The sequence below is a fragment of the Carcharhinus amblyrhynchos genome, chromosome 32, assembly GCF_965287045.1.
Source record: "Carcharhinus amblyrhynchos chromosome 32, sCarAmb.v2.hapA, whole genome shotgun sequence".
NCBI lineage: Eukaryota > Metazoa > Chordata > Chondrichthyes > Carcharhiniformes > Carcharhinidae > Carcharhinus > Carcharhinus amblyrhynchos.
The window spans coordinates 8,572,429-8,641,915 of NC_137355.1; the positions used below are offsets into that span (position 1 = coordinate 8,572,429).

The 69,487-nt window shown below is 43.7% G+C and overlaps 1 protein-coding gene across 1 annotated transcript; it reads left to right on the forward strand.

Moving 5' to 3' along the window:
- Positions 1 to 12,290: 12,290 nt before the first annotated feature.
- dut (deoxyuridine triphosphatase) lies at positions 12,291 to 35,158 on the forward strand. The gene is made up of 7 exons (XM_080216193.1): positions 12,291 to 12,473; positions 19,247 to 19,400; positions 20,511 to 20,602; positions 23,441 to 23,485; positions 31,255 to 31,329; positions 34,346 to 34,416; positions 34,831 to 35,158. Exons 1-7 carry the CDS (start codon positions 12,344 to 12,346, stop codon positions 34,885 to 34,887), a joined length of 624 nt encoding a protein of 207 aa, XP_080072319.1. The 5' UTR covers positions 12,291 to 12,343; the 3' UTR covers positions 34,888 to 35,158.
- The last annotated feature ends 34,329 nt before the right edge of the window (positions 35,159 to 69,487 follow it).

Sequence of the window (69,487 nt, forward strand, 5' to 3'; positions counted from 1 at the left end):
CAGGAATTGTAGTGGGCAGGACACGAACCATGCAAAGGGCCACTGACCTTGGGCAGGATTTTCCAGCCTTGGGGTGAGCGTGGCTAGAAAATCCCACTGAGTCACATGGAGTTGGTGGATCCAACAATTTGTCTCTAGCTTTGTTTTGTCATTAATCTGCACTGCTGGATAAGGGTGCTGATATCAACTGGAAATCTATGGCTGAGTTTTGAATTTGTGTACAGTACTGCAATTAAAAAACCTTTTCTACATTTAAGTAAATCTTTCTGTACGATCGTACACTGAAAATAACTGAGGAGCAATCTCATTTGGCTATTGCCATTGTTGATTAATCTATTTCATGTTCTACCATTAATTCAAATAACCAAAGCGTGTCCTCACATCATTTCTGAGCATAGCCAGCGAGTTTTAGTGCACTGGGGGGTAGGAGGGGTGTTGGGAATATACGATGTTCTGATCAAAATTTAAACCACACTGTGGACGGAAGGGAACAAAGGGCTTTGGTTGTGTGTCTGTGTGTGTGTCTCTCTCTCCCTCCATAACAATGACTTGTATTGATTATACCACAGGGCTACATGGCAACAGGTAAATCCTGAGGGATCATGACCGGATTGATGGAAAGAATGTTTCCTCTTGTGGGAGAATCTAGTAGTAGGGGCCACTGTTTAAAAGTAAGTAGTGTCCATATAGAAGGGGAGAAACATTTTGTCTGAGGGTGAACATAACTGGGTGCAGGAATATTCAATGAGATCATGGCTGATCTTTCCGTGGACTCGGCTCCACTTAGTTGCCAGATCATTATAACTTTTAATTTCTTTACTGTTCAAAATCTATCTTTGCTTTTAAAAAACATTACACAAGGTAGCATCAATTGATTCACTGGGCAAGGATTTCCATAGATTCACAACTGTTTGGGAGAAGAAATTCTTCCTCAACTCAGACCTAAATCTGCTCGTTTTGAGGCTATGCCTCCTAGTTCTAATTTCACCCACCAATGGAAACAACCTCCCTGCACCTATCTTGTCTATTCCCTGTATAATTTTGTTTCTCATTCTTCTAAATTCCAGTGAGTATAGTCCCAGTCTCTCCTCATAAACCAACCTCTCAACTCCGGAATAAACCTAGTGAATTTCCCCTGTACCCCCTCTAGTGCCAGTATATCCCTTAAGGAGACCAAAACTATACATAGTACTCCAGGTGTGGCCTCACCAGTACCTTGTACAGCTGCAACATAACCTCCCTGTTTTTAAACTCCATTCTCCTAGCAATGAAAGACAGAATTCCATTTGCTGCCTTAATTACCTGCTGCATCTACAAACCAACATTTTGTGATTCTTGTACAAGGACATCCAGGTCCCTCTACGCAGCAGCATGCTGCAATTTTTTTACCATTTAAATAATAGTCCATTTTGCTGTTATTCCTTCCGCAATGGATAACCTCACATTTACCAAGATTGTACTCCGTCTGTCAGACCCATGTCCACTCACTTGAACTACTTATATCCTTCTGCAGACTTTGTCCTCCGCACACTTTGCCCTACCAGTCATTTTAGTGTCATCTGAATTTTAACACAGTACACTTGGTCCCCAACTCCAAAACATCTATGTAAACTAAACAATTGAGGTCCCAACAGTGATCCCTGAGGCACGCTACTAGTCACTGATCGCCAACCAGAAAAACACCCATTTATCCCCACTTTTTTTCTATTCGTTAAGCAATCCTCTCTCTGTGCTAATACTCTAATGCATCACCTTTATCTTATGCAGCAACCTTTTGTGCAATACTTTGTCAAATGCCTTCTGGAAATCCAGATGCACCACATCCACTAGTTCGCTGTTGTCCACCATGCTCATAATGTCCTCAAAGAATTCCAGTAACTTAGTTAAGCAAACTGCTGTCTGCCCAATGGGACAATTTCTATCCAGATGTCTCGCTACTTCCTCCTCGATAATAGATGCAAGTATTTTCCTCACTATAGAAGTTACGTTAACTGGCCTATAGTCACCTGCCTTTTGTCTGCCTCCTTTTTTTAAATAGAGGCATAACATTTTCTAATCGGTGGGAATCACCCCAGAGTCCAGTGAATTTTGGTAATTTACCACAAACGCATTTGTTACTTCCCCTGCCGTCTCTTTTAGTACCCTGGGATGCATTCCATCAAGGCCAGGAAACTGGTCTACCTTTAGCCCCATTAGCTTGCCCAACACTCATTGTTTCTAGGGCCTCACCTCTCATAGACTACCTGTCATCAATTTTTCATGTTATTTGTGTCTTCCACTGTGAGGACCAATACAGTACCTGTTGAATGCCTTGGTCATTTTCTGTTAGTAAATCCCCCTTCTCATCCTCTAAAGGACAACTGTTTATTGTAGCCACTCGTTTTCATTTTTATATTTGTAGAAACTTTTGCTATCTTTTTATATTCTGAGCTAGTTTACTCTCATAATCTAACTTTTCTTTAGAGCTTTTTGTGGCTTTCTGTTGACCTTTTAAAAGTTTCCTCTGGTTTCCCACCAATCTTTGTCACTTTGCATGCATTATTTTTCAAGTTGATATCTTCCTTTATTTCCTTAGATATTCAGGGCTAATCATCCCTTTTCCCAATAAAAAGACTCAACACCAGGTTAAAGCCCAACCACTTTATTTGATAATAAACCCATTATTATTATCAAATAAACTGGTTGGACTTTAACCTGGTGTTGAGACTTTTTATTGTGTTTACCCCAGTCCAACGCTGGCATCTCCACATCATTATCCCTTTTCCTACAGTCCTTTTCACTAGTATATACTTTTGCTGGGTGGGGAATCTTTGGAACTCTCTCTCCCTCACAGGGAAGTGGAAGCAGACTTTGTAAGGCAGGGGTATTTAGAATCTTGATAAGCAAGGGGGTGAAAGGATAGTATGGTTAGGTGGGAATGTAGAGTTGAGGTTGCAGTCAGATCAGCCATGGTCTCATTGAATGGTTGGGCAGGCCCAAAGGACCTACTTTGCTCCTGAATTCTATATTAAAATAAGAAACCTAGCCGCGCAGAAGGTCAGCCTCTATGTGCTGCGTGAGCTCATCTTGCCATTAACTTTTTCCATACACTGACAAACTTGCTTGTGGCTGCAGGATAATTGCCCATAGTATAGTTTTTTCACATTAATCAGCCTTGTCATTTCTTTGTGCTTGTTCAAATACCTGCTCATTAATCACTTCTCATTTATCGCCCATAACTCAAAATCCCTCACTTGACCTACTTTAATATTAGAAGTCCAGTTTTCATAACACATCACTTAATTTCTACTTACAGATTTTCAAAAAATCCTTATTAATGCTGTTAAATATCTCCTACCAATTCTTTTTAGCTTCTTTGGTAGAACTACCCTCAAACATATACACTAAATTTTCTCTATTATTTAGTTTTTAGCCTGTTCTTTATCTCTTACCTATTGAATTTGTGATTTTCTTTTGCAAAATATATTTTATTCATTAAATCTTTGAAAGACACATTTCAAATTGTTATAACAGTAAAATGCAATGATATTCACACTTTTTCAAGAGATCAAGATTCACTGTGAGGCACTGCAGTTATTTTCAAACTATACACATAGAACATTACAGCACAGTACAGGCCCTTCAGCCCTCTGTTGTGCTGACCTGTGAAATGAATCTAAAGTCCATCAAACTTACTCTGTTCCAAGATCATCCATATGCTTATCCAATGACCCTTTAAATGCCCTTAATGTTGACGAGTCCACTATTATTGCAGGAAGAGCATTCCATGCCCTTTACTCTGAATAAAGAACCTACCTCTGACATCTGTCCTATATCTGTCACCCCTCAATTTAAAGCTAAGTCTCCTCGTACTAGCCATCACCAGCCGAGGAAAAAGGTTCACACTGTCCACCTTATCTAATCCTCTGATCATCTTATGCCTCTATTAAGTCACCTCTTAACCTTTTCTCTAATGAAAACAGCCTCAAGTCCCTCAACCTTTCCTCATAAGACTTTCCACCATACTAGGCAACATCCTGATAAATCTCTTCTGCATCTTTCTAATGCTTCCGCATCCTTTCTATAATGCGGTGGTGACCAGAACTGTACACAATACTTAAGTGCGGCTGCACTAGAATTTTATACAGCTGCAACATGACATGAAGGCTTCAATTAAGTCATCACGGCCAGAGTGCAGAAGAAGGGCCATTCAGCCCATTGTGTCTGTATTGACTTAGTCAGAGTATCTCATCTGAGCCCTCTCCCCTGCCCTGTCACTGCAATCTCATATTTACCATGCCTAATCCACCTAGTCTACACATCTTGGGATACTAAGGGGCAATTTAGCAAAGCTAATCTACCTAACCTGCATATCTTTGGACTGTAGGATGAAACCGGAGCATCTGGAGGAAACCCACGCAGTCACGGACACGGGAGACAATGAGCAAACTCTGCACAGACAGCGTCCCAAAGCTGAAATTGAACCCAAGTCCCTAGCACTGCGACGCAGTGGTGCTAACCACTGTGCTTGCCCCTACTCTAATAGATCAGTTCTTTTGCTACAAGCCATGCCTACTGGAAACCAGCAATCAGGCCAGAAGAGGCCCAGCAAGACTTAAAGAATCATTTCCCTATAGATCTTAGCAACAAATACGATTGCTGAGCAATTTCCTTAAACATTCAATCGATATTAACAACAAAAACACAACACCAGAAAAGCCTCAATTTATCTGCAAGACCAGTCATCTATAGTTAGAAAAATTCTGTCAAAAATGTTTCTGCACAACAGCTTGCTCTGAGATTTTGGATTTCAATCCCTAATTTTAAATATCACTTGGGATTTAGATGCAGTGAGGGATTCAATAAATATTCTGTGACACATACCATTCGAGTTTGCATTCACCTTGCTCCTGTCAGCTGCAATGCTTAATACCCACCATAGCAATCAGACAGATAGCAAAGGTGAGATAGAAAACAGGAATCAAGATAGAAAAGATTTTGCTTTCCCTGTATTTTAAATCACTGAATAAAACTCATGAGCTGGTGTTTTGGATTACTGAAGGGCCCCAATCCTGATCCGTCAGGCAAGGGGCAGCACAGAGGTTAACACTACTCACAGCTCCAGTGACCTGGGTTCAATTCCAAGCTTGGGTCACTGTATGGACTTTGCACATTTTCTCTGCGTCTGTGTGGGTTTCCTCTGGGTGCTCCAGTTTCCTCACACAGTAAAGATGTGTGGTTTAGCTAAATTGACCCTTAATGTCAGGGGGGGTGTCAAGCTAGGGTAAATGCTTGGGGTTATGTGGATTGGATCTGGGTGGGAATGTGGTCGGTGCAGACTCAATGGGCCAAATGGCCTCTTTCTGCACTGTAGGGATTCTATGATTCTAAAATTCACATCGCAGCGAATGACTGTTCACATTGTTCGATCATTGCATAGATATGAGGAGAGGTTGAATAAACTAGGATTGTTTTCACTGGAAAGATGGAGGCTGCAGGGAGACCTAAGAGATCTTCAAAACTGAAAGGCACAGACAAGGTGGGTAGTCAGAGGTTTTTTCCCCAGGGTGGAAGTGTCAATTACAAGGGGGCACAGGTTCATGGTGAGGGAGGGAAAGTTTTAAGGGAGATATGTGGGAGATTGTTTCAGACAGTGGTGGGTGCCTGGAACCCGCTACCAGAGGAGGTGGTGGAAGCAGGTACATTAGTAATGTTTAAGAGGCATCTGAATGGGTACATGAATAAGGTGGGAATAGAGGGATATGGACCGAGTAAGGGCAGAAGGGTTTGTTTAGTTAGAGAACCATGATTAGCACAGGCTTGTAAGAGCCTGTTCCTGTGCAGTACTTTTTTTGATGTGGAGATGCTGGCATTGGATTGAGGTGGGCACAGTAAGAAGTCTTTCAACACCAGGTTAAAGTCCAACAGGTTTATTTGGAATTGCGAGCTTTCGGAGTGCTGTTCCTTCATCAAGTGAATCTCACCTTGACTCTTGAATGTGCATGATTGGCTGTGCTGGGATGTGTAGTTTCTACCTTGGAAGATTATGGGCTGTCCTGTGTGCAGTATGACTTCTCTCTCATATTACGTTTTGAACCTGTTGAGACTACTATTAACAATTCATCATGTGAGTCAGTTAGAATCATAGAATCCTTACAATACAGAAGGAGGCTGTTTGGCCCATCGAGTCTGTACGACCACAATCCCACCCAGGCCCTATTCCCATAACTCCACATATTTACCCTGCTGATCCCCTTGTCACTAGCGTCAATTTAGAATGGCCAATCAACCTCATCTGCACATCTTTGGACTTTGGGAGGATACAGGAGCACCTGGAGGAAACTCACGCAGACACAGACATGCAAACTCCTCACAAACAGTGACCTGAGGCTGGAATTGAACCCAGGTCCCTGGTGCTGTGAGGCAGCAGTGCTAACCACTGTGCCACCGTGCCGCTCAAATAATCCATGGGATCTTTCACGCCTTCCGTCAGCAGGCAAGTGGAACCTTAGTTTCACATTTCATATAAAATTCAGCATTTCTGACAGTATAGCTGCTTTCTCAGTACTGTGCTGGAGCATCAGCCTCAACTTTAATTCCAAAATGCTGGAGTGGGAATCAAACCCAGAACCTGGTGATTCAGAGACAACCGTGCTACCAATTGAGCCACAGCTGTGGTGGATCCTGTGGTCTAATCAGTCTCCTATCCAATATTTTCAGCGGTAATAAGGTTTCTTATTATTTAATGAAAGAAACAATGCATCGCACTACTTTGGCATAACACAGTGAATGTGCCAACACAGTCAACCACATGCAGTGTAACCAACTATATTATATGCCCGATCATCTTTTCATTTGGTTACATGTTCTTTACCCATTTCTGTATCATTCATCCATCCAGTCATTGATCCATTCACCATTAATTCAACCAAACATCCAACCATCAATGCATCCATCTATTCTTCCGTCTATCCATCACTTCATATGTTAAGCCACTTCTTGCACTTTCATCTCTTTTGGGGCTAGCTGATCTAACTTGAAGCAGCGAGGGGAAATGGTAACACCAGTTCAATCCAGTTACTATTCAGCATCCCTGACAAAATGTTTTGATTTGTATCTCGGATGCGATGTCTGCCCTCGCCAGTTGATGTAAATGACCTAATGCCATGATTTGAAGATGAGCAGGGGATAGTGTGCCTTGTGGGGCAAACAAGAGGTCACAGGTATGGGTTGAGAGTGGTAGATTTAAAACTGAGATGAGGAGGAACTACTTCTTTGCAGAGGGTGGTGAATTTGTGGAACTCGCTGCCCCATAGCACTGTGGTGTCTGAATCCTTAAATGGTTTCAGGAAGGAGGTAGATATATTTCTAATAAATAACAGGATAAAGGGAGATGGGGAACAGGTGCGGAAGTGGATTTGAAACCAGGGAGAGATCAGCCATGATCTGATTGAGCCTGCTCCGCCATTCAAAGGGCTGAATTGCCAACTTCTGTTCTAATTCCTATGTTCCTATATGTCCTGGTCAATACTTACTCTCCTCAGCCAACAGCTAGTCAAGTTTGTGGGAGCTTGCTGTGCATAATTTGGCAACCACGGGTGAAACTTTATGGGGCTGGTTGGGACGGGGAAGGAACATGTGGCAAGCCATTGCGCCGGAAGGTCAATTGACTTTGGCAGAAGGAAATCCTGTTGCTGAGGAGGGAGCAGTAACATTCCACCCTACGTTTCTAACATCACGGCAGTGATTACACCTCACAAGCACTCCATTGTGTGAAGCAAGTTTGGGATTTCCAGAGGTCATTGAAGGAACTGTATAAATGAAGGTTCTTTCTTGCTTTACATCACTATTCTTCCATCATCACTGGATCACTATCTTGGAGTTCCCCCATTAACATCATTATGGACATCATTACAAGGACTTGGAGTTCTCGGAGGTAATTTGAACCCACATGTCAGCAATAAACATGGCATTGCTTACATCCTGCAAAAGGAAATATTTTGTTTTTGAATAATTTCTAACTTTCACGACGGTGGGATAAAATGTTGGAATTTTACTTTCTCAGCTTTCAAGGGAGGTTGGGTTCCCAATGAACAGTATTGGGAACCTATTTTGTATGCATTAGCATTTTATGTATTCTCATTATCGTTCTTAGAGTTTTCCTTTTGTTATGAAACAGAGGTGGCTCCCCCCTCCAAGAACAAACACCTAAACGCTCAAATGTGTTTAGGCCATCTTGCCAGAATTAAGTTTGCTGTCCAAACTAAGTTCCCCGCCAATGCCAGAATTTGGCACATTGCGTTTTATAGCTGCATACAAGTAGCGTGCACCTGACCGCGTTTCACCCCTTCCACAGCTTTGAGGTCCATAGACACTGCTTTCGCCTTGGCGGGGATCTTACATCACTCACTTTTTACACATCTGAGTGTTTAGGTGTTCTCGGAGGCGGTGGGGGGGTGCGGGGGAGCCACCTCTGTTTCATAACAAAAGGGACACTCTAATAAGGATGAGGTAGCTGGATGTTAAAGATACTCCGTGGTATTCTCTCTGTGGTGAGTCTCATAAGGCAGCATGATTGTTCCTGACTCAAGGATTTCAGAACCTCGAAATCCCAGCATGGGATCCCAGAATGTCCTTCACTTGGAAGGGATGGAATGGGGGGACCAGGTCTAGACAGGTGCCAGGCGAAGGACTTAGCACTGGCCTGCTCACTTTGATTTGAAGGGAAACCTGTTAAGGATTTGCTCACTAAATTTATCAATTCAGTTCATTCACTGATGATGCAGGAAACCCTGCCTTGGAAATGGCTCTGATCCAGATGAGGGGAAGGAGGATCCCTTGCAGGCTGGCATTGGGCTAGGAGGAACAGGGGCCTGAGCAGAAAGGAGCAGCAGGGCCACAAGAAGGTTAAAGGCTGGTGAACTGGGTCCACTACAATGGTGAACATTGTCCAGAACGTGGGTGTATTTCAGGCCGTGTTTTGTCTAGAATATGGAATCATACTGCAGAAGGAGGCCATTTGGCCCATCAAGTCTACACCAACCACAATCCCACCCTGCTAATTCCCTAACAGAAAGGTTAATTTAGCATGGCCAATCAACCTAAGCCACACATCTTTGGATTGTGGGAGGAAACCCGGAGCACACGGAGAAAACCCATGCAGACACGGGGAGAATGTGCAAACTCCAGACAGTGACCCAAGGCCGGAATTGAACCAGGTCCCTGGCACTGTGAGGCAGCAGTGCTAACCACTGTGCTGCCCAATGAGTGAGATGAGTGAACAGCAATGCCAGAGGTGCCTTTGTACATCCTGGGATGTGGGTGCACACGTCTGCCTTCCCCAATATGTGCTGCAGCTACATGGACTCCAGAGGTATAATGCACAGGTCCTCGCTTGCAATGAGTGTAGAGCCGTCTGGGTGTTGTTTAAAAAATGGTTTCAAGACCTTTGACCCCATGAGGTCGCAGTGAGCTGGACAGTTAGCTGCCTGTCCCACTGCCAGATTGGCTGAGCTCCTCACAGATGTATTAATGAGCTGAATGTGCGCGTTTAGTCTTCCTGCCTCAGGGGGAATCAAACTGACTTTACTGCCCACCACCAGCCTCTGGAAGATTCTGCCTTGGGTTTAGCTCAGTTAGCTAGACTGCTGGTTAGTAATGCAGAGTGACACAATGCAGTCCAAAGATGTGCAGGATAGGTTGATTGGCCATGCTAAAATTGCCCCTTAGTGCCCTGAGATGCTTAGGTTAGAGGGGTTAGCGGGTAAAATATATAGGGTTATGGGGATAGGGCCTGGGCGGGATTGTAGTCGGTGCAGACTCGATGGGCCAAAGGGCCTCTTTCTGCACTGTAGGATTCTATGATTCTATGACAACAACAGCGTGTTCAATTCCGGTACTGGCTGAGTTTATTCATGAAGGCCCTGCTCTATCTTCTCTCCACAGACACTGTCAGACCTGCTGAGATTTTCCAGTATTTTCTTTTTTGTTTCACATTCCAGCATCTGCAGTAATTTGCTTTCATTTTTATACCTGTTAACTTTGGCTACTGACAAACTTTATTTATGAATGAACTATATATGCAAACAATTTGTATACACTAGTTATCTTTGTGTAATGATGTCTAGATGTACTGATTAACTATGAATAGCAGGTAATTTTTTACATTAATGGACTACGGGGTGGCACGGTGATGCAGTGGTTAGCACCGCTGCCTCACAGCATCAGGGACCCGGGTTCAATATCTGGCATGGACCACTGTCTGTGTGAAGTTTGCATGTTCTCCCTGTGTCTGCGTGGGTTTCCTCTGGGTGCTCCAGTTCTCTCCCACAGTCCAAAAGATATGCTGGTTAGGTGTACTGGCTGTGCTAAATTCTCCCTCTGTATACCTGAACAGGCATGATGTGGGTATGCCGGCGTTGGACTGGCGTAAACACAGTAAAAAGTCTGACAACACCAGGTTTTAGTCCAACCTATTTATTTGATAATATTCTCACAAGCTTTCGAGGGGACAGCCTCTTCGTCAGGTGAATGGAGAGTTCTGGCCTCAGACAGAGCATATAAAGCACAGGCAGTTTAGAGATTACTGATTAAAATGCGAATCCTTACACCTAACCTGCTGTTCAAGACCTGAAGTGGCTGACAATGTGAGTGGTAGGAGCACTGATCACAGTTTAAAGAGATGTGTATTGTCTCCAGACAGTACAGTAAGTGAGGTTTTGCAAACCCAGGCAAGTCACGGGGGTTACAGATAGTGCGACATGAACCCAAGATCCCTGTTGAGACCGTCCTCATGTGTGCGGAACGTGGCTATCAGTCTCTGCTCAGCGACTCTGCGCTGTCGTGTGTCATGAAGGCCGCCTTGGAGAATGCTTACCCGAAGGTCAGAGGCTGAATGCCCGTGACCACTGAAGTGTTCGCCAACAGGAAGGGAACAGTCTTGCCTGGTGACTGTCGAGCGATGTTCATTCATCCGTTGTCGTAGCGTCTGCATGGTCTCCCCAATGTACCATGCTTCGGGACATCCTTTCTTGCAACGTATCAGGTAGACAATGTTGGCCGAGTTGCAAGAGTATTTACCATGTACCTGGTGGATGTTTACCTGAACAGGCGCCAGAGAGTGGCGACTAGGGGATTTTCACAGTAACTTCATTGCAGTGTTAATGTAAACATATTTGTCACAATAATAAATAAACGTTGATACGATGTGTAAATTAAGGAACTTTGTAAATTAATAAACTTTATATATTAATGGACTTTATATAAAGTCTATAGGCTATAAATCAATAGTAAGAAGTCTCACAATACCAGGTTAAAGTCCAACAAGTTTATTTAGAATCATGAGCTTTCAGAGCACTGCTCCTCCTTCATCACCTTATGAATGAACTATGTGTACGAACTATATATACTGGTGAACTTTATATAATGATGACTATATAGTCTGATTAACAACTATGTCTAGCATAGTCAATGTCAGTTTCTATATAGTTATGTCAGTTTTTATATAGTTATGTATATACTAGTGAACTTTATATAATGATGACTATATAGACTAATTAACAACTATGTCTAGCATAGTCAATGTCAGTTTCTATATAGTTATGTCAGTTTTTATATAGTTATGTATATACTAGTGAACTTTATATAATGATGACTATATAGACTGATTAACAACTATGTCTAGCATAGTCAATGTCAGTTTCTATATAGTTATGTCAGTTTTTATATAGTTATGTATATACTAGTGAACTTTATATAATGATGACTATATAGACTGATTAACAACTATGTCTAGCATAGTCAATGTCAGTTTCTATATAGTTACGTCAGTTTTTATATAGTTATGTATATGCTAGTTAACTTTATATAATGATGACTATATAGACTGATTAAGTATGTCTAGCAGTAAACTTTGTATATTAATGGACTGTGGGGTAGTATGTGCCACTGCTGCCTCACAGCACTAGGAACTGGGGTTCGATTCCCCAGCTTGGGTCACCTGAGGAAGGAACAGCTTGGTGTGGGATTCTTACTCTGCCTACCCAGTCCAACTGTGTTGTCAGACTTTTTACTGTGTTTACCCAGTCCAACGCCGGCACCTCCACAACACGTAAATTAATCAACTTTGTACTTTACGTATAAAAGCGTCGCGTGTAAATTATTAAACTTTGTACAGTACTGATGTAAATTAATGAACTTTCCTTATGAATAAACTTTGCAGAGTACTGATGTCTGTAGATGAATGACAGCGAGCCGAGAGTAAGAGGAACAGCAGAGGGGCCAGGCAGCAACACGAACTGATCCACAGTGAAACGCCGGTCTGCGCCGGGGGAGCCCCACCGTGCACTGGGCTGCTCTCTGCGACATGGCTGTGGTTAAAGGGCTGCTGCCGAACTGTTCCGGAGCCTCTGCCGCCTACGCCCTTGGCCGGCTGCTGGCGAAGGCGCTGTGCCGCGGCTTCGCAACCAGGCGGCCTGGACTTCGCTCCAACCGAGGTAGGTCCGGGTCCGGGTCCGGGTCCGGGTAAAGCCGGACACACACTGGGCCAGGTCCTCATTCTCATTCCGGGGGGCGGGATTGAAGTGAAACAGAAAAGCGTTTCCTTTTCTTTCCTCTGTTACCGCTGGCCTCAGTATCAGAATAAGATATCCCCACTCGCAGGGAGCTGTAGAGGTTCAGGGAAACTCCCCCCCACCACCTTCTCTAAAGGGGCGATTAGGGATGTGCAGTCAGTGTTGGCCTAGCCAGCCATCAATGAGTAAGGCAACTCATCATGATTTGGTTATACCATTATGTTTTGGTACATTTTTAGCATGTTTTAAAAACATCCTTTGAATAACCCATCTGGCTCCTGTGGGTTATGATTTGCATTGCACAGTAACAAGATTTTATATTTATTTGTTGTTTGTTTTAGAAAGAGTGCAGGAACGATTTACTCGGATACTACCGGGACTTGATGGTTTGAGTTAAAAGGAGAGGCTGGATAGGCCGGGACTTTTTCTCCTGGCTTAAGGGGTGATCTTACAGAAGTCGACAAAATAACGAGGGGCGTAGACAAGGTAGATAGTCAACATGTTTTCCCGAAGGTAGGGGAGTCTAAAACTAGAGGGCACAGGTTTAAAGGGAGAGTAGAGAGATACAAAAGTGTCCAGAGGGGCAATTTTTTCACACAGAGGGTGGTGAGTGTCTGGAAAGAGCTGCCAGAGTAGAGGTGGGCACAGTTTTGTTTTTCAAAAAACATTTAGACATGGCTATGTCTAAAAAAGAGTTAGAAGGGAAAAGCACATTAAAACTCCAGAGTAACTATTTTAAACACCCAGACCAACCCTACATGGGGCACCCCCCATACACCAGACCCCTTCCTCCCAACCACGCATGCCACCCCTCATTCCAATGCCTGAAGCATTCCCAATCCTCCCCACCCTCAGCCACCACACCCAGTCTGACTGGGTGTGGACCAAATGCAAGCAATTTAAACTAGCTTAGTGGTTTTAAAAATGATGTATGTGTTGATATGCGCAATCTTCTTGGGTATCCCAGTCCAATGCCGGCATGTCCACATCATGACTACTATCGACACCGCAAACTGCCGGATCCACATGGAGAGGATCTCCAAGAAGATTGCGCATATTGACACAGACATCAAGTTTTTACAGAGATGCAAGAAAGCAGATACCCCAGTCCAACGCTGGCATCTCCGCATCATTAATAAATGATGGCGTGGACAAGTTGGGCCAAAAGGCCTGTTTCTATGCTGTAAACCTCCATGACTCTAACTGCAAAAAATTAAATGGGCAAAAACTTCCTGGGAGAGGCAATCACCAGTTTGATTTGGGGGGTTGGATGGGAGAATGGGGGGGTGGGGGGGTGGGGGGGTGGGATGGGAGGGTGGGGGGGTGGGGGAGGGTGGGGGGGGTGGGATGGGAGGGTGGGGGGGTGGGGGGGGTGGGATGGGAGGGTGGGGGGGTGGGGGGGGTGGGATGGGAGGGTGGGGGGGTGGGGGGGGTGGGATGGGAGGGTGGGGGAGTGGGATGGGAGAATGGGAGGGTGGGGGGGTGGGATGGGAGAGTGGGGAGGGGAGTGGGGTGGGAGAGTGGGGAGGGGGTTTGGGGTGGGAGAGTGGGGAGGGAGGTTGGGTGGGGGGGGTAGGATGGGAGAGTGGGGAGGGGAGTGGGGTGGGAGAGTGGGGAGGGGGTTTGGGGTGGGAGAGTGGGGAGGGGGTTTGGGGTGGGAGAGTGGGGAGGGAGGTTGGGTGGGGGGGTAGGATGGGAGAGTGGGGAGGGAGGGTAGGGTGGGGTGTGGGGTGGGATGGGAGGGTGGGGGGGTGGAATGGGAGGGGGGTGGGGTGGCGGGGAGGTCAGATATGAGGGAGCTGGGCTGAGGGGCTGGAGCTGTACTGGGAGTGGGCAGAGTTAGACCAGGGTAGGTGCAGTCAGGGGCGGGTGGAATTGGACTGGTGGGTGGGAGATACAGTAAAAAGTCTGACAACACCAGGTTTTAATCCAACCGATTTATTTGATAATACTCACAAGCTTTCGAGGGGACTGCCTCTTCGTCAGGTGAATGGAGAGTTCTGGCCTCAGACAGAGCATATAAAGCACAGACAGTTTAGAGATTACTGATTAGAATGCGAATCCTTACACCTAACCTGCTGTTCAAGACCTGAAGTGGCTGACAATGTGAGTGGAAGGAGCACTGATCACAGGTTACAGAGATGTGTATTGTCTCCAGACAGCACAGTATGTCCAGGGCTAGAACTGGAGGGGTGTCAGGTGGGACTGAGGTTGGGGAGTCAGACTGGGTGTGGTGGCTGAGGGTGGGGAGGATTGGGAATGCTTCAGGCATTGGAATGAGGGGTGGCATGCATGGTTGGGAGGAAGGGGTCTGCTGTGTGGGGGGTGCCCCATGTAGGGTTGGTCTGGGTGTTCAAAATAGTTACTCTGGAGTTTTAATGTGCTTTTCCCTTCTAACTCTTTGAGAGTAATTATGAGGGTAAAACTGGCTAAAATGGGTAAATCACTGAAGTTAGTGATTTAACTCACTTTATGGGATGTTTCCCACTGCAGCACAGTCCAGAGGAAGTTAGCACTTTGGGACGATTTCTGGGGAAACCCTGACCAAGGAACTCATGAGAGGGATTCCCCACAGCGTCACTGGGATGCTGTGGAGCCTGGAGGTTATGGCCCGATACATTTTTAAGGATGAACCTCGACTCGGCCTCTGTACTAACGGACAGTTTAGATATTCCAACTGACTCTCACCTGCCTGTTTCATAACCCGTTCTCTGACTGCCTGCAATATTTACCCGGAAGGTGTGACAGCAGGTGTGCGAAGAGAAAAACAGAGTTAATGTTTTGGCCGCTATTTTACCACTTTATTTGTCAAAGTGCTGAGCGGACTTGAAACTGGGAGAGTTTCAGATCTGTTTGTTGGGTGTTTTTCAGTATCCCCCACACGCATTCTGCCTCCAAAAATAACAGCGCACCTGTTGCTCGCTGCAGAAGCCTGTGAGCAGGGCTTAATGTGCCCAAAAACCTGCAGAGGGAGGTGGTGCGCATGTGTAGGCCTCTGTTGCTGCACATGCGCATTGTCTGTCACATCCCTGCTACTGCCAAAGAGAGAGCTGTTAGACCCCTGCTAGTGCAGGCTGCCTGAAGCGGCTCTCCCCCTCCCCACAAACACCCAGGTGCCAGGGTGGTACTGCCCAAGGGGCATCCTCCTTGCCCTAGGCTTCAATAGCCTCTGAGGCGAGGGCAAGTCGACTGCTGCCCGTTCATGGGGAGTGTGTCTATTCTTCGCCAACGTGAACCTTTCTCGGCGAGGTCATAGAAGGAGGGGGGGTAGTGGGCGAGCCTAGACCATTGAACACTTGGTTTGCTAAGGAGATGTAAACAGCATTATAATACATGAACCAACCTCCCCACCCATTTCTGGCACGAGGCTGACTGTGTGGAAATTCGGCACTTGTAAAATGGGGCAGGTTGTGAAAATCGGTGCCCATCGGGCTAAGTGCTTTACGCATCACTTGACCACCATGCCACATCCAAAGCTCCTTGAGTCCAACACAAGTCCTTTAGAATGAGGTCATATCTGACTGAAAAATGTGAACCCTTTCCCTCCTTACACGCTGCCAGACCTGCGAGGTTTTTCCAGCACTTCAGTGTCTTTATTTCAGATTTCCAGCATCCGCAGTACTTTGCCTTCTGTATTTTGGCAGTATTTGCCCTCTAGTTAAGTCTGCGTTGTTGTGGGTAAAATAATACCTCAGACTGTTAGTGAGTCAAAATACAGTGGTCTTTATTTCAAAACTCTGGGTATTCCAGAATTTTGGGAGAAGTAGGACTATCAGAACTCTCACAGAACACAAACACAAGTGGGCATTTATACATCACGAGTCTTAGTGTCAATCACGATTCCAAGTTGCCCACTCCGGGTCTCCCTTCCTTGGTCGTGATGCAGCCCCAGATTTAATCGCGATTCACAGTCCAGCTGGCAGCTGCAGTCATGACATAGGTTTCAATCTGGTCACGATTCAAAACCCTTCTGCAGCAGTACTCGCACCCTTGTCTTTGAAGTTACTTGTGCGATCGCGGCTGTCCCAGCAGGACTCTTCCTGTTAAAAGCCGGTATCGCAATCTACCATCGGCAGCTGTTAAAAGCCGGTATTGTAAACTACCATCTGTGTAACAATGTCCAACTAACACAAATAGGTAAGATTTACAAAGTCTACAAAACAACAGCCACATTAAACTCTCTGTCTTTATACAAATGAGTGTTAAAGCATGTAAGACATGAACAAATAACTTATATTAATTCCAGGAACAGTATAAGCAATATGAGTTTGAGAAGATTGATCATGATGCAAGGTTATGTTTGTGACATATTCTAGATATAAAATCCATTAACCTTTTCCCTTCAGGTGCAAAATGCATTCACCTTTTCCCTGCTTCAGTGTTTTATATTTATACAGTGTGAGGGGAGGGGTTGCAACCTCTCCTTCACTGTTGTGAGAACGCACAATTTCAAAGCCACGTTCCTGATCTGTAAGCATCCAGGGCGGAATTTTCTCTTCCCACCCACCACTGGAATCGTAGAGGGCAGAGGTGGACCAGGCAAAGATCCAAAAGAGAAAATGCTGGAAAATTTCAGCAGGTCTGGCAGCACCTGTAAGGAGAGAAGAGAGCTGATGTTTCGAGTCCAGATGACCCTTTGCCAAAGCTAAAAGGCATAGAAAGTGGGAGATATTTATACTACAGGGTGAAGGCATGAAAGATGAATCATAGCTACAAAAACAAGAGGAAAGGCTGCTAATGGCAGTCCAGAGAGAAGATAAAGAGTGTGAATGGCCAAACGGCAGAGAAGCTGAATTTAGAGGGAAAGGTGTGACAGATGAAGATGTGGGAGAATGGGTGGAAGAGAGTAAAATTGAGAAAAAGGGGGAGAAAGGGTAAGGAAAGGGGGGATAAAGTACGGGAAAGAGTGGGGGGAAGAAAAATGAAGAAAGACAATAAAGAAATAAAAGGTAGAGAACAGTAAAAAATTAAATTGAATGAAAACGGAGGAGTTCATTTAATCATCTGAAGTTGTTGAATTTGATGCTGAGACTGGGGTTGTAAAGTGCCTAGCTGGAAGATGAGGTGCTGTTCCTCCAGTGTTGAGCCTCACTGGAACATTGCAGCAAGCCAAGACAAACACGTGGGCGTGGGAGCAGGATCGTGTGTTAAAATGGCAAGCAACTAGAAGGTCAGCATCCTGATTGCCCACAGACTAAAGGTGCTCAGCAAAGCCATCAGCCAGTCTACGCTTGGTTTCTCCGATATAGAGGAGACCACATTGGGAGCAGTGAATGCAATAGGCCAAATTGAAAGAGGTGCAAGTGTAATGCTGTTTAACCTGGAATGAGTGTTTTGGACCTTGGATGGTAAGCATGGAAGAAGTAAAGGGGCAGCTTTACATCTTCTGCAATTGCATGGGAAGGTGCCATAAGTGATGGGCGAGGTGGTGGGTATATCCATTCTCTCCCCACCACATATTTTCACCTGTCCCCTTGGGCAGTGGCAGGGGGCCAGGCTAGCAGTGCTGAGGGGACACCCCACCTACCCCGACTTCCTTGGGTCCACCATGCCTTGTCTTCACTCCAGCAAGGTTGGGTTACCTGTTCCTCATTAGTGGGGAGCTCGTTTAGTGTGGAGTGAACCACTACTGGTGGGTGTTGGGGGGAAGGGGAGAGAGAGGCCAGCGGGCCTAGAAACCTCAGTCCTGGTCCCACCAATGATATTAAAATTTGCATTTACATATTTTAATCGGCTCCAACGGAGCTGACAGCGGAACTCTGGCAGGCGGAGACGCGCAGAGTCCTGGCATTTCTTTGTTTCAAACTTGCATCTAATCTGCACATCTTTGGACTATGCGAGGAAGTGGTTTAGCCTTGGTGTCGGGGGGATTAGCAGAGTAAATACATGGGGTCATGGGGATAGGGTGTGGGTGGGATTGTAGTTGGTGCAGGCTCAATGGAGTGAATGACCTCCTTCTGCACTGTGGAGATTCTATGATCCCATGAATTGTGTGGTCAGCAGTTGCTAAGAGTCGGCAGACAGGTTGAAAAGAGATTGTCACAGAGGAAGTTGTTTATTAGTTGTTTCAATGCTGTTGCAGGGAGAGATTCCGACATGGAGTTACAGGACAGACTGCTACATATTTAGGAAATTCCAGCATGATCAAATCCTTTGGGTCCATTAACTCTGTCTATGAATCATAGAATCCCTACAGTACAGAAAGAGGCCATTCGGCCCATCGAGTCTGCACCGACCACCCCCAGGCCCTACCCCCATATCCCTACATATTGCACCCACACTGGCGGCGGGGGGCGGGGCGGGGGCTCTCTGATTGGCCCTGGTTCAGGTCGGAGTGCTCTGATTGGCCCTGGTTCAGGTCGGAGTGCTCTGATTGGCTCTGGTTCAGGTCGGAGTGCTCTGATTGGCCCTGGTTCAGGTCGGAGTGCTCTGATTGGTCAGGGTTCTGGCGGGCCCGCTCTGATTGGCCCTGGTTCAGGTCGGAGTGCTCTGATTGGAGGAAGTTCTGGCCGGCGCACACTGATTGGCTGGGGTTCTGGCCGGCGGGCACTGATTGGCCGGGGTTCTGGCGCGCGCGCGCGCTCTGATTGGCCGGGGTTTTGGCGGGCTCTTCGGTTGTCCGTCTCTCTCAGTAACTCTGCTCCCGCTCTCTGTCTCTCTTTCCCCCCGCCCCGGGACAATGCCGTGCTCTGAAGCCTCCAGCCCTGTCGCGTCCCCAGCCAAGCGGCCCCGTGAGGAGAAGCCGCGGCCCCGTGAGGAGACGCCGCGGCTCCGTTTCGCCCGGCTGAGTGAGAACGCGCGGAGCCCGACCCGCGGCTCGAAGCGGGCGGCCGGCTTCGACCTTTACAGGTGAGAGTCCTTCAAATTTCCCCAGAAACCCAGTCAGAAAATCCCTGTTTAACCCCCACCATGCTTCATTATTATTCATTATTCACAATTTCCCCCACACTCCTTTTAATTAGCTTCCTTCACTCATTTCCCTCAGTTTATTCCTTCACTTTTACTCATGGATTGGGCTCCTTTAAATTTTCCAGTCAGTTGCTCCCCCTCCCCTTTTCCTTCACATTTTACTCTCCCTTATTTCGTTCCTTCACTTATTTTAAAACTTAATTTTTTAGGAACTCCCTCTTCACTGGTTAGCACTGCTGCCTCCCAGCAGTGAACACAGTGCCTCCCTCACTCATCTCATGAAGGAGCCAGTCTCCCAAAACTCTTCATGCCAAATAAACCTGGTTGGACTTTAATCTGGTGTTATGAGATTTCTTACTGCTGCCTCACAGCGCCAGGGATCCGGGTTCAATTCCTGGCTCGGGTCACTCTGTACGGAGTCTTGCACATTCTCCCCGTGTCTGCGTGGGTTTCCTCTGAGTGTTCCAGTTTCCCCCCTCAGTCCGAAAGACGTACTGGTTAGGTGCTAAATTCTCCCTCGGTGTATCCGAACAGGTGCCGGAGTGTGGCAACCAAAGGATTTTCACAGTAACTTCATTGCAGTGTCAATTTAAGCCTACTTGCGACACTAATAAATGTAAACTTTACTTTTGTTGCTTTTCCTCACTAATACTGCGCTGGTTCTGGGGGTTGAGGCCTTTTGTGCCATACTAAAAATTGACCCTAGTATCAGGGGGATTAGCAGGGGAAATATGTGGGAATAGGGCCTGGGTGGGACTGTGGTAGGTGCAAACTGGATGGGTCAAATGGCCTCCTTCTGCACTAGAGATTCTATGAATTGCTCATCCTCTTTGTGGCATTGATGACAGGGATCATTACTCTCCAACTCCACTTCCTTCTCTGACCCCTGTCCCCTTCCTCTGCCCCGCTTTGTCCTCCCACGCATCCCTCCTTCTCTGTCTAAATTGAACACGATGAATAATGATATGTTTGCATTGATTGGTGTTTTTGTGCCATCCTTATGAGAGGAGATGCGATGGTATCTGGGCTGATCTGATCCCTTGTTTGCAGCGCCTATGATTATGTGGTCCTAGCTCAGGATAAAGTTATTGTGAAGACCGATATTCAGATTGCAGTTCCTTCTGGATTCTATGGCAGAGTGGGTAAGTGGCTGACAGTTGTCAATTAGTGTTTACACTTTATAGTTCACTTCAATGCTTCTGATTTTCTTTTGAATACCAAATTCCACAATTTCAGCTTTATTTACTGATAGTAATTCTTTGGTCTCCAAAGTGGGGTAATAATAGGTTTGTGTGGTGCAGAATCATCAGTCCATCTTACAGCCCATTGGTTTGTTGTCTTAAAACTGCGTTGATGAGCTAGCGACTGTTTCATGTTACTACTTCAAATGAACTGTATATCTGCTATGTTCAAACAGTGCAAGTAAGTGGTCAAACCGTCAGTGTTGCTTACCTATATAATATTTCTGATTTTTTCCGTCTGAAGTTCCATATAAGTTTAAGTTTATTTATTGCTGTCACAAGTAGGCTTGCATTAACACTGCAATGAAGCTGCTGCGAAAATCCCTGAGTCGCTGCACTCCAGCATCTGTTTGGGTACACCAAAGGAGAATTTAGCGTGGCCAATGCACCTAACCAGCACATCTTTTGGAATCTGGGAGGAAACTGGAACACCTGGAGAAAACCCAGATGCAGGTCATTTGGCCCACCGAGTCTGTCCCAACTCTGACAATATTTTCCCCTATCCCGTGGCAAATCCATCTGACTTACACTTTTTGGGACACTAAAAAAATTTGGCATGACCAAGCAACTCCAGAGTATGGGAGGAAATCAGAGCATTTTGAGGAAATCCACGCAGACAGAGACAATGTACAAACTCCACAAAGGCAGTCATCTATACTGGGAATTGAACCCAGGTTCCTGGTACTGTGAGGCAGCAATGTTAACCATGGTGGCACTGTGCTGCCAAATGGCTTCTTGGCCATTCACTGAAGACTTAATTTTTTTTTCCTTGGCATGGTTGACTTTTCTAAAAAGGAAAACAACCCTGTGGCAAACTCTTTTATTTTGAAGGGAGATAACAGGCACTGTTGCGGCGCTCTCCCCACACGGTAACATAAGAACATAAGAAATAGGAGCAGGAGTAGGCCATCCAGCCCTTTGAGCCTGCCCCGCCATTCAATAAGATCATGGCTGATCTGTCGCTGCTCAGTTGCACTTTCCCGCCCTCTCCCCATAACCCTTAATCCCCTCTCTTATCAAAAACCCATCAACCTGCGTCTTAAAATAATTTGTGTAAAAAGTAAATCAAATTACAAAAGAAGTTTGCCCGAGTTGCCTCTTTTTGCTGAACAGCTTGTTCCTTGATCACAGGTGTAGTCTACTCAAGCTTACTGTTTGGTGCTAACCCTATCTCAACCTCTCCTGCCACCTTTTTAACATGAGCACTGCATGAAAGAGAAACCAAGGCCATATTATTGCATGAATTCAATCCAGTACAACAGCAGCATACAGACTTTGTCTGGGGTGGGGGAGTTACAACTGGCCATAGATAAAAGCAAAATACTGCGGATGCTGGAATCTGAAACAAAAACAGAAAATGCTGGAAAATCTCAGCAGGTCTGACAGCATCTGAGGAGAGAGAATAGAGCCAACGTTTCGAATCTGGATGACCCTTGGTCCAGACTTGAAAAGTTGGCTCTGATTTCTCTCCACAGATGCTGTCAGACTTGCTGACATTTTCCAGCATTTTCTGTTTTTATTTGCTTGGCCATAGGTTCACTTTCATTGCTGCTGGAGCTCCTGAATAGCTTCTCCCATTTGTCCCAACACCTCATTTGATGAAGGAGCAGTGCTTCAAAAGCTTGTGATTCCTAATAACCTGTTGGACTTTAACTGGTGTTGTGAGACTTCGTGATGTGCCCACCCAAATCCACCTCATTAGTATATACTGGCAGCTTTGTTTTTTTTTCACTTTTCTCATGAATTAATCATGAATTGCTTTAAAAAAAGCCATACATGGTTATACAGAAGAGAGCGAAGACCAAAGACAGAAAAGATTTGCAAAAGGAGGAGAAAAGTCAGGTTCTTTGTCTTTTAAGCAGAAAGCTAGGCGCAAGCAGTTTAAAGTTACAAGATTTAAACAACTGGATTGGTACTGTGTGTGATCTACAGGAAATGTGTTCTTTTGTCAAAGTGCCCATTGTGTTTGCTTTATGATCATTTGTTGGTTCCTCATTTATTCTCCTTATTTCACAAAATTACCCTATTTTATACTGAGAAGGGTTATCATTAGTCCTGGAGGGAGTAAAAGGATACATCAAATCCTTGCCCTAGACGGGGGAAAAATTGTTTTCCTTGCTACTTACATTGTTGTGATTTTAATATAAACCAAGATGGAGAGTCATAGAATCCCTACAGTGCAGGAAGAGGCCATTTGGCCCATCAAGTCTGCACCAATCACAATCCCACCCAGGCCATATGCCCATAATCCCGTTTTATTTACCCTCCTAACCCACTGGCACAAAGGGGCAATTTAGCACAGCCGATCAACGTAACTCGCACATATTTGAAGCATGGGAGGAAATCGGAGCACCTGGAGGAATCCCACGCAGACATGGGGAGAATGTGCAAACTCCATGCACAATTGTCCAAAGCTGGAATTGAACCTGGACCCCTGGCACTGAGGCAGCAGTGCTAACCACTGTGCCACCTTGCTGCCTTAAAATGAATGAATGCTGAATACCCGATTTCAGATGCAAGCTGAGTAAAATCACTCATTCCTCCCATTGCTAATCTTTCTTCACATTGTCCTATTGCATTTGTACAGTTTATGATTGTGTAGAAATAGTAACATGATTGGTAGAAAAATTAACATTGCATGTCAAATATTGGGGTGGCTGTGCAGGATTTGTGTGGGGTGAGTTGCTCATCAAGTGTGGAAATGATTAATTTTTTCCATTTATTTTATCATCCTTCTAGCTCCAAGATCTGGATTGGCAGCAAAACATTTCATTGATGTTGGAGGTAATGCATTTGCTTCAAGGTATCAAAACAATATCTACCTACATACAGCAACGATGCAGTACATGATTTCTAGCTTGTATTAAATTCAGAATTGTGAGAGTGGATACAAGCAGGGGAGAGACCAGTCATCAGATTTGTATCCTGACTTCAGCAGCTCCAGAGGCGTTGGTACGAGAGGACAGTGCAATCTAATTTGGAAACAATGGCTGAAAATAAATCATTAACGCTCACCAACCTTTTAGCGCAACTTCGGCTGGGTCAGTCACATACAATATTATAATGAACGGGTTCTCCTACCTCCAGTTTTCTTCCTCCTCCTGGACCCCTGTCTCTGGCCTCTTAGTAAGAAGCCTCACAACACTAGGTTAAAGTCATAAGAACGTAAGAAATAGGAGCAGGAGCAGGCCATCTAGCCCCTCGAGCCTGCCCCCCCATTCAATAAGATCATGGCTGATCTGTCGTGGCTCAGTTCCACATTCCCGCCCTCTCCCCATAACCCTTAATCCCCTCTCTTATCAAAAACCCATCAACCCGCGTCTTAAAAATATTTAGCGAGGTAGCCTCCACCACTTCAACGGGCAGAGAATTCCAGAGATTCACCACCCTTTGAGTGAAGAAGTTCCTCCTCAACTCTGTTCTAAACCGCCCCCCCTAGTCCTACTATCCTTTCTGAGTGGGAAGAGTCTCTCCTCCTCTATCCTATCCATCCCATTCATTATCTTATACGTCTCAATGAGATCTCCCCTCATTCTTCTAAACTCTAACGAGTACAAGCCTAATTTATTCAGCCTCTCTTCATAGCTCAACCCCCTCAACTCCGGCATCAGCCTAGTAAACCTCCTCTGCACTCCCTCCAAGGCCAAAATATCCTTGCGTAAGTACGGCGCCCAAAACTGCACACAGTACTCCATACCAATGCCCTATACAGCCACAGCAAGACCTCCCTACTTTTATATTCAATCCCCCTCGCTATGAAGGCCAGCATCCCATTTGCCTTCCTGACCACCTGCCGCACCTGCAAGCTGGGTTTTTGCGACTCATGCACAAGGACCCCGAGGTCCCTCTGCAGCGTCGTCTGCTGCAGTTTTTCGCCACTTAAGTAATAGTCCTTCCTACCATTATTCCTACCAAAGTGGACCACCTCACACTTGCCAACATTAAATTCCATTTGCCATTTCCTGGCCCATTCGCCCAGCCTATCTAGATCCTTCTGCAGACTCTCCACACCCTCCGCACAATTTGCCGTTCCACCAATCTTGGTGTCATCAGCAAATTTCGACACCCTACACTCGGTTCCCTCCTCCAGATCATCTATATAAATGGTAAATAGCTGAGGCCCCAGCACCGACCCCTGGGGCACTCCACTAGTCACCATCCACCAATCCGAATAGCACCCGTTGACCCCCACTCTCTGCCTCTTATTTGACAACCAATCCTCTATCCACGCTAACACCCTAACCCCAACTCCATGTCCCCTGACCTTCTGCAATAACCTCTTGTGAGGTTACTTGTCAAACGCCTTCTGAAAATCAAGAAAGACCACATCCACCGGCTCTCCTCTATCCACCGCCCTAGACACATCCTCATAGAACTCCAGTAAATTTGTCAGACACAACTTCCCTTTAAGGAAACCGTGCTGCGTCTGCTCTATCAAGCACTTTCTCTCAAGATGCCTCGCTATTTCCTCCTTGATGACAGATTCTAACATTTTACCTACAACCGACGTTAAACTAACCGGCCTATAATTCCCTGCCTTTTGCCTGGCACCCTTCTTAAACAATGGCGTAACGTAGCCGTTTTCCAATCTTCCGGCACTTCCCCGGAATCCAGTGACGTCTGGAAAATAACCACCAAGGCATCCACTATCACCTCCGCCATTTCTTTCAGAACCCTCGGGTGCATTCCATCCGGTCCTGGGGACTTGTCCACAATCAGCCCCCTCCAGTCTGTGGAGCACCGCCTCTCTGGTAACAGTAATGTCATTAAGACCCTCCAGTCCTACCACCTTTCCATCTCTAACACCTGGCAAATTATTCACGTCCTCCTCCGTGAAGACAGAAACAAAAAGTTATTTAAGACCTCAGCCATATCCCCATCCCCTACCACTAAGTCCCCCTTCTTATCCTCTAAGGGACCAACGTTCACCCTAGCCAGCCTCTTCCTTTTTATATATTTATAAAAACTCTTGCTATCCTTTTTTATATTAAGCGCTAGCCCAGCTTCGTAGTTTCTCCTACCCTTCTTTATCAACTTCTTTGTCAATCTTTGTTGACATTTAAACCTCTCCCAATCCTCTTCTCGCCCACTACTCTTAGCTACTCTAAACGCCTCCGCTTTTAATTTAACACTTTCCTTCACAGTCCAACAGATTTATTTGGTAGCAAATGCCACTAGCTTTCGGAGCACCTGTTCCTTTGTCATACTCAACTGACGAAGGAGCAGCACTCCGAAAGCTAGTGGCATTTGCTCCCAACTAAACCTATTGGACTTTAATCTGATGTTGAGACTTCTTACTGTGTTTACCCCAGTCCAACGCCTGTGTCTTCACATCTGGCCTCTTAACCGTTTTTGATCTTTTCATTGAGAACTGTCAGCATCACATTAACCATCTAAATTTCTCTGCTACCCTTCCATCTAATCTGTCTGCCTCTGACCTTGCTGCTGCTCTCTTGGGTCTAACCGTGACATTGTTATCAAACCTGCTGACAGAGGTGGTTATAGGATCAATTGATTCGGTTGAATAGACAAGAGGACAGCATTGATATGCTTTTTAAAGATGAATTTCTTTTATTGGACAAAACTCAAAGAAACAATTAAATGCCAGAAGAGAGCGCACTTGGAGGCTGGCTTCGCAGCCAGGCCCTGTACACAAAATATGTGCTGAGATGAGCGAAATCTCAGAACTGAATAGGATCTTGAAAACCAACCCTGAAAACTGAATACACTGTTCCAAACTACATTTCAATTCTTATCTCACTATTGGAAGTGTTTTCCACATGCTGTCTATGTCTGCAAAAACAATTCTTGCAACTGCTGATGTTTGCCTGGATTGTGTACTCTTCAGGAATGCAGTCAATTTTCTGCTAACCTTTAAGTTTTAAAATGTAGTCAAGTTAGCAATGTTAGTTAATCCCTATAGTCTAGCATTTAAATGTAATTCCATAGGCAGAAATGTCTTAAAATTAAGTCTTTGCATAGTTGAAACAAACAGGGCTAAGCATACATAGGATCTCTGGGTTGCTGATGTTGTTTGGCATTCCAACAGTTGTCTTGCAGAGGCTGAGCGGCTATCTTTCCCTGGAACATAACACCACCACCAATCATCAAGTCAGTGTTTCCAGGGCTAATGCTGACCTCATCTCCTTTGTAAGTCTTCCCTCCACAACGTCAAACCTCATAGCAAGCCCCCCTCAGTCCATTTTTACCATTTCTCAGAAACAGGTCTGTCATTTTTGCATTTACTTACCCCACTAAGCTTATTCCTTTTATCTCCCTGTATCCAGCCTTATCCCTCTGATGTTCATGATTCTGCAGTCACAGGAAGAATGTGCAAACTCCACAATCTGAATTCCCCTTTCAACAGTATAAAAACTCATCACATTTAGTCATATTTGACTCAAAATGTTAACTCAGTTTCTCTCGCCATAGAGGTACCAGATCTGCTGAGTTATTCCAGCATTTATTACTGAAGTCAAAATAATAAGTGTTACCTGATGGGGAATAAATAAAATATTTAATATGCAGTGAACTCTGCTCATACAGACACTTACTGAAAGTCCCAAGTAGCTTGCGTCATACCAGTTGCCCCATAAAATGGTGGACACTTGCAAATTTGATACTCTGGAAAGCCTTCAATGCACAAAGCCTGTTTGTAACCTTAGAAGCTATGTATGAGGTGGCAATGGATGGAGAAACAATTTTTGTGTGATGGAAACATAATTGCTTGGTTTGCATAGAGGCAACACAGCACTTCCAGCTTGGGATTGCATGCTAACACAGGTCTACAGATAACGGTGTTTCTCTGCCACTGGGTGGGAAGATGTGCATTATGCAGTTAAAATATACCAATACCTGTTACATTATGTATTCCTATCTTGTAGAAATGGCATAATTGAAACTTTAAAATTCACAATCTTGCTGTCACTGATAAGGGTCATCCTTAATTATCCTTGAGTCAGTGGTGAAGACCCTTGGAGGTTGTTTTAGGCCATTTCAAGAATCACCCACACTGAGAATCTGGAGTCACGTAAGCCAGACCAGGTAGAGATGGAAGGTTTCCTTCCCTGAAGGACATTATTTAAGTGTTCTGGTAACTTTATGGTCACCAATACGAAGATTTTTATTTCAGATTTATTTAGTTAGCTGAATTCAGTTCACAAACTGCCATGGTGGGATTTGAATTTGTCTGCAGAGTATTCATCAAATCATAGAATCCCTACAGTGCAGAAGGAGGTCATTGGCCCATCGAATCTGTACCGATAGTGTTTTACCCTATATCATGGTTAATCCATCTAACTTAAACTTTTTGGGACACTAAAGGGCAATTTAGCGTGGGCAATTTAGTGTGGCCAATCAACCCAACCTGCACATCTTTAGAATGTGGAGGAAACTGGAGCACCCGGAGGAAACTGGAGCACCCAGAGGAAACCCATGCAGACATGGTGAAAACGAAGAACAGTGCACCACGGGAACAGGCCCTCCGAGCCTGCGCTGATCATGATGCCTGCCTAAACTAAAACTATATACACTTATGGAGTCAGTATCCTTCCATTTCCATTCTATTCATGTATTTGTCTAGATGCCACTTAAATGCTGCTATCGTACCTGCTCCCACCACATCCCCAGGCAGCACATTCCAGACATTTACGACCCTTTGTTTAAAAAAGACTTGCCTCTGCACATCTCTTCTAAACTTTCCCCATGCACTTTAAACCTATGTCCCCTAGTACTTGACTTTTCTACTCTAGGAAAGAACATCTGACTATCCATTCTGTACGAACCTCACACAGACGGTCACCTTAACCTGGGATCGTACCTGGCACTGTGAGGCATCAGTGCTGACCACTGCACCATCTTGCCACCCAAATTGCCTCACCAATCAGTGAAAGGGAATAAAGTAGAGAAGTATTAGCAATACATTAGTAGCTAACCCCAAAGGAGCCCAAAAGTGTTTGTCAAACGAAGGGTGAGGCTGGTTAGGGGACTAACAGGGACATGATTTTGTTGAGGAAGGAGGTTTGGTCCATGTACTAAGTGAATACTTTGCATCTCTCTCCATCAGAGAATGTGGTTATGCTAATGTAAGGAGCAGGTCACAGTTAAATTGGATGGGATAAAATAAATGAAAAGTATTTTAAAAGTTGTCTGTCCTTAAACTGAAGAGTACGCTGGTCTGGATAGGATGCATCCTAGCTTACTGAAGTAAAGCAAGGGTGGAAATTACAAGGTTCTGGCCACAATCTTCTAATCCTCCTTGAGAATGGAAATGGTGGCAAAGGCCTAGAGGATTGCAAACTGTACATCCCTGTTCAAAAATGGGAAGAGGAAGAAAATTAGCAATCAGCCCCTTGTTATGTAAGAACTAGGTGTAGGCCATCTAGCCCCTCGAGATTAATGAGGTGATGGTGTACGGTTGGTGGGGAGGAGGAGGAAGGAAAGAAAGAAAGAAGAGTACATTAGTATAATTAAAGGAACAGTGGGAGCCTGGATATGAAATTGAGGAAGGGATGGAAAGCAGAGAATGGCAGTGATGGTGGTTTGGGGTGCAGTCAATGGGATTTTGGTGGGACCAGCAGATGCCACCAGAAACATGCAGCTGGTTGCCAGAAAATCTATCCCCTGTAGTAACGTGAAGGATAGTAAGACTTCAGGGGGGACTAAATGACAACAGTAACAACTCAAATAGCACCTCTAACATAATAGAAATCCCACAGCCCTTCAGAGGAGCAATATCAAGCAGAGTATTACATTGTGCCGCCTAAGGAAATATTGGACCAGATGACCTAAAGTGAGGTAGATTTTAGGGAGTTTCTTACAGGAGGAAAGTGAGGTAGAATCATAGTGCAGAAAGAGGCTATTCAGCCCAGTGAGTCTGCACCAACTCTTTTGACTAGGCGCCGCCCACTCCAACCCCCACACATTTTACCGTGGCTAATCTATCTAACCATCTTTTATACTGTGGAAGGAAACCAGTGCACCCAGAGGAAACCCGTGCATACGCTGGGAGAATGTGCAAGCTCCACATGGACCTCCAAGGCAAGAATTGAACCCAACTCCCTTGCCTGTGAGGCAGCAGTGCTAACCATTGTGCCACCATGCTACCTTGAATAGAGAAGCAGAGAAATATAGGAGGAATATTTCAGAGTTTAGGGCCCATGCAACTGAAGGCACTGCCAGCAAAGATCCGACTTAAGGTGATTGGCACGAGAATTGAGGTGGCAAATATTTTTTGTTTTATTTTTGAACAAGTTATCTGGAATCCAATGCCTGAAATGGTGATGGAAGCAACTTAAAATTGTTTTGAAGTGAAATAATACAGGCCTATGGGGAAAGCAGGGGAATGGTATTAAATAGATGATTACAATGAGCGTGACTTAATGGTTTATGTTTGAGACACTATTCTGATTTTAAACAGCTGTTTTGTCCGTCATTTCACACTAACACCAGCTTCTTTCTGGCACAAGATGTTAATTTGCTTCCACCAGATGGTGCTACAGTCTCTTAGAATCAAAATTTCCCCTTCAAATTAAAATGTTGATTTGAAATTTCTGATTTCATATCAAACATTTGGAGTTGCTCATGGTTCCCTGGGAGAAAATGCTGGAGTGTTCTACTGAGCAGGATTATGCAAGCATCTTCACACAGACTGCAGTGGTTCAAGAAAAAGACCCATCGGTACAGTCTCGAGGGCGGCTATGCTGGTTAATGTGTTTTGGTCGTTTAATGCCCATGCCCTGAGAACTTAAAAAAAATCAAGACCCTGTCTGAAGGCAAGAGTTCACTAAAACAAATTTTCACCTCACTGATTGGTAGAATAGGATGGAATTGACCTCTCAAACAGGAGGAATCTGTTCAGCCTCTTGAGCCAGTTCAACCATTCATTTAGATCATGGCTGATCTCTATTGCGTCTCCCTGTGTGTGCCGCATCTCCCTGCTGCTCTCTGATCGTTTCACAATTTGGTAAAATGGAAAAGGTATTTTCCAAACAGAAGGAAGCAAAGAATGAAGCTATACATATATACATTGGAATATAGAAGAATGGGGTGATGTATCATAATGAAGGGAATAGATAAGATAGAAGCAGGGAGGTTGTTTCCACTGGCAGGTGAAACCAGAACTAGGGAGCATGATCTCAAAATAAAGGGGAGCAGATTTAGGACAGAGTTGAGGAGAAACTTTTCCCCTAAGGGTTGTAAACCTGTAGAATTCTCTGCAGTTGAGGCTACCTTGTTGAATGTTTTTAAGGCAGATAGATTTTTCGACAGTAAAAGGAATTATGGGTTATGGTGAATGGTAAGTGGAGCTGAGTCCATGAGAAGATCAACCATGATCTTATTAACTGGCGGTGGAGCAGGCACAAGAGACCAAATGGCCTACTCCTGCTCCTAGTTCTTATGTTCTTGTATATAGAATTGGCTGCTGTGTATTTGAATGTCCCCTGTGGTAAACATCATGCTCAGTGTCTCTTTGCATGGGTGTGGATAGTGAATGTTTTTGTTCCTAGCCTTTAAGCATCAGTAGAATCAGTTGTTCCTTTTGTGTTTCTCAGCTGGTGTTATTGATGAAGATTACAGAGGAAATGTTGGTGTGATTTTGTTCAACTTTGGCAAGGAACCTTTTGAAGGTAAGAGACAAGTAAACAATGACTCTTTCACCTCACCACTGTTACCAGATACACACAACACAAAGTGAATCACTCTAGGAAACTTCTCTCATTTGTTCCATTGTCGCTAATATGAACGCAATATCAGTATTGGTCTCCCTAATGACAAAAGGATGCAAAAGTATTAGAAGTACTTCAGAGAAGTTTTGATAATAGGAATGAAAGTGTGGATTGTGTTATGAGGAGAGATTGGATAAACTAGATTTGTATTTGCTGGAGTTTAGAAGAGTACGAGGTGACCTAATTGAAACCTTTAAGATCCTGAGGGATCTTGACAGAGTGGATGTGGAAAGGATGCTTCCTCTTGTGGGAGAATGAAGAGCTAGGGATCATGGTTGAAAGGTAAAAGGTAGCCCATTAAAGAGATGAGGAGAAAGTATTTGATGGTTGCAAGTCTTTGGAATTCTGTTCCTCAAAAGGCAGGGGTAGAATCATAGAATTTATACAGCGCAGACTTGGCCTATTAAGTCTGGACCAACTGTTACCCAGGCTTGCCCTGTAACCTCTAACTTTTATATTTTGAGCTCCTGGGGGCAATTTATCAGTCATAGAATCCTACAGTGTAGAAGGAGGCCATTCGGCCCATCTGGCCTGCACTGGTCTATCTGGACTGCACAGTCCTAATGAGGCCATAGCCCCTCGCGTTTACTCTGACACTAAGGGGCAATTTGGCTTGGCCGATCCACCTGACACACACCTTTGGCGTGCGGGAGAAAACCCGGAGGAAAGCCACACAGACATGGGGAGAATTGTGCGAACTCCACATAGACAGTTACCCAAGGCCAGAATTGAACCCAGGTCTTTGGCGCTGTGAGGCAACAGTGCTAATCGCTGTGCTACCCTGCTACCCATTTAAAAAAAACCCATGGTGTGATTTGAACCTAGGTCCCCAAAGCCATTATGCTGGATCACTAGTCCTGTGATAATATCACTGTGCCACCACCTCCCTGAAACATATAATTCCCTGGCCGTGAATCAATGGATATTTGATAAACTTTAGAGTGAACTGTTATTGGGATAGTTAGGAGGTCACAATCAGATCTGCGTGACCTTATTGAAGGGGCGGCATGTTGACACAGTGGTTAGCACTGCTGCCTCACAACGCCAGGGGCCCAGCTTTGAATCTGGCCTTGGGTGACTGTAAGGCTTGAGTGGAGCAAACATTCTCAACGAATTCTTAAAAATGTTTTTGGACATTCATTCTCCTTTTTAGTGCTTTTGTCTTATCATATCAAATGTTTGCATTGCACAGAAAATTGCTAATTGACTTTGTTAGTCCCACCAAACCCCCACAATATAATGTCAGCTTCTATACTTGTTCTGAACCCAGTGATTATCTTCCACTATCAGTAGTTTATGTTGTACCATATCTTGACCATGATGGGCAAAATTCCAGTTGTCAGGATCCAGTGTGGTCGAACAAATAGTGGGTTCACTTTAGGCATTTATGTTGATAACTGCTGGGCTATTGTACTTTTGAATTTAATCCATCAACGGGATGACAATCGCCACCTGTTTTAAAAATATGATTAGTTCCAGAAGGCCCGGTTGAATTAATTTTGGCATGCTTAGAATTAAGCTGGAGGATGTTTTCATTAACTGGCCACTAGACATTTGCGTTATAGGGCGTGGGAAGGAGTGGGGTGAAATTGCTGTTGGAATCTGCTATGAACTTTTGGCATATCTGTTCAGGCTTTGGGTGAGATTGAATTGGCTAAGCCAGTGTTGCTGCATTGTTTGTTATCCGTTAAAGACCAGTGGCCACTTGGTACCAAAGGGCTGTTGGCATCTGAAACTGGGAAGGCGATGGCCTAGTGTTATTATTGCTAGACTATTAATCTCAGCTAATGTTCTGGGGACCTGGTTCGAATACCTCCACAGCAGGTGGTACAATTTGAATTCAAAAGAAATCTGGAATTAAGAATCTACTGATGACCACGAAATTATTGTCGATTGTTAGAAAAACCCATCTAGTTCACTAATGTTCTTTTAGGGAAGGAAATCTGCCATCCTTACTGGGTCTGGTTTACGTGTGACTCCATAGCCACGGCAGTGTGGTTTGTTCTCAGTAGCCTTCTAAAATAGTCTAGCAAGCCACTCAGTGCAAGGGCAACTGGGGATGGGCAATAAATTGCTGGCCTAGCCAGCAACACCCATGTCCCACCAATGAATAAAGAAAAGAAATAATTGCCACATTGTATGAGGACAGGGGATTTATATTCATTGTCTTCCCAAATGATGTCTGGAGTAGACTTATCCATTTGCATTGATGATCTAGCTATGACTGTAACACTACGTTCTGCACTCTCTCATTTCCTTCTCTATGAACGGTATGTTTTGTATAGTGCGCAAGAAACAATACTTTTCATTGTATACCCATACACGTGACAATAGTAAATTAATCATCAACTGGAGAGATCAGGTTATAAATTGGTAGCATGGTTACCATGCTTAAGATTATAATGCCTCCTTTTCTTGTTACTCTGTAAGTAAGGAAGCATCAGTAGTGGAATTCATTCTCATCAGTCTGTTGAAATTTGGCATTAAATAGTAAGTTTTAAGCTAAAGGAAAATATGTAGCAAATATTTTTGTAGGTGGAAATAATTTTCTAATTGCGCTGCTGCTCTTTCCTTGAATATAAGAGAACTTCTGAAGAGGTAGGCCACCTTTTTTGAACTTCATTGTGGGAAAACCTCCAGGTTTCAATGCATAAAGAATGTTAATGGCAGTCAGTTTTCTAATAAACTAGAATAGCTTTGAAGTTTGTTTGCTCATTCCGTATGGTATGTATTCATTTTTAATCTACAGATGGAAACATTGCAAGACATCATAAAATATTTAGATAGACTTGAACTAATTAATGTAATGTACTAAGTGGAAGGGAATGCAGGACAGCCAAATGGTCAGGATCCCTTTTTTTAGGTGGAGGGAGAAACAACATTGAATTTCTTTGCTTTCAAATTTATATTTTCATAGTTAAAAAGGGCGATCGAATAGCGCAGCTGATCTGTGAACGTATTTGCTACCCAGAACTTGAGGAGTTGAAGGTGAGTAAATGTATTGAGCAAATGTTTTTGTGGACAGCACAGTGGTTAGCACTGCTGCCTCATAGGCGCCAGGGACCTCAGTTCGATTTTTGATCTCTGTTCACTGTCTGTGTGGAGTCTGCATGTTCTCCCCATGTCTGTGTGGGTTTCCTCCGTGCTGCAGTTTCCTTCCACAGTCCAAAAGACGTACTGCTTAAGTGATTGGCTATGCTAGATTCTCCCTTGGTGATCCGAACAGGCATTAAATGCGGCGACTAGGGGATTTTCACATTGCAGTGTTAATGAAAACCTACTTATGATACTAATAAATTTAAAACTTTCAAGTTTCCTAAGTCATTTTTCTTTTCTGGAAGGTGGGGGTGATTTAAGATGGAACCTCCCCTTTGACTGTTTTCCCCTCTTGTCTTTCTGCAGACCCTGGATGAAACTGAGCGAGGTGCAGGTGGTTTTGGTTCCACTGGTACAAACTGAACATACTGTTCTGCCAAACCAGACATTGCTTAATTCTCTAGAGCGATGTTACAAGCTGTGGATTGCCTCATCTATGGTGCGTTTGTTTTGTACTTTTGTGTGAGGAGAAACAAAATTATGACAGTGTATGCACATACAAAGCTGCTTCCTTAGATTGGTTATGAGAGTGACCTCGATAGTGACTGTTATTCCATTGTTCCAAGCAGAAAGTCGACTGCTGGAATCAGGTGTATTTCATTTTTTTGTCTCTAATAAAAATAAACTTTTTTTTTATACTTTGGATGCACTTTGCAAATGGGAGATATTTTTAGTTATTCAGTAATAGTGGTGGAGAGACAATTTAATGTTGGCAGCACAGTGGTTGGCACTGCTGTCTCACAGCACCAGGTTCAATTTCCTAGATTTGGGTCACTGCGGAGTTTGCAGGTTCCCGTGTCTCTGCGGCTTTCTCCGGTTTCCTCCCACAGTCCAAAAAATGGTTAGGTGCATTGGCCACGCTGAACTCTTTCCCCAGTGTACACGAACAGGTGCTGGAGTGTGGTGACTAGGTGATTTTCACAGTAACTTCATTGCAGTGTTAATATAAGCCTACTTTGTGACACTAATAAATAAACAAACACCTTTATTGTGAATTTGTACTCACCAATTTTTCACATTAAGTAAGGGAAATTTAGCCCATACTGTTTAATATGGATAACTGGATATAAAATGGTAAGTTATTTGGGAAAGGACACTGTGTACATCTCCACCTTCGGAGTTCACATGACATTACTGTCCATTGTACAATTTTAAATTTTATCTTCAAGGAGCTAAACTAGATATCGTTGTTAAAAGAACATGAAACTCCTTCACAAGGTGACTCATGTTGCTTTTCAATCCTTTTGACAAATGTGATTATTTTAACAAAATTTTGGCCAGTCCTTTTTCTTTGCTTGATCTTTTGGGGGATTTTTTAAAATTTAAGAATCATAGAATCCCTATGGCACAAAAGGAGGCCATTTGGCCCATCGAGTCTGCACTGATCACAATCCCACCCAGGCCTTATCTCTACATATTTACCCTGTTAATCCTTCTGATACCGAGGGGCAATTTAGCATGGCCAGTCCACCTAATCTGCACATCCTTGGACTGTGGGAGGAAACCGGAGCACCTGGAGGAAATTCATGCAGACATGGGGAGAATGTGCAAGCTCCACACACAGTCACCTGAGATGGAACTGAACCTGGGTCCCTGGCAGTAGTGCTAACCACTGTGCCACCATTTATTTATCAGTCACAAGTAGGATTGCAATGAGAAATTCCCACCTTTTGTTGAAATGTGATCATGGTATTAACTTTTCCTCCATGTTCAAGACCTGTTTAAACACATGGTACTACACACTTTTAATCCTCCTGGTGGGTTGTCTGTCTCAATTTTTTGTTGAGAAAATCTAAAATTGTCAGTGTATTCAATTCCAAGAGTGGGTTCCTATATTTATTCCTTTGTATGTCCATTCCATTTTTTTTGCCCTAAGAAGTCCTTGTCTAAAATTAGTCATTCTCTGATATTACTTTGAGCTGCTTTCCTTGTTTTGTATCAAGTAAACAATTATCCCAATCCCCGCTTAACCAACCTTGTTTGTTCATGTTGCTAGAAAGCTGTGACTGATCTTGTGATAATCTGGGTGGTAGCAACTGAGGTTTACACCTGTGCTGTTGTAACCTGAATCAGAGTTGTTCGCATTCTCCTGTACCGCTTTCTGACACTTAAAAACAAAACTCGCTTTATGCTAACAGTTGATGAAGTCAGCTGTTGACGGTTAATTTGAAAGGTAAGGCATTGTTTGAAAATTGCTGCACTTTGCTGTGTCTTCATAACTTTGTAATGGAGCGTATGGCAAATGCAAATAGTTAAGATCACTCAAGGTGTACGAGTAGGAACTTCAGCTCTCTCCAGAGAGTTTGCTGAGACTCGAGATATGTAATCACCTTTTTTTTTAAGCGTTCCAAATTTTACAAACCTATTTTTACAAATAACCCGCATGCACTGAAATAATTCCACTGCTTGTACCCATTACAGCCAAATTTGAAGGATAACAGATTATTTGTTTTCCAGTGTGCATCTGGTCTTTGCATTCCGTCTTTGTCTTTACAATTCCTCACCAACTGCTAAGCAGTAAGAGATTCTGACTCTGGTCATCTCTCCTGTGGAGTAACACTGGCTGAGGAGGGATTGCATCAACAATTTTTGGACAATGGAAGCAAAAGCAGCAGTAGTTGATGTCTGTGTATTATCTTTTAGGTAAGGAGCTGCAGCTGTTTTTGTGCCTTTCCAGGAGCAATTTGAGGAGAGGGGGTGGGGGGTTGGGGAATATTTGAAAGACCGATCACTGGCAGGATCTTTATGTCCCAAAATTTGTTCCATTTCAGTTTCAGAAGCTGTCAATGAATGCAAGTTTGTCCAAAGTGCCTGCCAGCTGCTTACTGTTTGACTTGTGTAATCTGTTAGCTTTTCCTCCTTTGCTGACACTATCGTTATTTACATGACCTCAGTAGGTTGTGTCTTAGCTCAACAACTTGTTCTTTCTCCTGCTTGGACACAATACATCTATTCAGCTGTGTAAGGACCCTCTATACCAATCAAAGAGGAATCTTGGAGCCTTGGATTCATGGAGTGTTCAGTTCAAAATGTTCTACTGTCTGGTGAGCCTCTTACTTTTGCCTTGTCACCAGCATCCATATTCACTTTTTTTTCTGTTAGTGTCAGTTATCTGTAATAACTGCAATCCAAAGTGTTTCTGCCAATTCACATTCCTCACCTGTAAATGCTAATTCTTTGGACCAGTTTATATGAAAGAGAGGTGAGATTTGTAGTTACAATATTTGCAATAATGGGCTGTACTGTGCTCAATTGATCCTCATGCCTTACAAATTTTGCTTGTTTTGCTGTTCCAAAATAATCTAAGCCTCTAGCCATCAGTCTTCTACTTGGGGTTTGAGCTCCAGCACTGTATAATTACGTTTTCTAACCACTTTCAACTTTATTTGCCAAATATACTGATGCATGCCAAATTTTACCACTTACCAGACAGGAATTACATTAGACAGTGTAGCACTGAACTGATTATTTGCTCTGCTATTGGATGCCTTCTATGTCTAGTGGCAGAATTACGTATTGTAGTTGGCAGAAAACTGTCTAAAACCCATCAAAAATCGCTTTCCATCTCCCCCTTCAAGTTTTACTAGCAAGTATGTATTTTTTTAAAATCCCTACAGGTTCAGCAGTTTTTTTAATTGCTTGAGATTTGCGATGCAGTCGGTTTCTATTCAGACAGAGTTCTTGACCTTTGAAACTTGATGTTTCAGCTTCTATTATAGTAACTGCCTCCTGCTTATTCCTGTGATACTCTCTGTTCTTTGGTACTGATCTTTGTCCCGTTAATACAATGTGAATGAAACCGCCTTTTGTTCAAGTCCGGTTGCGCTTGACAGATTCAGACAAAAAGGAACAATTAGAACCATAAAATCCCTACAGTGTAGAAGAGGCCGTTTGGTCCATCCAGTCTGCACCGACTCTGACAGCATCTTACCCAGGCTGTCTTCCCCACCCTAACCCCGCACACACTTCCCATGGTTAATCCAACTAATCTACACATCTTAGGGCACTAGGGGGTAATTTAGCATGGTCAATTCAATCCACCTACGCTGCACATCTTTGGACAGTGGGAGGAAACCAGAGCACCCAGAAGAAACCACCAGGAGAATGCAAATTCCACACATGGTCACACATGTACCAAAGAACAGAGAGTATTACAGGAATAAGCAGGAGGCAGTTACTATAATAGAAGCTAAACATCAAGTTTCAAAGGTCAAGAACTCTGAATAGAAACCGACTGCATCACAAATCTCGAGCAATTTAAAAAAAACTGCTGAACCTGTAGGGATTTTAAAAATCAAACCTTGGGGTTCGGTGCTGCGATGCGGCACTGCGAACCACTGTGCCTTTGTGCTGCTCCAAATTAAATGGAATATTTTGTATAGAATCAAATCTATTTTCCAAAACATTTCTGCATAAGTGTTTATTTCTTTGTTTTGTCACTCTCTCCTCTTCCCCTCCAAACACTAAGTTCCTTGAGTGGCCTCTTTCCAGCAATGCTGTCAGCAACAGAACTATACAGCAGCATCCTCCTGAGTGCCTTAATCAAGAAGACAACCAAATTGTTGAGATTTAAAATTTAGAAGAGCAAGAGCTCAGTGCTACTGAGCACGTGCTTCCATTCCTTGTGGTGCCCTGATTAATTACTTCTAAAGTTACGTCAAATGGATAACTGGATTTATAAGCAAAAATAATTCTTGGAACAAAAAATGTGTTTGGCAAACCTGGCACAAAGCAGTTCTTGAAAACTGAGGCAGTGGGAGTTCAGGTGTGAAAGGAAGATCTCTGATGTAAGTTGCCTGAAAGAACACACTTCAGAGCTGCTACATCTTACTACAAAAGTTATTTGTGCTACTATTGATCATTTTGGCTCGTACCTCCATTTTCTCTTTTAGCAGCGTTTTGCCTACATAACGCAAGTGACTACACTTTGAAAGTAATTAGCTGCCAGGCAATTCTGACCATGTGGCTGGCAATGTGATGAATGGAAGTCTTTTCTGTACAATCATGTGGGTTTTCTGCTTATAGTTTATTCACAGGTCTGGTATGAAACATTCCCAGTAAATTCTAATTGGCACAGTGACCATAAACTAGCTCATCCAGAACTTTGCTGCCAACATCCATCTCTCCAAATAGCGTTCAAGTATCACAGCCATCACTCACCTGCGTTGCCTGTTAGTCTGGGAGCATCTTGATTTTAAAATCTTTGTTTTCAAATCCCTTTCTACCTTAATCCTCCCTATCTCTGACCCCCACCTAAAGCCATTAGAGATTTCTGCATTCACTGTACCCAATCAGCGCTGCGACAGTTCATTTGGCATGTCCTTCAAATTCTAGTTATGCAAGCGCAGCTGGCAGTATTGCCTTATTCGTGACCATGGGCAGCACTGTGGCACAGTGGTTAGCACTGCTGCCCCACAGTGCCAGGGACCTGGGTTTGATTCCCGGCTTGGGTCACTGTCTGTGCAGAATCTGCACGTTCTACCCCGGGTACTCCGGTTTCCTCCCACAGTCTGAAAGACGTGCCAGTTAGATGGATTGACCATGCTAAATTCTCCCTCAGTGTACCTGAACAGGTGCTGGAGTGTGGCAACTTCATTGCAATGTTAATGTAAGCCTACTTGTGACTAATGAATAAACATTAACTTTAATATTGATTGTGACACTGGTAGGCTTGGAAGTTGCGCTTTTTTGTTACTTTTATGCTTTAAGGTAAGTGTAAATATTTTTTCACCGTTTGAAGTTGATTGTTCTATTAATATAAATATTCATGGAGTTATGGTTGGTGCACATGCCTGATTTCAATGCTGTGGCTCTCGGAGATGCGACTTACTCACTAGTCTAGGTTGTCCATCACTGGGTTAATGACCTTGCAATAGGTATTCCATAATTTTGGGAATTAGCTGAAAACCTTGAGTGACAAATTGAGGAAAGGCATCTTAAAATCAAATGAATTTCTATACTTTATGAAACTTGAGATTTTTTCCTCCAGGTCCAAGTTATTAAGAGCATTGGCAAAGTTACTTCAGCGTAGATTTCCCAACTGGGCTTTAAATGAGCGATTCTTTATTAGCATCTGCCTGATTTTTGTGTGGTTAACTTCATTTACATAATGTGGGCCAGTTCCCAGATTCTTGTTCAGCTTGGCAAAGAGCTTGCAGGGTGTGGGGTTGTTTACAGGGAGTGATGGATTAAATTAAAGGTTTGCAGATGCTTTTAAGTAGTCCCCTATGGCAACAAATGCATTGGTAGCTTTTATTACAAAGATTTCTAATTTTTTAACTTACAGTTTGCAAAGGCAGTTTGGCTAATGACTGATGCAATAAACATGGAAGCAGGAAACCAAGTCTGGCTAAGTGATGAAGTTCTGCAGATCTGAAAACGTGTTTGAAGGGTGTGAGACTGGTATTGCATGAGGTGATGATGAGATTGTTGGTCCAGCCCGCTATAGACATCCCCTCTCCCCTAACCATTTTGAAGGATGTATGAAGGGAGATGTTATGGAGTTTAAGCTCTGGAGCCTCCTCACCTATTCAATAAGTCAATGAGTGATCTGATTATGGCCTTGGCTCCATTTTCCTACCTCCTTTCTTACCTACCTATAATCCTCATCTAGCCTCTAGATCAAGAATCTGTCTCGCTCAGCCTTGCATGCATTTAACGACACAGCCTCCACTGCTCTCTAAGGAAGATAATTTCAAAGACTTGCGCTGGCAACAGTCCTGTTTAAATCCTGAGTGATGGAATGGATCAGAAGGATCACTCATCCAGCATACACTTCAACAAGCTGTCATTGTACTGTTGAGCCATTATGATGAATTTCTTAGTGCAGCCAAAGTTCTCCATTACCTTCCAAAGATCCTCATGTCTTACTGTGTCAAAGGCCTTAGGTCAACATGTGGTGTGGAGGTCGACGTTCTTGTTTTTGGCCTGACTAACTGCAAATGTTTTATTAGTGGTTCTTTGGCCTTTTCTGAAATTGTACCAACTCTCTGGCATCAGATCCTGGCAGAGTTGTTGCACTAAACAGTTCAGAATGACTCTGGGGAAGTTTTTGTCAGAGATAGGTGAGGAGTAAAATTCCTCTTGTGGTTACTGCAAGGTTGGGGAGTTCCTGTCTGCTTGTTGAGGTGGGCAATGGAGATATCTTTGTATTCCGTGCTTCCATATAGATTGAAGGAGCCCAGTGAGTTGTTTGGCCAGACATTGGCCCCCAGCTGGGATAGCATAAGTTCCTGGGGCTTTGCTTCCAGACTGAAGTTTGATTGTGCTTCCTTTGGAAAAAGTGGGGAAGCCATCAAGCTGTTGGCAGCTTGTCGATTGCCACTTCATTGATGGATGAAGGCTGATTATGGATGTGGTCAAAGTGCACTGCCCATCTTTCTGGAATTTGACTTTTACTGAGCAGCATTGACCTGAAATAACAAAAGATTGGTAATGAATCAGTAGACTAGGGCCTGTAGATAGATTTCAAAATCTCTTTTCAATCTTTGTGGTCTTCATACAATTGAATTTTATTCACTTTCTGATTCTACCAATTGTCTTGTGACTCTTGGCTTGTATTGAATAGCCTGAAGATTTTTCAGTAGGTATTGTGCTTAAGGCAATGCTGACTTCTCATTGAGGGGAAACCCTGAAGAGGAAATGTTTCTTCTCCAGTAGTTTCTGTAATACTTCATTGTTTTCACTGAACCAATACTTATGAGAGATAAATCCAAGGACTTCTGGAGAAATGGAATATTCCTGAAAGTCCTCCACCCCTCAACGTAGTGTCCATTTTTGCTGTAGGTAAATCTATAGTTGTTCCTTCATCTAAGTTTCATGATTCATGTACAAGGACACCCTGATCCCTCTACCACAGCATTCTTCAGTCTCTCTCTATTTTTTCCTATTCCAGTGGACAACTTCTCATTCCCACATTGTATTCCATAATTTTTGCCTATTTACATTGTCATAGAGCAATGCAGCATGGAAACAGGCCCTTCGGCCCAACTGGTCCATGCCAACCACGGTGCCCTCCCAGCTAGTACCAATTGTTCCTATCCCTCTAATTTTTCAGCCATGTACTTGTGCAAATGTTTGTTAAATGCTGCGGTTGAACCTACCTCAACTGTTTTCTCTGGTAGCTCATCCATGTATGCACGTGAAGAAGTTACTTCTTGGTTCTATGCATTTCATGATTTTATATACCTCTAAGTTCACCCCTCATTCTCCGACATTCCAAAGAATAAAGCCCTAACCTGGCTAACCTCTCCCTATAGCTCAGGCTCACTAGTCCTGGCAACATCCTCGTAAATCGTTGCGCAATTTGTATTACAGATGTCCTGCTACTTGCCTCCTTAATGGATTCTAGTATTTTCCCAGTGACAGGTGTTAGGCTAACTGACGTATAACCTCATGCTTTCTGTCTCCCATATTCTAGAGTGCAGAAGATCCATTGCAGTTTTTTTTAGTCTGTTGGGATGTTTACAGAATCCAGGGAATGTTGGAAGATTACAACTCGTGCATCTTCTGTTTCTGCGGCCACTTTTAAAACCGTAGGATCCAGGCCATCAGATCCAGGAATTTGCCAGGCTTTAATGCCATTAATTTTCACGGTACTTTTTTTATCTTGAGAAAGTTCCTTTTAATTTTCTTGCTATTCTTGATGTGCTTTTTCTGCCTTCAGTTGTGAATGCAGATGCAAAATACTTGTTCAAAGCCTCTGTCATGTCTTCATTTTCCATTAATTTACCAGTATCACTTGGAGGGACCAAAGCTCGCTTTAGCTACTTGTAGAAGCTTTTACTTTCTCTTAATATTTTCTCAATTGTTTTGAACTCTTAATTTCTTTCCCTCCTGCTTTGGTTAGAAACCAATATTAGAAACCAATCTTCTGACCTAATCTTTGCAGCATTTTGTGCCACTTCAAGCTTAACATCCTTAGTTTTTGAAGTTCATTTATTAGTGTCACAAATAGGCTTACATTAACACTGCAATTAAGTTACTGGGAAAATCCCATATCGCCACACTCTGGCGCCTGTTTGGGTGCACAGAGGGAGAATTTAACATGGTCAGTGCGCCCAACAACACATCTTTTGGACTGAGAGAGAAAGCTGGAGTACCCAGAGGGAACCCATGTAGACATCGGGAGAATGTGCAGACTCCACACGCAATGAACCAAAGCAGGAATTGAACCCGAGTCCCTGGCTCTGTGAGGCAGCAGTGCTAACCACTGTGCCACCCATGTCAGCCACAAATGATGCATCCTTTGAGTCCTTCTGTTTTGAGTTCCAACTTCTTGCCTTTAACTTGTTTCCTTATTCCGTTTTAGCCATCTCAAATGTCATGTAGTCTTACTATTCAAGTTTCAGGCCTGGTCACTTCATTTGTGTCTCCGTAAAATGACTACAGTATCATACTAATTTAGCTCTCTTTGTGCTATTAATTCATTTTTTAAAGAATGTTGGGTGCATTCAGATAAAGAATCTTTAAATGTCTTTTTACCATTTTCCTGTATATGACCTTGTTTCTGATGCGCTCTTTCCTGATACCCTCTGGTTTTCATTACCCATGTCCCAATTTGGCACTGTTGCCTTTCTGTTAGCTTTCCAAATCTTGCCTCACCTGACCCCTGCCTGCCTCTATTTAATTCCCAAGTTATATGATTTTCCGGGACACTAAGTGAGAACAGTCAATAATTCAGCTTCATCATTGCCAGCACTGATGCCATTGTCCATGAATTGAAACTCATTTCTCCCACATCAGTTTTTTGATTTTACTTACCATGTGCCTATTTGCTGCATGTTTAGGTAGTAATCCAGATGTTGCCTTTGTAGTTTGGCTTTTTAATTTGCCCTCCTAACTGCTCATATCCCCATCTTCTCAGTTTATCTATCTGTGCTCCAGTTTATATTGTACTATTTACTGTGAATAGCCTTGAATGGCCCTCTGCACTTGCTCTGGTCAGTTTATGGGTCCCTGCTGCGATCAAATCAGAGGTTAATTACTTTGTTTCTGGGCAATGGTGCATGTTGGCTTCAGGTGGTAAGTCGGCCACATCTCTTTCACTACCTTCTGGATGTTTCAAAGCATTCACAGGCAGTGCTGTCTGGGGAAACCCAGCTACTTGTAAAAGAGTTTGGGCACCGTTGTGTGACTGCAGTTAATTTCTGGTTGACCTTTCCACAAAACAAAAATGCAGAGTAAAACCAATTGTACTAATATTGCAGATATTTCCAAAAAATGCCACAAGACCTCCTGAGCAGCAGTCCAGGAACAAATTTGGAAAAGCAGTCCTAAGTCTAGCAATATGATATTATAATTTTGATTTAATTAAATAGATTTTAAATACAACACAAATCTCATGAAAACCTTGGGCTCCATTTTGATATTAACTGATTTTATAAATCTGAGCTGGTTGTAAATGGATTTGGAAATAGCTAAACGGAGAACACCAGACAGGGTTCGCCTTGTTCCATACTGATCCTAGCATGGTACAGGGATTAAATTGTTGATTTAAATCTCGATCAACAGACACCAGGTGCACCAACTTCTGTGGTGGAGACCTTTGCCTCTCAAAAGCACCATGTGTCTCCAATTACTCAAGACAGTACTAAAATATCATTTTCTAACTAATCTACTTTAAATTTCAATCCGTAGTAATTGCTTCCATCCCATTAGTGAGTCTGTTCCATCCGTTGACTACTTGTTCAGTGAAATGTTGTGTATTTGCTGTCCTGCTTCATGCACAAGTTTTGTCCTCTGGTTCTACAGTTCTGAACAAGAAGCAACTGCTCATTGTAATTCTTTTCTGGAATCCTAAAAACAACAATCATATTACCCCTCAACCTGCTCTTTCGATGAGAAAGTGTCCAATGCACGTAGTTATTCCTCAACCAATTGTTACAGAAGAGGAACCAGAAAGATTGAAGTAATGTAACCTTTTCAATACAGGTAATTACAATTAAAAACAAAATACTGGATTGATCCAAGCTGGTCTGGCAGCATCTGGAGAAAAATTGAGTTAATGTTGAGAGTCCATATGACTTCAGAGTAAAGAGGGATAGAAGTGTGATTGAATTATATAATTGGAGAGGGATTGAGGAAGGTGCAGCAGAATAGAAGGTCTGGGATAGGTTGGGAGCTAAGGAGAGATTGGCAAAGATGTCATGCACACAAGACCAAACAAGTGTTAATGCTGGCATTAAAGACTAAAAAAATGTGCTGACAGTGGCTTAAAAATAAGATAGCAGAATGTGTTTAAAAAGAACAAAGATCAGTACTCAGTGAAAGCAAGACTGAAGGAAAAAAGTGACAGATGGCTCTGTGGAGGAGGTGGGGTGTTTTATGTTGGGACCCAAAAAAAGAATCAAAATGGAGGAGAATTTAACTCAGTCCAGAAGGCTGTATTGAAAATGAGGTGCTCTTCCATTTTGCGTTAAGCTTCACTGGAACATTGCAGCAGGCCAAGGATGGGCATGAAAGCAAGATGGTGAGTTGAAATGACAAAAGACAGGAAGGTTGTGTCATGCTTGAAGATTGAGCAAAGGCATTCTGCAAAGTGGTCACCCAGCCTGTGTTTAGTCTCTCTTGTAGAAAAGACTGCTTTGGAAGCAGCAAATGCATTATATCAAAATAAAGGAGGTATAAGTGATGTTCTTTACCTGGAAGGAGAGTTTGAATCTGTGGACAGTGAGGAGGAAGTAGCTAAGAAGTTTGCAACTTGAATGATTGCCTGGAAGTGCAGAAGGAGAGGCAGCACTGGGGCTAGCACTACTGCCACAGTACCAGAGACCTGGGTTTGATTCCAGCCTTGAGTGATTGTAGAGTTTACACATTCTGTGGGTTTCCTCTGGGTGCTCTGATTTTCGCCCAGTCAGAAGGTGTACAGATTAGGTGGATTGGCCATGGAAAATGCATGGGGCTACAGGACTAAGGCGAGGGGGGCCTTGGTGGGATTCTGTTTGAGCATCAGTGCAGACTCGATGGGCCGAATGGCCTCCTGCACTGTTGGGATTTTATTGGAAGGGGATGAAGGGTTTGGGGTGATGGGAGGAATGGACCAGGATGCCCAGAAGGAGTGGCCTCTGCAGAACGCTGACGGGAGGGTGAGTGGAACATGTATTTCATAGTGATGTGAAGCTAGAATTGATGGAAATAGTTGATGATCCTTTGAATATGGAGAATAGTCGAGTGAAAGGTGGGGCTTGGGGGGCTGTTGTGGGAGGAGATGCACACTTTACCATGGTTGTCAGAGAGAGGAAAAAAGATGCAGGCAATGGTGTAAGATGTTGGACATAGTTCAACCTGGTGGGGAGGATTCTTAAAGAAAAAGATGTTAGAAGTGCTGCTTTTGAAAATAGCATGAACAGGTTTGAAGAAGGTGGCGAAACTGGGCGAGTCAGATGAGCCTTATACAGGAACCGGGGTGTGAGGAACTGTGGTCGAGGAAGCTGTCTGAGCCTGGACTTGTGATCTGTATTGATGGTCAGTTTTATCACTGGAAATGGAGACGAGATCGACGAAGTGTGTCAAAGATGGAGCTAGTAATGGAGAGAGCGCTGTGGATATTGGGAACAAAACAAATGTTTCCAGATCCAGATGAGAGCAAGCAACAGTAACAATAAATCAAATGACTAATGGAAAGACAGTTGTGGGAGAAGACCTGGGTAGGACTGGAGCAATCAGTGTTCCACATCCACAGGTGATGCTGAGATCCTTGTGGTTACCTTTTTATTTGCAGAAGTGGAGAAATTGATTGAGAGAACAAGGTTAGCTAGGCATTGGAAAGTGGCAGTGAATAGGGATTGTTCGGACCTCTGCTCAAGGAGGAAGCAGAGAGCCTACTGACCCTCCTGGTGGGAGCTGGAAATGTAGAGGGATTGGATGTTCCTCGTGAAGAAAAGGCAGTTGGAGTCAGGAATCCAGCACAGGGCCAGATGAGTCAAAGAGATTTACAGCATGAAACAGACCCTTTGGCCCAACTTGTCCATGTTGCCCTTTTTTCCCCGACCCCTAAGCTAATCCCAACTACCCGCATTTGGCCCAATAGAGTCATAGTGAATGTAGGTAGTAAGAGACTGGACAAGGGGAGAGAGGATGGAGTAAATATGAGAAGAAGTGAATTCAGTGGGGGTGGGAATAAACTGATAAAAAGGGGTCTACTACTTGTGGATTTTGAGAAGGATTGATCATAGAATCTACAGTGTAGAAGGACATCTTTCAGCCCATCGAGTCTACACCAATCACAAGCCCACCCACGCCCTATCCCCATAACCACATATTTACCCTGCTAATCCCCCTGACACTAACGGGCAACTTAGCACAGCCAATCCAGCTGCTGTGAGGCAGTATCAACGTGGGGGACAGATTGGAAGCTATTGAGGGAAGTTATGAGACAAGTTGCCTTTTTTTTGTGATAAGGTAAAATTCCTTTTCTGCTCTGGTTGTGGACTCTGAATTAATTATGGATGAGGCAAGATTATCTGACTAAATTACTTGAACATTGCATGTGGGTGTATGGAAAATTATAAGGGTTCTGCACATGGAGAGACCCAATGCTGCCTGTATTTCAAATTGGCATTGTGCATCTGTTGACACTTTGTACAATGAAACAAAATCATGAAACTATTTGCTGGGGAAGCAAATGCATGGTTGGTTACTATTTAATTTTGTGCTAGAAGTGTGATGGTCAATTGGCTGCAAATTTGCCTGAAATATAAATGCATCTGGCGAAGAAAATTAGATGTCGGCTCCAGCAGTATGTTCTCCATTGGGCTGTGGGTGGAAACGTTTTCTCTGAGGGCCATGGGTAAGTAATGATGTATTACCAGACACCATATAAACAAAGCCATTTGGAAGCTGCGATGCTCATTATTTTGGTTTTTGATTAAAAAGTTCTTCCTACACTACAGCCGAAAACATTTTGCATGTCATGGAAAAACTGAATCTTGTAGGGTAATGAGCCAATCTCACTGCGCTGCATGGATTGAGTTTGTAACATTCACATGGTGTAGTGAAGTACATTTGGACTGCTTCAAATCATGAGCTGACCTCTTTGTTTTGATAAGCAGCATTCAGGTCATGACTACTGCTTTAAAACATCTTGCTTTTATTATGTGAAAGCAAATTGAATTCTTGCAAATCAAAAGAAGTACAACAAATAATGGTTACCGTCAAATCGGAAGTATCTTGTTTGATAAAACATTGAACTTCCATGAAATGACAGTTCCTTTCCCAATTCTGCCCCATGGCCGTCTTGTTGGAATTCCAGTGCCAGATTCTGATTCCCTGGGCAAGCATAGAGTGCAAGGGTTGATTAGGTTCCCACGATTCGGCCTGACGATTGGCTGGCTCTTTGTGGCTAATTTGGCCCAACTAATTTGTATTAGAGCGATGTTGCACTGTTATTATGCCTTTCACAACCTTAGGATATCCCAGGGTATTTTCCAACCAGTGACATGTGTTTTCCTCTGAAGTGTTGTTGTAATGTTCTTGCTGTAGCGGGATTGCAGAGAAGGTTCTGAGAGACTGATGTACGAGGAAAGATTTAAGTCAGTTAGGAATGTACTTGCTGGAGTTCAAAAGAATGAGGGGGGTGGTTCTCATAGAAACATAAAATTCTAACAGGACTAGACAGAGTAGATGCAGAAAGCATGTTCCTGATGGTGAGGGGTGTCCAGAACCAGGACTCACAGTCTGAGGATATGGAATAGACTATTTAAGGCAGAGATGAGAAATGTCTTCACCTAGAAAGTGATGAGCCTCTGGAATTTGCTACCACAGCAAGTAGTTGAGGCCAAAACATTGAATGTTTTCAAGAGGCAATTAATAGCACATTTGGGATGAAGGAGATCGAGGGATATGGGTGGAGGGGGGTGGGGGGTGCAGATCAGACCATTAAGTTGGATGATCAGCCATGTTCATAATGAGTGGTCGCACAGGCTTGAAGGGCTGAATAGCCTATTCTTGTTCCTATTTTCTGTGTACCAGTCAACATTTTGTGCTCTGGTCTTGAATGTGGTTTAACCCACGACCTTTTTGACTTGGTAAGAAGTCTCGCAACACCGAGTTATTTGGAATCACGAGCTTTCTGAGCACTGCTCCTTCATCAGGTGAGTGGAGGTAGGTTCACAAACAGCATATTGACTTGGGGGAGAGTGCCACCAACTGAATTTTATTCTCCCCTTGCCCTTCTGTTTGTATTACTGAGCAAGTGGGTTTCTTCTTAATCATTGAACTATTTGCTGATCTCTAGCCTTAAATGTAATTTTTCTTTCAAACCGGAGATGCCTTCATGTCTGTAGTTCTGCTGTTTCCTGCCTTGTTTTCTGGCATTGAACACAGCTGAAGGAGGGTCAGTGCCAGCAAGTACAGATGCTTCAGGGCCTGGATAGGCAAAGTACACTGTGGGTGTACTGCTCCTGCTCAATGAAAATTGGCTGCATACTTTTATGCTTCACTTCTAACCTTTAGATATTAGATTAATGATGAAGTGTTATTTTGTGAGCCTTCCCTAGAGCATTGTTGTAATATAAAATCGGGAAGTCAGAGGCCACTCTTAATTGCAAGTTGTACAAAATTGACCTTGGCAATTAGGAAAAGAATGGTCCTAAATGAATGAATGTTCAGAATTAAAGTTTATTTATTCATGTCACAAGTAGACTTCAACACTGCAATGAAGTTACTGTGAAAATTCCCTAGTCATCACAGTCTGACACCTGTTCAGTTACGCTGAGGGAGAATTTAACATGGCCAATGCATCTAACCAGCATGTCTTTTGGACTGTGGGAGGAAATCGGAGTACCCGGAGGAAACGCACGCAGACATGGGGAGAATGTGCAGACTCCGCACAGACAGTGACCCAAGAACAAAGAACAGCTCAGCACAGGAAACAGGCCCTTCGGCCCTCCAAGCCTGTGCTGCTCATTGGTCCAACTAGACCATTCGTTTGTATCCCTCCATTCCCAGTCTGTTCCTGTGACTACCCAAGTAAATCTTAAATGATCCCAGCGTGTCCGCCTCCACCACCCTTCTTGGCAGCACATTCCAGCCCCCCACCACCCTCTGTGTAAAAAAAAAAAATCCCTCTGATATCTGAGTTAAACCTCACCCCTCTCACCTTGAGCCTGTGACCCCCTCATGAACGTCACCTCCGACCTGAGAAAAAGCTTCCCACTGTTCACCCTATCTATACCCTTCATTATTTTGTCCACCTCTATTAGGTCTCCCTCATTCTCCGTCTTTCCAGGGAGAACAAACCCAATCTCTCCTCATAGCTAAGACAAGCAAGCTGGGAATCAAACCCAGATCTCTGGCACTGTGAGGCAGTAGTGCTAACCACTGTCACTGAGCTGTCCTATGCAATGGCAATGACCAGCGAGAGTGCACCTTAATGCACCTCGGATTAAAAAAAAGTAATAAATTTAATCTCTTCAAAGTTCTTTGGACAAGTGATAGTTACTCTAGCTGTAGTGATGGGTAAATTTTTGCCTGTGGTATCGTTGGATTGATGTAGAATTTTGGGATGTTGGATCAGTAATTTTTGACTTTCTGGGTAGCTAATGGAGTGTTGAATCTTGGCCACGGCCTCGCTAGCTATAATGTACATTTTGGATTTGCATGTGCTGCTGTTGTGTTGGCACATACGTTAAGTGACAGTTTCCATTCCAGTTTCCTATTTTGAAACAAAACATTAACCAATTAAACTAAATCAAATGACCTGAGGGATAAATTAAAGGAGCAGCCCTTTAAAGGGATACTGCTTTAAACAAAAAAAATCATAAATTCCATTCCTTTCTCCCACAAATCATAATGTGAGGTGTGTCCAGGATTAGTAATTACCTTTTATCAGGGATTTTCACATTTGGAAACCAAATCTAACCTACGCATCTTTGAACACCAAGGGGCAATTTAGCACAACCACTTCATCTAACCTGCATATCTTTGCACTGTGGAAGGAAACCAGAAGGGCTGGAGGAAAGTTACGCTGACGCTGGGTGACCATGCAGTTGTGTAGCTTGTACATCACGTTCTGTGCCAAATTTTACCATCTATAAGATCATTTTAACCTCCATTCCAAATCATTTTCAAATCATTCGTACATTTTTACAGAAAATAAGTAACAAACTTGTGATAGAGCGAGATAGTTGAGAATTTGCCTTGCTTGTTAATAAGTGACAGATACAGTTGTTATAACTATAAATGGCAAGGAGAAACAGGTGAAGGATCTGAATGAAGACTCTCAGCTTGGAGTTCTCAATCAAACAAGATCAAGATCAAACACACTGGGCGGGGTCATGAACAGAGCCACTGGAGTAGCAACTCACACTTTCACTCATTTAAATTCACCTGGGACCAGCTCTCCTCATAACTAGATGTAGCAACTAAAATCTAATAAAGCAAAAAAACAAATGAAATACTGGCTTGTCAAAGTGTCTAATTTGTGGTTCAGCCCAGCCAACTGCACAATCCAGCCGATGGAACCAAGGGACACTGATGGCTGAAGTCCAATTTTTAAAAATCCATTGTATATGTTTTTTTAAAGTTTCAAATTGGCAATGGGTAAATACTACAGTCCAGTGTTAATATTAACTGTCATCCTGTGACGATGGAGGCAAGCCCTCATGCCAGGGATTGTTTCTTTATTTCCATGAATAATAAGGGAGCAAATAAAATCCCAATGCCAGTGAGGTGTACTTAAGCAGTACGGAGAGAACAGAGCAGTGCCAGAAATATACAGGCCTGAGTGCAAATCCAAGTAGGGTGGTGTGTGACATAGAGGGGAACTTGCAGGTGGTGTTCCCATATGCCTCTTGCCTAACTGCAGGCTTGGTAGATGTTGGAGGATGTGAATGTTTTAATGGTTGTATCATAGAGTTCCTACAGTGCAGAAAGTGGCCATGCACATTTACCACGGCTTGTCCATCTAACCTACACATCTTTGAATACTGAGAGGCAATAGCTACCCTACCTATCCTGCATATCTTTGACCTGTGGAAGGAAACTAGAGCAACTGGAGGAAACCCACACAGATGTCAGGGGGGGAGGCAGAGGTCCTGAGACTAGAATTAAACCCAGCCCCTGGTACTGAGGCAACAGTGCTAGCCACTGTGCCAGTCTAACATTGCACCCAAACTATGTTAGAGTGGCAAGAGGAATGAAATAGTTGTAAAGAGAACTGCAAGATAGAAGGCTCTATTCAAAGTGGGGCTAGCCTTCAAGGCCAATGAAACAAAATTAAAACACAATTTTCAAGCATAAATCCACGCCACAAATTAATTTCCCTACATGTTCATGACCAGTTAGACCTGTAGAATAGCCACCCTTGTGGCCTTTGGAAAGTGCACATTATTTGTATGTGACGCAAATGAATAAAAAAAAGCCGGAGAAAAAAGCATCAGGAAGGAAATAATCATGGCCTGTTTATGTGCTTTAATGAACAGAATCCCACAATTTGATAATACATAAAGGCCCAGATAATTCAAGAATGTAGAATACCCCATTTATTGATGATGATCTGTTATGGAGAGATGATTCTAAGATCAGTATCAAATCTGATCGAGTGGGATCTCTACAATGATATGGCCAGAGATTCCAAATGAATTATTTGCAATGGATGCTGAAAATGATGGATTTTACTTTTTTAAAAATCAGTGTGATTAGGGGTATCCTTGTCTAATTACTTCATTCAATAAAATGTGTTGTATTGATTTAATTTGAATTGCCATCACTCACCTTTGCTGCATGCAGGCAGCAAATACTTCAGTATCTGGAAAGCTGTGAATGGTGAACATTGCAATCATCGTGAACATCCCCACTTCTGATAAGTTGGAGGAAAGATCATTGAGGAAGCAGCTGAAAATGGTTGGGCCTAAGATCCTACCCTAAAAAATCAATGTTCCAGGGCTGGGATGATTAGCCTCCAACAATTATCTTCCTTGGTGCTAGGTACGACTTAAGCTGGTGGAGACTCATCTACACACACAGGCACCCAATTTATATCAACTTGAATTTTGCTAAAAACTCCTTGACCAATGCTGCTTTGATGTCAAGGGAAGTCACTTGACTCACCTCTGGAATTCAGATCTTTTGTCCCTTTTTTTATTCATTTACAGGGTATGGGTGTCATTGGCTAAACCAGCATTTATTACCCATCTCTAGTTTCCCTAGAGAAGGTGGTAGTGGTGAGCAGCCTCCTTGAAGCACTGCAATCCCTGAAGTGCAGCTGCACTCACTGCTGTTAGGGAGGGAATTCCAGGATTTTTACCCAGCTATAATGAAGGAATGCTGCTACTGACATCTGTAGGACTGGCCAGCATTTATTGCCCATCTCTAGCTGTCCTCAAGAAGGTGGTGGTGAGCTGCCTTCTTGAATCGCTGCAGTCCGTGTTCTGTGGGTTGACCGACAGTGCCGTTAGGGAGGGAATTCCAGGATTTTGACCCAGCGACTGAAGGAACGGCAGTATATTTCCAAGTCAGGATGGTGAGTGACTTCCAAGTGATGATGTTCCTGCCACCCTTGTCCTCAATGGTAATGGTTATGAGTTTGGAAGATGCTGCCTAAGGTGTCTTGATGAGTTCCTGCAGATGGTCTTGAAGGTGGTACACTCGACTGCCACTGTTTGTTAGTGGTGGAGGGATTGAATGTTTGTGGAAGGAGTATCAATCAAGCGGGCTGCTTTGTCTTGGATGGTAACAAGATTCTTCAGTGTTTGAGTTGCACAGGCAGTTGGAGGCCATTCCATCATAACCCTGACTTGTGCCTTGTAAATGGGGGACAGGCTTTGGGGAATCAAGAGGTGGGTTATTTGCTGCAGGATTCCTAGCCTCCGACCTGCTGTTAGAGTCATAGAATCCCACAGTGCAGAAAGAGGCCATTTAACCTATCAAGCCCACACCAACAATTCCACCCAAGCCCCAGCCCCGTAACACTTCATATTTACCCCTGACATAATCCTCCTGACATGAAGGGGCAATTTAGCATGGCCAATCCAACCAACCCTGCACATCTTTGGGCTATGGGAGGAAACAAGAGCACCCAGTGGAAACCCATGCAGTTATGAGGAGGACGTGCAAGATCCACACAGTCAAGGCTGGAATTGAACCCAGTCCCTCGTGTTGTGAGGGAGCAGTGCTAAGCACTGTACCACCATGCGCTTCCAGGACATCCCTGTAGGAGTTTTTTGGTTTCAAATAAAACTGTTGGACTTTAACTGATATTGTGAGACTTCTTGCTTTTAGGAACGTAGGAGTAGGCTATTCAACCCCTTGAATTTGCTCTGCAATTCAGCAAGATCATGGCTAATTGCCTACCTCAATGCCACGTTCCCATATTGGTTCAAGACCCACTCCGTCTGGCCCCTTAAGAATTTTGAGATTTTCAATACAATCACCTCCAGAATATCTCCTAGGAAAATTCTGCCATCCAGGAATTAGTCTGATGAACCTCTGCTGCATTCCCTCTCTGGCAAGTACTCTCGTTACCTTTTCAGTATGGTCAACCTAAACAGTTGGTGTACTTGCTGATTTCTGTCATGATCTTGGAGACGGCGTGTTTGGTCAGATGCCCCGGCAACATGAGGTGGATGGTTATGTGGATCTCCTGGGCTGAGATGTTGTGCCATTTGTTGTGGTGAATGACACAGAGGCCTCAGAGGTGAATGTGCTTGAAAATGTTGCTAGAAGGGGTTCATGACACTTGTAGCCTTGGTCAAGATCTGGGTCAGAACCCAGACCTGGGTCAGCACCCGGTACATGTAGGTAGAATAGCCAAGTTTGCAGGTCTTCCTCCGCTTCTTGGGTGGCTTCTTGGTAACTTTAGTCAGCAACTGGTTTGGACACTTTTCGGATGCTCTGCAAGCTTAGGCATTCCACTCCGCTTCGACCAACTAGAGGACCCAGACAAGAACTGTACACGCTACTCCAGTGCAATCTAACCAAGGTTCTGTACAATGAGAGCAAGAACTCCTTTATCAAATCCTTTTGTGATAAAAGGCTAACTTACAATTTGCCTAATTGTTTGCTGCACCTGTATGTTGGCTTTTAATGGCTTATGAATAAGGACACCCAGATCCCTTTGGATATCAACACTCCCAACCTCTCAACATTTAAGATATTATGCAGCTTCATTCACCCAAAATACTTATCCACATTATATTCCACCTGTCATGTTTCTACCTGTGTTCTCAGCCTGTCCAAATTCCCTTGAGGCCTCTTCTTACACCATTCTTACAATATACATTCCCACCTAGTTTTGTGTCATTCGCAAATTTGGAAGTACTGCATTTGGTCCCCATCAGTAGCTGGAGTCTAAGCACTGATCCTTGTGGTACCCCACCAGCCAGAGCCAGCCAACCTGAGAATGATCTTTACTTTTACACTCTATCCTTTAACCAATCCTCGATGCATGCCTGTATGATATCCCCTTATCCCATGTGTCCTACTTTTCTTTACTAACCTCCTGTGTGACATCTTATTGAAAGCCTTCTGAGAAGAAAATACAGCACATCCCCCTTAGCTATTCTGCTAGTAACATCCTCAAAAAAGCTCCCACAGATTTGTCAAACATGATCTCTTTTTCATAAATCAACGTTGGCTCTGTCCAAAATGATTTTCCTAGTGCCCAAATTATTACTGTGTTATTGCTGCTTGATAGCACTGTTGGTGACACCTTCCATTGCTTTGCTGATGATTGATTGTACACTGGGGTGGTAACTGGCAGGACTGAACATGTCCCCCTTTTTATGGAAAGGACAGATTTTGGCAATTTTCCACATCATCGGGCCGTTGCCAGCATTGTAGTTGTGCAGAAGCAGCTTGAACAACTTGCATTACATGTAGTAACAATCATGTAAAAATGGTTGCCATTTTTTCAGCAGATAGGAAAGCAAGCTGTGAGGACACTAACATCTCCAAAGGGACATGGGTAGTTTAAATGAGTGGTCTAAAATTAGGAGTACAAATGTGCGAAAATGAGATTCTAACTGTGGTGACTTGAAACCACAAATGAGGTAGTCAACTGTGTTGTTTAGAAAGAAGAACTTCTTTACATAAGTAACAAAGTTTCACCATAACAATAACTCAACAGAATAGTAATAACTATGAAAACAGAAGCACCAGTAAAATAGATCTTGCTTACAGAACACCCTCTTGTAGACTGAAAAGGCCCACCAATGCAAGCACATGCTCAGAACCCTTAACACATGCCAGCAAAACAATTACATAGGAGAAAGAGAACACTTCATACTTAAAACCACACTTTTAAACTTTATTTATTAGGGTCACAAGTAGGCTAATATTAACACTGCAATGAAGTTACTGTGAAAATCCCCGAGTCGCCACACTCAGGCACCTGTTCAGGTACATTAAGGGAGAATTTAACATAGTAAAAAGTCTGACAACACCAGGTTTTAGTCCAAATGATTTATTTGATAATAGACTCACAAGCTTTCGAGGTTTCCCTCTTCGTCAGGTGAGTGGAGAGTTCTGGCCTCAGACAGAGCATTTAACATAGCCAGTGCACCTAACCAGCACATATATTGGATTGGGAGGAAAAGGAAGCACCTGGAAAAAACTCACTCAGACATGGGGAGAACGTGCAAACTCCACACAGACAATGATCCAATCTGGGAATCAAACCCATTCCCTGGTGCTGTGAGGCAGCAGTGCTAACCACTGTGCCACTATTTAACAGTCTATTTTGGGAAGAATAGAAAAGCAGAATAATACTTGAATGGAGTGAGTGCAAAATACTGTAGTACAGAGAAATCTGGGTGTCCTTTATACAAGAATCGCAAAGTTAGCATGCAAGTAACTATGGGGTGTGCTAACGTAGTGGCATTATTGCTCTACTAATCCAGAACCCGGGGACTTGGGTTTGAATTCCACCATGGCAGTTGGTGAAGTTCAGTACAAATCTGGGATTAATGTTTAATGATGACCATAAAACTAATGTAAATTGTCATAAAAACCCATCTCGTTCACTAATGTCCTTTAGGGAACCTGGTCTGGCTTACATGTGAGTCCAGACCCACAGTTAATGTGGTTGACTCTTGAATGTCCCCTGAAATGGCCCAAGCAAGGCACTCAGTTCAACAGATGGGCAATAAATGCCGGCCCAGTCAGTAACACCCACATCCCATGAATAAAAAAAAATGGTATTTGGAATTGGTACCTTTATTGCAAAGGGAATATAAAAAGTCTTGCTATATCTGGCTTTGGTCAGACTTGGAATACAGTTTTGGTTGGCTCATTGAAGAGGAACATAGCACATGTGTATTAGACAGCCGTTGAATCCTTAAAGATTCCTACAAAAAGAGCGGTCAACTTGTCTGCCAAATATGAAATGAACTGCCACTGTGAGTACGAATGATTGCCATTTTGAAATGTCACCAACATCCATAGTAAGCTTGTCTTAAATGCCTAGACATGTTTGAAACAGAATCCAATTCACCTTGAGGCAGCACAATGGCACAGTGGTTAGCACTGTTGCCTCACAGCGTTGGGGACCCAGGTTTGATTCCTGGCTTGGGTCGCTGTCTGTGCAAAGTCTGCATGTTCTCCCCATGTTTGCGTGGTTTCCTCCGGGTGCTCCAGTTTCCTCCTACAATTCGGGTGCATTGGCTATGCTAAATTCTCCCTCAGTGTACCCAAACAGATGCCGGAGTGTCGCGACTAGGGGATTTTCACAGTAACTTCACTGCAGTGTTAATGTAAGCCTACTTGTGATGCTAATAAATAAACTAAGCCCAGCTATAAGGCACTGGAAGGTAAAATATGCATTTGTGGAGTGAAAATTTGAACTGACTATTGATGCCTGTGTAACATGTGGAAAGGGAGGCTGACTTTATACATTGAGTATCTGCAAAAACAGGCACTGAAAACTTCCAACCTTGTCTGCCGCAGGGGTTCTCTGGTGCTGCTGCATTGAATAATGTTTTCACAGAAAGGCCAAATTATCCGTTCTCACTTGCAATGGGGCAGGAATGGACGAGATCGGAGAATACCGCCCATGATTTTTTAGAGGAAAAGAAGTGCCTTATACTTCGAGTAGACTTGTAGGCCAGGATTTATAGTAGTTTTACTGGGGGTAGTTCAGAGATAGTTTACTAGATTTATTCCTAGGATGGACGGGCTGTCAAATAAAGAGAGGTTAAGCCTAACTTTGGAGTTTAGAAGAATAACGGGTGATCTTATTGAAACATATGGGGGCCGACTTTCCCCAAAGAAATTCAGTGTCCAACGGGTAGGAAAATGGGAGGCATTTCCACCCAGTTGTTGGGCATGCTGAGTTTCATGACTTTATGGGACTCTGTGCATTACAGACGCTGTCAGGCAATTCACATCAGGGGTTGGGAGGGGCTAAACCTGCTGGAGAGGCCCGCAGCAGAGTGCTCGGGCCATTGAGCATGTGCCCATGCCCCTTCCCCCTGACCCCTCCGCTCATCATTGGCTTCCTGATTGACGGCTCCAGCCTCTCCCATCCCTAAACATCACCAGCCTCCTGACGGTCGGCCCCAACCCTGATGCTGGCCCCACCCCCTCAGGTCCCACCCCTTTTCCTGGGCACTGCCAGGGTACCAGGCTGGCCGACCCGCCACCCCTGACCTTGTGAAAGGCCTCAATGGCTGTTGCTGGGGACCAGATGTGATCCTGCTGGTGTGGACCTCCACCAACGAGGTCAGAAATCTAACCCTAACAGATTTAAATCAGCTGCTGAACATTAAAATAGCTTTTCGCTGTTCCCTGGAGCGAGGCTGATAATGTCTATAAAAGTGGCCTGGGAAGATTGCAGGCGTCGGGTGTGATTCCCATTTTTGGCCTCCCACTTCCCACCCTGCTACGCTACCTGACCAGCGTAGTAGGGCAGGAAAATCGTGTCAAAGATTCGGAGGGAGTTAGGATTGATTCTGAGAGGACGTCTTCCTTCACGGGGGAATCTAGAACTAGTTGCAGAATGAGGAATATGCATTTAAGATTCTCTATTGTAGGGACAAAAGGAGGTTGGGCCATTGAATATATTCAAGACTGAGTTGCAGTTTTTTTGACCTACAAGGTTGTTGAAGGGTGTGGGGAGTGGGCAGGAATTGAGGCATAATCTTATTGAATGGTGGAGCAGGCTCAAGAGGCCAAATGGCCTACCCCTGCTCCTAGAATCGTAGAATCCTGACAGTGCAGAAGGAGGCTATTTGACCTATCGAGCCTGCACCAACAACAATTCCACCCAGGTCCCATCCCAGTAACCCCACATATTTACCCTGCTAGTCCCCCTGACTCTAAGGGGGGGGGTATTGTCTGGCCAATCAACCTAACCTGCACACCTTTAGACTGTGGGAGGAAACCAGAGCACCCGGAGGGAATCCACGCAGACACGGGGAGAATGCGCAAACCCCACACAGTCACCCGAGGCCAGAATTGAACCTGAGTCCCTGGTGCTGTGAGGCAGCAGTGCTAACCATTTTTAGCGCTCCTATTTTATATGCTTTTAGTTTCTTATGTAAATTAGCCTCCTTTAATTCAACAGATGGGTAGGTGGTAGAGTGGGGTCTGTGGTTATTATATGGAATGAGATTGTAAACACTTTGAACAGATTTATAACGTCGTTTAATCTAAATGCCAAAAGGCTTCTTCCCCAGCTCAGTCTGAGAATTCCACAAGGTGGCAGTGGAAGCTTGCAGTAGTCCCAGCTCAGTGTGTTGGAGAGAGGACATTTTGTGATCACATTTTTAGATTAAGTTGTATCTAAAATGGTATGACTTGTCCCATTTTTATACTAAATACTTATGCACACTTTATAATCTGCCAGATTTTAGACAGTTTATCTTGGTGAGATTTAATGTGGCCAACTCCAGTTGGAGATCTTACAAGAGTGTTTCCATGTGACAGTTTGGCTTTACCTAGCGCACCCCACTGAGTGACCCCGATACTCCTGCGTTAGGTGGTCAACACGTCCATACTCATCCACAATGCTTGCAAAGCAGTTAGACTCTCCTTTGCACAGTTTAATGATTCTGGAGTGTCAGTCGAACAGCCCTTTCCCCCGTGTCCTATAGTTAGTTAGGAAATCATCGAATCCTGAAGTGCAGGAGGAGGCCATTTGGCCTGTCGAGTCTGCGCCAACCACAATCCCACCCAGGCCCTATCTATATATCCCCGTGTATTTAAAAGTAAAGTTTATTTAGTAGGCTTACAACTAAGTTACTGTGAAAATCTTCTAGTCGCCACACTCCGCGCCTGTTCGGGTACACAGGGAGAATTTAGCATGGCCAGTGCACCCTAACCAGCAATTTACCCTTGCTAGTCCCCCTGACACTAAGGGACTATTTAGCACAGTCAGTCCACCTAACCTGCACATTTTTGGATTGTGGAAGGAAACCAGAGCGAGGAAGCCCATGCAGACACGGGGAGAACGTGCAAACTCCACCCAGTCAGTGATCCAAACCAGGATTGAACCTGGGTCCCTGGTGCTGTGAGGCAGCAGTGCTTATCACCATGCTGCCCATTCAAAGAAAATTTTTACTGCCATGATTTTCTTTCCCCTGGAATGCTTTTACAGATGCACCATAGAAAGCATTACTTCTGGTTTTATCACAGGTTGGTATGGCTCCTGCTCTGCCGAAGACCACAAGAAACTACAAAGGGCCGTGAATGTAGCCCAGTCCATCATGTAAATCAGCCTTTCGTCCATTGACTCTATCTACACTTACTGCTGCCTCGGAAAAGCAGTCAGCATAATGAAGGACCCCATGTACTCTGGATGTACTCTCTTCCACCTTCTTCCTTTGGGAAAAAAAATCTGAGGTCATGTACCAACCGACTCAAGAACAACTTCCCTGCTGCCATCAGACTTTCGAATGGGCCTACCTTGCATTAAACTTATCTTTCTCTACACCCTAGTTATGACTGTAACGTTACATTCTGCACTCTCTTCCTTTTTTATGAACGGTATGCTTTGTGTAGCACGCAAGAAACAATACTTTTCATTATGTACTAATACATGTGACAGTAATAAATCAAATCAAATAGATTCTGTGTAATATCCTCCTGCCTAGCATTGTATGTGTACAAATGGTGTATCTCTATTGGGTCTAGTTTCAGAATATGTCAATCTATTGGGGTAAAAGCCAGGGTATCAAACACTATTGCAGGTGTACAGAAGGTGTGCAAGATGATGGCAGGTGCAGATAAAGTAGATCCAAAAAATACTTCCTTATTAGCTGATGAAAAGCTGGAGGCATAGATTTAAAGGATGCAGGGGAATTCTGAGGAATAGTGTTTTTTAATTCAACGAGTATTAATAATCTGGAACTCCCTGTCCACAAGGCAGGTGGAAGCAGAGATGACCAATGATTTCAAAAGGAAATTGGATGAAACTTCAGGAAATAAACTCACACGGCTATGGAGATAGAATGGGGGAATAGGACTGACTGGGTTGCTTCAGAGACAGGTAGCCACATGAATTCAGTGGCTGAATGGTCTCTTGTGCTGCTATAACATGGAAGAGAGAGATAAACTGAAATAAACCAACCTTTTCATGTTTGATAACGAATTTGTTAAGTAGAACATATGACTAGTGTAATGGATAGACAAGTTGGGGTGGTGGTAAAGGAAAGGAGAAATGAACCCAGCATTGCTAACATTTGCAAGCCCAATATAAAAGACCCATGAAGATTATCCATGAGGCAGAAGATCTTGGATTGAAACTATGGCTGGTCAGACCTTTATTACTGAATCAGTTCTTACAGAATCTAAATGTTTATTTATTAGTGTCACAAGTTGGCTTACTTTAACCCTGCAATGAAATTGCTGTGAAATTCCCTTAGTCGCCACACTTCAGCACTGTTCAGGTACACTAAGGAAGAATTTGGCATGGCTAATTCACCTAACCAGCACGTCTTTTGGACTGGGAGGAAACCGAAGCACCCGGAGGAAACCCACAGAGCCACAGGGAAAACATGCAAACTTTGACAAACAGTGACTCAAGCCAGGAATCAAGCCCAGGTCCCTGGCACTGTGAGGCAGCAGTGCTAACTACTGTGCCACTGTGCAGTTCTTCACCATACAGCTTACAGGCCTGTCGGTACCTGATCCGTGAGGATATTTCTCAAATTGAGACATGGAAAACGCACAGTGGGAGCAATTTATTTCCATTTGTATTAAATGTAGTGTAGAATGCAGTCAGCATTTGTACAAGCTGTCACTAGCAGTGATTTGAGTAAAATGAGCCAATTACAAAGAAATTCAACATGTTGGTGATATTAATCATAGATCACTGATTGATTGTAGATCACTCTGCAGTATGTGGTATTGTTTAGCAGATACTTCACTGCTGAACAGTAGTTGGCAAAGGTCGGGTTCTTCTAACAAGCCCAAGTTGCTGTGCTTGGGCAATATGACAAATAAAAAGGGTCTGGTAGTGTAGTGACATCCAGGATGCTACTACACTTGTAGAATTCTCCAGTCGCAAGTGCCCCGCTATCTGCTGCCAGCGAGAATGGAGAATGTGGTGCCCAGCTAAATCTCTGTTCACAGTAGTGGGACCAGAGAACCCCAGCTGCAGGTGAGGTTGGAGAACTCTGTCCATAATCTTAGAAAACAGAGTTTATAATCCATCTGCGGCCCTGAGAATTTGATGTCAAAAACTGCTGCTGCTAGTCAAAATTGACCACAAATCACTGGGCTGTTGTAACAACCCGTCTGGTACATTTGTCCTTAACTGTTCTGGATGATTCCAGTGGTTAATTCTTCACTTCCCTTTGAAGTGACTGAGATTATACTTAGATCTGGTAAGAACTTAAATCCTCCTTTCACATGCAACATTGAAACACCCATTGTTCACCATAACAATAGAGCAAATGTTGCAGTTGTGTTAGCGTTGGCGTTTTTGATTGTAGGCTAATCTTTTTGTGGACTCAGCTTCATTTACCTGCCCACTCACCATAACCCTTAATTCCTTTAATGTTCAAAAATTTATCATCCTTGCCTTAAAAACATTCAATGAGATAGGCTCAACTGCTTCACTGGGCAGGGAACTCCACAGATTCACAACCCTTTGTGTGAAGAAGTACCTCCTCAACTCAACCCTGAATCTGCTTCTCCTTTGAGGCTATGCCCCCTAGTTCTAGTTTCACCCGCCAGTGGAAACAACTTCCCTGTTTCTATCTTATCTATTCCTTTCATAATCTTATATGTTTCTATAAGCTCTCCCCTTATTCTTCTAAATTCCAATGAGAATAGCCCCAATCTACTCAGTCTGTCTTCATAAGCCAATCCTCTCAACTTCGGAATCAACCTAGTGAATCTCCTATACACCCCCTCCAGTGCCAGAATATCCTTTCTCAAGTAAGGAGACCAAAACTGTACACAGTACTCCAGGTGTAGCATCAGCAGCACCCTATACAGCTGCAACATAGCCTCGCTGTTTTTAAACTCCATCCCCCTAGCAATGAAGGACAAAATTCTTTTGCCTTAATTACCTGCTGCACCTGCAAACCAACTCCTTGAGATTCCTGCATAAGGACACGCAGGTCCCTCTGCACAGCAGAATGCTGCAATTTTTTACAATTTAAATAATAGTCCATTTTGCTGTTATTCCTACCAAAATGGATGACCTCACATTTACCAACATTGTACTCCATCTGCCAGACCCTTGCCCACTCACTTAGACTATCTATATCCCTTTGCAGGCTTTCAGCGCCCTCTGCACACTTTGCTCTGCCACTCACTTTAGTGTCATCTGCGAATTTTGACACACTGCACTTGGTCCCCAACTCCAAATCATTGATGTAAATCGTAAACAATTGTGGTCCCATCACTGATCCCTGAGGCACACCACTAGTCACTGATCACCAACCAGAAAAATACCTATATACTCCCACTCTTTGCTTTCCGTTACTCAACCAATCCTCTACCCATGCCCGTAACACGGTGCACCTTTATCTTATGTAGCAATCTTTGGTGTGGCACTTTGTCAAATGCCCTCTGGAAATCCAGATACACCATATTCACAGGTTCGTCATTGTCCACTGCACCTGTAATATTTTCAAAGAATTCCACCAAATTGACCTTCTCTTCATGAACCCATGCTGCATCTTACCAATGGGACAATTTATATGTAGATCTCTTGCTATTTCTTCTTTAATGATAGATTCAAACATTTTCCCTATTATAGAACTTAAGCTAACCAGCCTATAGTTACCCGACTTTTGTCTACCTTTTTAAACAGTGGCGTCACATTTGCTGTTTTCCAATCTGTGGGAACCACCCGAGAGTCCAGCGAATTCGCTGGACTCTGGACTTGGCCTCTGACCAAGGTGTAAATGATCCCATGGACTATCTGGAGGAAGCTCGGGGAGTTCTCAATTTTTTTTAATCCAGGAAAGGCCCTGTTACATCCCTTTTGTTTTGTTTATTCATTCACGGTGATGTGGACATTGCTGGATTACTGGCTAGGCCAACATTTATTGCCCATCCCTAATTGCCCCTGAGAAGCTGGTGACGAACCGTCTTCTTGAGCCACTACAGCCCCTGTGGTGTAGGTGCACCCACAGTGCTGTTGAGGTTGGGGAGGTGGTGGAATGAAGTACCAGGATTCCTCAAACAACATGAAAACTGACTTCTGGTCATTATCATGTTCTTATTTGCGAGAGATTACTGTTGCCTTCTGTGTTTCATACAACAACAACAGTGACTATACTTCCATTGATTGTTAACCTCCTTAAGTCATGGAAGATGTTTAATAAATGCAAGTTTTTCTTATTTTAATGCACTTCTTTTGAGTTCCGTTATAAAATTAGAATAATATTCACATATTTTGGATCAGCTGTGGCTCAGTCACGCGTCTCACACGTCAAGTTAGAAAGTTATGGATTCAAGTTTCACAAAAGAGATTTGAGCACAAAATCCTGTTCTGTGTTGGAGGATTGGGTACTAATGCTACCTTAAACCCTGGGGGACTTGAAAGTTCCAGTGGCAGTATTGAAGAGCAGGGGAGTTCTTCCCAGTGTCCTACCTCATATCCTCATTCGCACCATTAACAGATTAATAATGGGTGAAGAGAGTATTCAGTAAAGCACATACCTCCGCCATGCTCTTACAATTATGCAGCTCCTCTTTCTTGCCTGGTTGATGTTCTGTAACTACAAAACTGAAATAAAGACATGTTAAGAGCATCTATCACACTGAGAAAGGTTCAAGCTAATCTACATCCAACAATCTACTCAGAAAACTCTGTTCATATTTTAACAGCTGAGAGAATTAAAACATTCCAAAACAACAACATTCTATCAAGTAATCCGTAACTTTCTTTAAAAAAAAGTCAATTAATCTATTTCACAATGTTAAGGGATTCTTTAAAAAAAATGCAGGATCTAGATGTTTATTTTCACAAATTTATTCTTCCTTTTGGCCGTGTCTGTACCAAGTGTTGATACAATCCCTACAGCACAGAAGGAGGCCATTTGGCCCATTGAGTCTGCAAGGAACACCATCCCACCCAGGCCCTACTCTCCAAACCCCACTTATCCATCCTGTTATTCCTCCTGACACTAAGGGGCAATTTGCTATGGCCAATCAACCTAACCTGCGCATCTTTGGAGTGTGGGAGGAAATTGGAGCACCTGCAGGAAACCCACTCAGACCCACGGAGAACGTGCAGACTCCACAGAGACAGTCACCTGAGGCCGGATTCGAATGTGGGTCCCTGGCGCTGTGAGGCAGCGGTGACAACCACAGTGCCACCATGCTTCACAGCGCCAGGGACCAGGGTTTGATTCTAGCCTTGGGTAACTGTCTGCGTGGAATTTGCAAATTCTCCCTGTGTCTGCATGGGTTTCCTCCGGGTGCTCTGGTTTCCTCCCACAGTCCAAAGGTATGTGGGTTTTGTTGAAATCCGTCCATTAGTTTTTGAGATATATTGCTTACAGACAAAGAAATGGGCAAAAAATGATACCACTATTCTCCTTCAGTGGGTAGAGCTAACAACAGAAAATGCAAGAAATACTTTGCAGGTCTGACAGCATCCTGTGGAGAGAGAAATAATTACAATTTCAGATCAATATCTCTTTACAGAGTACTGACACCATTTTCTATTTTTAAAATTTCAGATTGCAAGCATCTAATATATTTTACTGTTCCATCAATAACAGATTAACTAATTAACTAAGCCATTTACCTGCATGGTGGCACAGTGGTTAGCACTGCTGCCTCACAGTGTCAGGGACCTGGGTTCAATTCCAGCCTCGGGTGACTTATCAGTCACAAGTAAGCTTACATTCAAACTGCAATGAAGTTACTGTTAAAATCCCTAGTCTGTGTGGAGTTTGCAATTTCTCCCCATGTCTGCATGGGTTTCCTCCGAGTGCTCCAGTTTCCTCCCATAGTCTAAAGATGTGTAGGTTAGGTGGATTGGCTATGCTAAATTGCTCCTTTGTTAGGAGGAATAGCTAGGGTAAATGAGTATGGTTAGAAGGATAAGGCCTGGGTGGGATTGTTGTCAGTACAGCCTCAATGGGCCGAATGGCCTCCTTTTGCACTACAGGGATTTTATGATTCTGACTGGTGTTTGTGAGAGCTTGTTGTGCTCGAATTGGTCGCTGTGTTTCCAACATCAAAAGAGTGGATAAGTTTCTAATATACTTAATTGGCTGTAAAGTGCTTTGGGGTATGCTGAGGTCATGAGAGGCGCTATATAAATTTACATCTTTCACATCCTGTTCAGATCACGTTTCATGGTTTTTCTCGGAATGACTTGGTGAACTTGAGTAGGTGCTGAAAATCCCCAGACCTCTTTTTCTAGAAACCGGCAGAGGTCCCAGGAAAGTGGTGGAGGCTCGGGGTTATGCCAGGTACCTGCTCTTTTCCACTGGATTACATCGGCAGAGCTCTCACGGAATTTAAGAGTCAGTGTTAGAAAAAGATTCTGGGAAGCAGCGATTGGAAAGGTCCTTTGCCCAAATTCCTGCATCCACTTATTGAGCTTACACTGGGGAATCTTTTTCATTTTTTCTTGTCTCCAAATTTCCATTGGGTAAAAATACATTATGTATTAATCTAAGATGCTGTAAATTTCATATTATAAAATGTACAATTTTAATTCATGGGGAACTGGAAACAGAGGTCTTTAATGAGAAAAGCAGAGCTTATCAGTCTTGGAGTGATTCTGAGAACAGGCACTAAGCGTGAACCACTGGAATTTCTGAGGACTGACTATTTTAATTAAGTAATGGAAAATGTAAGTATGACATACAAATCTATGTACAGGTGGCATGATGGCACAGTGGTTTGCACTGCTGCCTCGCCTGATTCAATTCGAGCTTGGGTGACTGTGTGGAGTTTGCACATTCTCCCTGTGTCTGTGTGGGTTTCCTCTGGGTGCTCCGGTTTCCTCCCACAGTACAAACATGTACGGGTTAGGTGAATCGGCCGTGCTAATTTGCCCCTTAAGCATCCCAAGATATGTAAGTGAGATGGATTAGCCACAGGAAATGTGCATGGTTACAGGGATAGGGCCTGGGTAACTCACTGTCAGAGAGTTGGCGCAGACTTGATGGAGCGTATGGCCTGTCTTCCGCACTGTAGGATTCTGTCATTCTGTGACATTCGTGAGCAGATCCATTTCTGCCTCCCGTACGGTAAAAGTTTTAAAACAGTGACAACATGTTTCCATCACTGTGTTCTTTGCATGTGAAGAACATGGGGCTAAGAGGACACACATTGCTAGGTTCAACTGGCAGATCATTGATCCCCTTCTAACAGCTAACTCTCGTGTAAAATTGATGTGCTCAGCTCCACAGTAATTAATCTGTGTGACTGTACAACATCGACTCAAACCCTATACCATTTGGACAGAAAATTGTGAGCTAAGTTCATAATTTTGCAATACGGATCTCAACACATGCCAAGGACCTGTACACATTTCTGGAAAAAGAGGCTTTCTTAGGAAGATTTGTATTACTTGATTGACTTCGGGCTATTCAGACTCTTGTTTAAATGCTGACATAATAGATCTGTTAACCCGGTGCTAGATCTGTTTAAGATTTGAGCCTGAATAATGATCAGGAATTGTTAAAGAAAATCAGGTCATTGGACAATTCACAACAACTGTGATCTGCATATCTTGAGATAGCAACTGCAAAGGTTGCATATTGTATCGTCCCTTTTTGCTGTTCACCTTCATTCCAGGGAACTTTGCGAATGGGGACTGCACAGAATGTTCAGAAACTACCTAAGACTAGTTGGAACATATGGGAGAACTCTTGTCTGGGGGTCATGGGCAGAGCATAAAGGTGATGTACTTGTGCGTAATCATTTCATAGAATCCTTACAGTGTCCATTGAGTCCACGCTGACTCTCTGACAGGGTACTTTACCCAGGCCGTCTCCCCCCTCTTACCCAATCCCTGTAACCCCACCTACTTCCTATGGCTAATCCAACTAATCTACACATCATGGGAAATTTAGTATGGTCAAGCCACATCACTTGTGCACCTTTGGAATGAGGGAGGAAACCGGAGCACCCGGAAGAAATCCATGCAGACACGAGGAGAATGTGCAAACTCCTCACAGGCAGTCAGTCACCCAAGGCGGGATTTGAACCTGGGTTCCCTGGAGCTGTGAGGCAGCAGTGAGTATTGGGTAAAGCAGCACCGTATGCCCTTTTTTGGTAACATTAAAAGCCTGTCTCCACAGACTGGTGTGGTCTGTACAGGTACTTTTGTCACTGAAGGTGGTGAACCCCTAATGAATTTGCCCTTCTATCTGGGCCTCAAAGGTCAACATCAGTAAGAAAAAGGATTTAGTAAAACGGAGACAAAATCAAAGTACAGGATGTATAATGCAGCAAAAGAGGGAGGATTAGCTGCAAAACCTCAAAAATTGCAAAATTAATTCCAACAACTCAGCTTTGAGAGAATCTCCCCAGCAGTCTAGGACCCGTTCCAACATCACTGTCCATGGGTGGGGAGCATACTTAGCAGAGGCTAAACTCC

Bases quoted from the DNA above. Each gene is read 5' to 3' on its own strand.
- dut (XM_080216193.1), top strand. From the start codon at position 12,344: ATGGCTGTGGTTAAAGGGCTGCTGCCGAACTGTTCCGGAGCCTCTGCC. The intron at 12,474-19,246 runs GTAGGTCCGGGT...CGTGCTCTGAAG, and splicing joins TGGACTTCGCTCCAACCGAG to CCTCCAGCCCTGTCGCGTCC. The intron at 23,486-31,254 runs GTAATGCATTTG...TGTGTTTCTCAG, and splicing joins ACATTTCATTGATGTTGGAG to CTGGTGTTATTGATGAAGAT.